The sequence below is a fragment of the Amblyomma americanum genome, chromosome 6, assembly GCF_052857255.1.
Source record: "Amblyomma americanum isolate KBUSLIRL-KWMA chromosome 6, ASM5285725v1, whole genome shotgun sequence".
In the NCBI taxonomy this organism is placed as follows: Eukaryota; Metazoa; Arthropoda; class Arachnida; order Ixodida; family Ixodidae; genus Amblyomma; species Amblyomma americanum.
Window position 1 is genome coordinate 144,733,485 of NC_135502.1, and position 72,089 is coordinate 144,805,573.

Sequence of the window (72,089 nt, forward strand, 5' to 3'; positions counted from 1 at the left end):
CGCCGGTAGCTCCAAGCGGGGCGTGCCCTTGGCTGAGCTTGTAGGGTAAATTGACGGAACGGGCTATTCTCTGGGTTTGTATGTCAGGAACAGAGCTTTCGCGCTAAAAACACCTGCATACACGAAAGGTATCAAGAGTTTTTTTCTTGAAAATAACAGAGCTGCTTATCTAGACAATACAATGGAAGACATGAAAGGGCGCGTGCCATTCGTCTAAACATGTAGCGCAGTTAAATTTCAAGAAAAGAAGAATTCATGACTAACTGGCCCCGCAACGTGTTATATTAAGGTACCAAAAGTGATCATCGCTTGCTGGTTCGCGAAAAAAAATAGATTTTTGGGGAAAGAAAATAGCACAGTAATTGTCTCGCATATCTCCGTGGACACCACAACCGCGCCGTAAGAAAACGGAGGAAGTTGGGAGTGAAAGAAGAAAGAGAGAAAGAGCTGCTACAGTGGAGGGCTCCGGAATAATTTCGACCGCGATTTTCTCTTCGGGAAATTGCTTTCTCTCCATAAAATTGGAGGGGTTCAGTTTTGCAGAAAGGGATATTTCTCAGAGTTTATGGTAATTTTTAGAACCTAAATTTCCTCCCTTTCTCCACAGTGAACATAATGTCAAGAAGCTGTAGGGAAAAGTTCCTGAAATAAAGAATTTCTCACTTTATCGAGGGAAATTCTAGGTTACGGCATCGAACATGACGCTTCAAGAAATACAGGCACCAGCATGAAGGTACCACGATGGTGTTCACTTTCCGCCAGGGTTACAAAGCGTGCTTTATGTTGGGTGAATGCTTGAGGATCTTTTCGCGCGGCTTTTCGGACAGGATCTGGAGAGCGTTCGCAACCCGTAAGACCCGCCGCCGGTTTGTGGGTCGCATTTAAGTATGCGAGGTCTTGTGATCATAGCGGTTTAGCGGAAGGCGTCCCAAGACGGTCCCGTCGTCTGTTCAACAAGCCACGCATTGATTAATGCGAAAGCAAGGCACCGCAGTGGCTCACTAGGTATGCTGCTCGACTGCTGACCAGAAAGACGAGGGTTCGATCCCAGCCACGGTCGCATTTCGATTGAGTCGAAATGTTAGAGGCCCGTCTACTGTGCGATGTCCGTAAAAGCTAAAGAAACCCAGGTGGCAAAACTTTCCGGAACCCTTCACTACGGCGTCCCTCATATCCTGAGTCGCCACATAGACGGGTTTTTGCTCGACGAGACAAGCAAGGCTTTCGCCTTAAAGAAATTCTTCCGAAGATGCAGAAATGGACCCCAGAACTTTCATATTGCGAGGCGAGCACCCTACCCGCAGATCGCAAAGCCGCCTTGCTTCTTGACGAACAGACTTGAACCTAGTGTATGCGTTGCCTCGATTCTGTGCGCTAATCAGTAGTTGCGCCATTAGAAAGGAAGGTAAACATAAAAAGAAAAGTAGAAATAAAAATGCAAAGTAAATGCCGGTCTTATTAAATCAACACAAACAGGTAGCCTTCATATCCCCTAAAGAGCTACGAGTACACTTTTCTCAATTGTAATTGATAAGAATCTATTGTTGTGATAAATCATGCAGCAGGTCTGTATTTTCTGATGTCTTCTACTACTCAGTGTTTGTAATTAATGTTAGCGTACTCTGCCACCAATGTCTGCTGCCGCTTTGTAAACGGCTCCAGGGCCCCTGTCAAGTTGTAGGCAGCAACTTTTAGCCCTGGAGACCATCCAGTTTTCTGGTGAATAAAGAATTGAATTGAAAGAAGCGATTATTTCGCATTGAAAGCGCGTCAGTCTTCTTAATTGACCTCTATAAATTTTTCTCCCGCCTAATGGCACCATTGACGATGAGCAAGAGTACCGCCCACTAGTAAAATTTCATGAGCGAACAGTTATCTCCGTGGGTTTCCCAGTGTGTTCTCTCCACGGCGCCTTTCCTTCTGCCCATATTCTCCTCTTTTCCTTTGCTCTTCTTCGCACTCTTATTCACCGCCGCCCCAGTCTATCCTCCATGAAGGGATCTGGGTTCAAACCTGACCGCAGCGGCCGTGCTTCTGTGGAGGCGAAACGCAAAAGGTGCCTTTGTGCTGTGCGATGCTAGTGCATGCAAATGATCTACCAGTGGTCGATATCATACCGGAAGCCTCCACTGCAGCACCTATTTCTCCTTTCACTAGCACCTTTCTCTCTTTCTTTATGGCGTGGTTGAGGTTTTCACCAAGGAGTAAGACGGTTAATGTGCCTTTTCCTTTCTTTAAAAAGCGCTTCTATTTTCTATGGTGAAGGAAGGAGGCATGATGAAGTGATCACAACGGCGGTGATAGCACAAAATTGAGAGAAGTGGGCTACCATAAGTAGCGTTGTAATATATTTTCTTGGTAACCTCGCACCGTCACTTTTAGTTTAAGCAAACTCCTAAACAATGTCAAGTGAAACGAAAATTGACGTGGGATGCTTTGAAGCCAGGTTCCAGAAACGTGCCCAGGAAATGTAGGGTAGACTCACTGCAGAGTGATCCAATGGAGAAAATTCTCTCCAGCTTGTCAATCATTGAAATGTTGGAGTGTTGGTGATAGAACCGAGCCTTGTGGAGTACTTTTGTTGCCCAGCCTTATGCATTTGTCGTCTTTTTCTACTAGGCTGATAGTAACTGTTCTCTTTGAAAGAAAGTCCTTGACGTAGTTAAATACCTTTCCCCCTACATTTTGAGTTTCTAAGAGTTCTAGTAAGGCTGCATGGTCAACGTTGCCAAAAGCTTTGGCCACGTCTAGGCCGACTATTACTCTCGTATCTGCCGTTTGGTTGCCTAACACTTGCTCTTTAAGTTGAAGCAAGTCACGTTCAGAAAAATGTGTCCTGAATCCGATCGCCGTGTCGGGATGAAGTTTGTGTTCTTCCTGGAACCTGTTAAATCTCGTTTGAATGACATGCTCCATTAGCGTACCTGCACATGAGGTAAGCGAAATAGGCCTCAGGTTTTCGGGACTTAGTTTCATACCTGGTTTCGGAATAAGGACTAGGTTGGCCTCTTTCTGAGTAGGTGGGATTCTGCGTAGGTGCGTTTAAGTTCTGAGTATGGTTAACTCCGCTCTAACCTCTCCGATGGTGATGAGCGCATCCAGAATAGGATTCTCTGCGCCCTTGCACTCGAGAAGTGTGGGGGTGTCCATCTCAAGTACCTCTTTCTCGCTTCAGAGATAAGTTGGTTGTTATTGCCTTCGTATTTATATACGAGTTTCTGTCATTGTTGGCGTACCTCATACTTTGTCTAGTCCGCGTCTAAGAGATGTCTGAGCATTTTCCACGTGTTGGCCCTGCTGCATCTGCCGCCCATCTTCTCGAAGATGCCACCCCAGTTTCGTCTTATTTAGTTCAACACGGGCTCCTCGATATCTCGGTTCTGTTTGGCTAGGAGCATGCATATTTTTCTGTTCCCCTTTTCATGAGCAAGTTTTGCTTCCAGCTCCCTTTTCGTGCGCCACAAGCCTATCATGCGCCTGTCAAAAAGTTGTTGCCTTTCCTCTGCTTCCACCTCTTCGGTGGCTTTTTTAACTGCCGCGAGATTGTCTGTTCCCCAGGATTCTATGTCCCTGATTTCGTCTTGGGCATGAAGATTCGCCCTCAATGGATTCCAATTTACCGCTGCGACCTTTTTGGGTTTCGGTGAGGGCGGTCCGTCTTCTACCACGATCTGAATAATATTGTGGCCACTTCCTAGGTCCTCCACCGTGTTACACCACCTGGTCGTGATTTGGCCTCCGGTAAGTGTTAAGCCAGGTGTAGTTTCCCTACTGACGCTATTGCCCTGTCTTCTTGGTTTGATGGAGTCAGTGATTAAGATATAGAAGGACTCAAGCATACAAAATAAGCTGATGACCTCACCCTCTGTGTTATAAGACGCAGTGACGCGCACATCGAAAGTACTCTCTAAAGAGCGATCGATGTGATTAATTCGTACCTAAAACAACGAGGATTCAAATGTTCTGCGGAGAAATCGGAAGCGCTATTCCTCGGTCCACAAAAGAAACAGAGCCCCATGAACTTAGGATAACGCTAACGGTAAACGGGGACAAAATACCCTCAGTATACATGATTGGGATACTGGGTCTTAGGACACAGACTAACGGTAAGAACACCAAAACCATATTAAAACTCGAATCGAGTGTAGACCAGACGTGTAGGATACTCAGAATAAAAGCAAACAAACAGGCGGGAATGAAGGAGACGAACCTCTTAAGACATACGTTTATTCGTGAATTGTAGAATCACATACGTGGCACCATACCTACGGCTACTCAAAGCAGAAAAGAACAAGATAGAAATCCTGATCAGGAAAGCCGTGAAAACCGCCCTGGGCCTCCCCGCGTACCCATCTACCCAGGACATTCCGTACATGGGGATTTCAAACACACTAGATGAACTAATTGAGGCTACCACAGTAGCGCAACAACAAAGTCCTACGCAGCCATTCGGGGCTGATAATACTAGAAAAGCTAGGCTTCGAAACAAGAGCGCGTCTCAAACACACGGAGAATATCCCAACAGACATAAGGAACAAAATCAGAATCCCACCCCTCCCAAGAACATGGATCCGGTACACCACGAGGGTAGACGAAAGGACAGAGCGAAAGCTCTACAGAAAAAAAAACTAGCCAACAGACAGGACGTGGTTTACACGGACGCGGCGGAAAACGAAGGCAGAACGGATTTCGTAGCCCTAACAACCAGGGAGGGCGGAGACCGAGTCTCGCGCTGCAGCATCCGATAGAGGGACGCAACAGCGGCTGAGGAAGTAGCGATTGCGCTGGCCCTAACTCAAAAGAATGTCACGGTGATTATAACAGATTCCAAATCAGCTATCCGCAACTACAACGTAGGCAGGGTATCTGCCGAAGCAGTAAAAAATTCTGACTGCCTGCCCGACACCGGCAGAGGTGATTAAACTAGTCTGGACTCCGGCCCACGAGGGCCTCCGAGGAAACGAGACAGCGCACGCATTGAGCCGAGGACTCGCATACCGGGATCTCAATAGGGTCTCGTCGAACAGAGAGCCCCTTCAGACGGACGAGGAGCTGCACACGTACCAAGATATTCTTAGCCATTACAGATTAGTAAGACAGACACTACCTAGAGCATGTAAGGGCTTAAGCAAAAAGGAAGACGTTATATGGAGGAAGTTACAGGTGGGAGTTTTTCCCAACCCACCAGCACTAAGCAGATGGAATCCGGCGATCAGAGACCCGTGGAGTAAACAGTGTAATGAAATTGCAGACATGATCCACATGGTGTGGACATGCCCTAGCCGCAACAAACCAGACAGGAATACAGAGTCCTAGGAGACTTAAATGGTCAGTCAGAAAAAAGAAGAGCAAAATAAAGTCATCCGTCTGGCCCTGGACACCGCTGAATGCCAGGGGATGCCAGACTGCTGAAATGAGAGGAAGATGACGGCAGTCAATACGGAAGTCTTCATCTCCCTCTGATTTCTTGACGGGTGCAATTAAAGTTCTTTCATTGTGGCGACACACTCTGCGCATATTTCCGCGCAGCCTCCGTCTTGTGATCATACGGCCCAGCGTAAGATGGCCACACGCTGAATTGCGTTTACGATAAAACACAGCGCCACCGCTGCGTCACCCGAGGCATGCGTCACCGACAGTGGCTACAAAAACAGGCTTCCCGGCTGGGAAGAGCGACTTTCTTCCTTCCGCTAACGAGACGAGAGTAGCGCCGGTATGCTCGTCCGCTGCCATCGCAAATCGAATAAACACTTGCAACGTTTTTATGTTGGGATTTGTCCTTCAGCAGAAACGACTTCCCACATCATCATCATCATCATCATCATCCGGCTTGTCCGCACCAGGGTCGCACTCTTAGATAAAGCGCTTGAAGCAATATTACACAATATTTTAACTCCTAAATGGGAATGCAACACCGACTACAAAATTAAAACTTACTTTGTCCCGATTAGGAACCGCCTCAATACTCACCGGCAGAACAATTCACAAAAGCCAGGAATGAATATAACAAGACAATGACGGCGCACTATATGCTAGCATCGAATTAAGAAAAAAATATGCATCGTGAAAATAAAAACGTGAAGCCCGTCGGCAATTAATTTTGCCATGAAAAGCACGCATTTGCCTTGAAGCAAACAAAGATGTTCAGTTTCGCTCTAGGTTCTGATATAAACTCCAGTTGTTCTAATCTGTGGCCTAGATTCCTGTGCGCTTAAGTACATTCTTTTTCCTAATGCAATCCTCTCTCCGCTACAGCAGCCGTGTTCATTCGAATTCAAACACTAGCGCACCGCACAGAAGAGCGCGAACAAGGGCTTTTTAAATAATTAAGCTCATTAGCGAGGCGGCGTTAAGTTTTTGGACATTCGTAGCTTTTTGCGGCCTGCAGAATTCTATTGCTCGTGACCTCTGAGCAAATTAGTGACAGAGGCAAAGGTCAAACATTTTAGATTTTGCTCTAGGAAATGTTATATCTGATCATGTGGAGGAATATGCAGTGAAACCTAATTATTTGTTGGAAGAATGTAACTGGAATTAATCCTGACTCTTAAATTTTAGGCTAACATTTCTGGTGTTTCCCTGTGATGAATAGAAGAGAACATAAAGGAAAAACGTAAACAAAATTGGCCCTAAGGAATGTTTTTTTTTTTAGAATTTCAAGATGCTAAAGGTTCTAATGTATTAACCTATATCTGCACCAGATGTGTGCGCTATCTGCGGGTTTTGCCCGCAAAATTTAAGACCATTCAGAGGTGATCAAGGAAGCGCATTGTTTGTAAAACCGGAAACTGCATCCTGGCAAGGAAGAAATTTATTAAACCTGTTCAATCAATGGTGGAAATATAACTAAGCATGTGTAGTGCACTTTAACACTTTAACTTATCTGCATAGTAACATTGTCTTCATATTAAGCCTCGTTGAGATATCACTAATAACCATGCCTTACCAAGAAATGCACAATTTAGACCATAATCATAACTTGCGCTGTTGGAGCCTTGCTGCTCGATTTAGGTAATGCATGCAACAGTTCGGTTCCCAACACCGAACACTATAAAGAGGAGCTTGGCTGACTTGGCAAAAAAGCCAATACGTGCACTCCTGAGCTTCGAACCATAACTTCGTGCTTATTTTTTGCGCGCCATCAGGCCGCCTCAAAACTAGCAGAGGCTTCAATGAAAAAAACGACAGACATTTGTGAGCAAGCCGCGCGATATGACAACGCGCATAATGCTACGCCTTCGTGCAAGTCTCCCTTGGGCTGAAATAGCAACGGCGGTACGAAAGACTAAGGGCTTACATTTGAAGAAGCTTATCACTAAGCACAAATGGATGGATGCGGAATCCATACATGCTGCACTGAACGCGAAAAGGCAACCTACCTTTCGCTGCATACGCAAAGATACTTGGGAGTGGTGCCGCCAGAACGTAAGCCTGCATTCCCTGCTCGTATTAAGGCGAAAGCCTTTAATGGCTTATACTCGCGGCCACGAGCTTCTCCGTCCGATGTCATGTTCTTCAGCAACGTGATAAGAAAAAGAATCGTTCTGCGCGATGGGATTCGAACCACCGAGCTGAGCGTGCTAAAGACTACGCTACTTCCTGGCAACGCATATGTATTGTTCTCCTTGTCTAGGACGCTGTAGAGTGTTTGCGGAAGGGATTCGAATGAGACGGATTCCTCCCAAATGCCCTTCAGTGTCTCCAGAATTTGAGATTCACCAACAATTGTGCACTTAACCAATATCTTAACCAAACATCAATGACAAAAGCAGCAACACCACGCTAAAGGCTTTCGCATCACCGCAGTTTGGGCCAACAAAGTGCCCCTTGAACTTCTACTTTATTTTCTTAGAGGCAGTATTTATGGCGGGGGTAGTAGGTTGGCGGTTCGAGCAAGGTGTTAGGAGCACCAGGCCCCATTCATTCGACCAAAAGAGATCACAAAGTGCATTGTTCGAATAAAACTGCCTCGCCAATTTTCACAACCATTACCTAATTACAAAGTTTCGAAAATACTATACGCCCTTGCTTCCGGTTAGGTAGTCTTGACTGCTTGTGTGATGTCGTTATTCTGTTCAGTGGGCATATTGTGTATAGACCTAGCGAGATAGAAAATCTTAGGTATATTGATATGCATATGCATATTGCACCTACAAAGAGAGCATTAAATAACAACAAGAACAGACTCCTACAAGAAGTGAACGCGAGCAGTCGCCTTCATTATGGTGAACCCGGAAAGAAGTATGTTACAAAGGGCGTTATTTACAACTGTTATATAATGTTGGTGTTTAAAGGCGGTCTTTCAATTGAACATATATTCGCTGTCTACAGTAGAATTAAGAGTACACTGAATGGCATGCTCACGGAAATAAATTTGAAAATAATATTTTCCTTAAACTTCCTTCCGAATTGTGCATTTTCACAAACTCACCGTGCAGCCCAAAAGAGTCAGTCAGTGCATTTACGTAACAATTTGTCTGCAGATGGGGATGAAATGAATATAAGGTTTTACTATGATGTTAACTGTATCTTGAACCGTCTCATTAAATGCCATGACACAGCGATCAATTTGTCGTTTTTTCCTGTGATATGGCTACTAGCCAAAGCCATTGTAGCACCCTCTCTTGGGCGGCGCCGACAACCCGGCTAGCGCGCGCCACCCTGCGAAGAGAATAAAGACGGCACCTGGTCGTGGCTCGTGCAGCCACGGCTGGCAGTTCTGTTCTGGTGTCGGCTCGTAGCAGTGGTCTCGTTTCCTTCGCTCCTGAGGCGTTAAGCCTACACCATCAATAATAGGACAAATTGCCGGGCTAGTTGGTAATGGACCATCAATAAGTGATTGTCTTGAACACTCTCTGACTAGTGGGCAACAAAATACTTGTGATCGCACTCAATATACGCGGCTTGACCTTGGCGGAATCATTAACAAATATAAATGCATCGTTTTTCTGTTCTGCCTTTCATATCTGGATCAGCAAAAAAGTAATGATTATACTCTTCTTTTTTGAACAAGAATAATTGCTTAAGAAAGTTTTTGATTGCGAAATTTCACCAAAATATTTAGCTGCTCAATCCACGATTGGCACAATAAGCTACTCATGTTTTCAAATACTAATGACGTAATCAAAAAGACTAATATTCGACAACACTTTGTTACGGCACCCTAGAAATCCACCTTTCTAATGGAGATTAACAAATTATTAGATAGCTGATGATGACATGCGGAGGTTACCGAATAAGGTGAAGATGACGTGCAGAGATTGCCAAGTAAAGAATCTTTATAACCTGGATTTATTTCATCAAATCAGTGAAATGCAGCACTTTTCTAAACATAGCAGAGGAAATTATTCCGAAAGCGTCTCTTCTCTTTCATGTATTTTTTGATGGGAACAAAAAAAAATTTGTGTTTGATCCATGAGAAATAATTGCGAAACATCTCTAAAAGCAGCCAGGGTTCAGTATTATGACACAAGCGCGTTCTTAGACCACGTCCTCGCTTAACGCACTTGATAAGCTGCAGGTTGGCCAGATTTAAAGAATTTCGCTAAGGGATAATAATGACTAAGTCATGTCAGCTTTACTAAGTGGTAAACGAAAAGACACCCGCAACACTTCACTGATAAAATCTAAGTTCATAAGCCATCTTATCAACTGCAGCATCAGCGCTTGTGATATTGGAGACCGGACCACAACCTTTCCTGGCCTTTATATGAGTGCTGGGCAAAACAGGTGGCGCTGGAGTACCACAAACGACGCGCCTTATGGAACACATCTCGTTTATCATTTTTCCAGCTGCCCTGTGACGTTGGGAAAAAAAGGCTTGAACTGTTATTTTAATAAATCGTTTGCCTTTAATACGACTCCTGAGTCCTAACCAACCAGGAGTGCCTACATTCCAGGCGGGCTTATACTCGAATATATGGTGAATGTAACTGTGACCTTGTGGCCAGCACAAATACATTAACTCGTCCGGCACAACAAGAAACGTGTGAATAGCACGAACAGTGTATAGATGTGTGCGTATAATTTTTCACAAAATGTAACCGCCGCTCAAAGAACATACTGTCTTCTTCCTCCCAGAAGTGACAAAATAAGCGCTCAGGCGCCATCTCTTGGACGATACTGAAGATAGTTCGCTATAGAAGCACCCGCTATCTGAGCTGGTGCTTCGTTGACACTACATGGGCGCACTTTTGTCCGTGCAGCTGCTTTGGTGCAGGATCGGCAACAAGGTGCACTCAGAGAACATCTTGCCATTAACATGAATAATCCAAATGTTCCACCTTCGGGGTGAAACTCACTACCAAACGTCACTTCAATTAACCTCGGTAGTCTTTCCAAAACACTCAGGGATTCCGAAGTCCTCGTGAGCCTGATGCTTCTCTCCTTTTGCTACCTGCAGGTAAACAAAGTTAAAACGCTTATGAAGAAAAAGAACAAAAAGCAATCGCACATCCAAAACCATCACCACTCTAGACGGCGCAGTGTCATGCTCTGAGAACTTTACCAGTGTAAGAGGCGTGGTTCGGCACAAACAGTCTGTTTCCAAATTTACGAGGACATTAAATCAACAGGGATGAATCCATGCCACATGCAACAAAAAAGAAATTTGTCATACCCTTCAGTGCGCACTTAATGTGGAATAGATGCTTAAGCTCAAGGCGATGCACGAAACCGAAAGAACAGGCATGCAGGACGCCCTCGAAGAACCTGCAAAGCAGAAAACGCTGCATTCAGGACAACACATCGAAGTGGAATACACATCGACGATTGAAGTGGTCACTCACTATCGTCCACTGGGGCACAGGCGTTTGTCTATATAGAAAGCTACAGGGTTTCCTGACCTTTCATCTTGTGCTATCCCTCTCTGTTATTATTTCAAAAAAGCTCCTTAGTTTTTGTTCTTTTGCAGCATTATGGCTGTGCGTGGACGGAAGATAGAGAGTAACTACCGCCCCGAACAATACGTTGTGAGAGGATGCCTAAAATCTACTTTTATTAAGCGATGTTTATTAAAACGTCTTTTAAGTGAGTATGCCTCGTGACTTGTCGGCATAGCTGCCACTGCCTGCTGCTGATTGGGCCATCTACTCTCGTCTGCTGTCTGTATCAGCAACGTTTATTTGTCGCGTCTTCATAACTGTGCTTGAATATGTGTTGTTCTTGGAGTACATCCCGTCTTTTTTATATTTTAATAGTAGCGAAATACATTGAAAGGGTTGCTCAAGGGCTGCCTTTATTGATCGACAAAATTTTCTGCCAGAACGTTGTCCAAACTCTTTCAATTCACTCAGTCCAACGTAACGAAGAATTGCCAGTCAAAAAAACCCCTAGCACTTACCGCAAAACATAAGAGTTACACAACGTTACGAAAGCACCTTTCTTGTCATAGCTTCTTTTCACTATGCGTAGGACAGCTGCAAAGTGAAGAGTTGATGGATTCCGACTGCACATCTAATTTTATCACGGAAGTAGCTCTGAAAACTGTCGCTTAGATTCACGAAGTATGACGCAACATTGCCACACCATCATAGAGCTATGGCCTTGCCCAAGCCACATGGTGCGGTAGCATCCTGTAGAAATAATGCCCTGCACCACCCATAAAATGCTGCCAAAGATCATCGTTGTGTTTACATGTATCAATTTGCCGTCCCATGTACACGCTGCCTTCGTCTGTGGAGCCGCATCTGTAGTCTTCCTTACCAGGTATTTGTTCGTTCATTTCCCTTCAGGCTTAAATAGAGGCGTTTGTATAAGTTTCAAGTATAAGAAACAGCATTCGCGTATTGCTGAAAGAAAGGTGCTGATAATTCATTGCAAAAACTCCTAGGCTCGGCAGAGAATGCTTCGCGCTCTCCTTAAAATCTTTCACACATGTTTTTGTTGAACGGAGGGCTCGTTATTTATTTGCGCAGGCGCCGCTCTCGGATAAAATAGCGGAATGAAGCAAGAGGGAGGCGAAAATAGACAAGCGAAAACACATATAAAAATTGCATGAAAACAGAGCATTATTAGGTAGCTGATACTTGGGTATGTAATCATCAAAGCGGTTGAAAAGCAAGTTTTTGAAACTTGGTCTACGACAACATTCAGGCAAACAATCGATCAGTGAGCTGTCTTTTTCCTTTAAAGCTGTAGTGTTGAATTTCATGCCCTGAATGGAAAACGCTGCAGTGACAGACTTTCGAAAAATTGACGAACGAAAGAGCATGAAGAAAACAAATCTGCCGAAAGGTAGTTTAATATTTTTTGAAAGGTAGAGAAACCAACTTTCAGAGGAAGGTCATCGTGTACAGATGCTACTTACCATAGGCTCCCCACGTGAGCTCTGAGAAAAGCAAAGAAAACAAAACATTCGTTACATATCTGCCTATAATTACGACAAACAATGCTCTGAGTTGTACGCTTGCCCCATTGATGAAAAAATAGGCTCGAAGAGAAATACAAAATTCAACAACAGATATTTGTGGTCACTATTAAACTGTGTCGATATGTGATCACTATTGAGCTGCGTCAACTTTTAGCACGATTTTCGGAAGAGATTTAGGCTCTGTTGCGCCCTCTGTACATAATTCTGCATCACAGTACTACGCGGGCAATCTGAAATGAGCCCATTGATAGAAATATATGGCCTTCTTATGCACGAATTATAAATTCAATCTAGTTATCGATGGACGATCTATATTGTACTGCCAGTAAGCTCCGTAATCTTGATTTGTTCATGGCTAATGACAACGACACGTGGCTGTATTGCTTTATTTGTGATATAAGACACAACCACATTTATCTCGAAAAATCGCAGCCTCGCGACAGTGGTTCTACGTTGTTCCACACAGTTGTGGTTATTTGCACGCCGCATCTCGAAAGTTCGTTGTCCGCTTTCAACTGAGCACGGCTGCGAACGGCGGCCTTTCGATTCGACGACCGCCGTGCGTGCTTGTTGCAATGCCGCAGCCGAGTCGTTCAGTTCTTTGTGGGCACAGTCTGCTGAATAACCAGTTATTTTAGAAGTTCTTTTCGCTGTCTCCTAACCGCCGGACTGCCGCCACCACTACGTGAAAGAATTCTCTTTCTCTTCCGCATGCGGGGTAGGCACATTTCATGGGCTGCTGACAAAAATTTGCAGGAGTTTTACAAGTTGCATTGCACACAAATTGTGGCTTCACAACAAAGCACTCCCTGAAACTTCAGTTTTGTACTCTAATTGTTCCATTTACGTAAGTGGGGTGAATTGCAGAATTTAAACTTTAATCGCCAATCGAGATTATTCATTTAAAATTTCTGGTCTGCCTAAGCAAATGATACACGTTGGCTGATCACGCTGCAGCTGTACAATTCTTTGCATTAACAACCATAGTTATGTAAGCAAAATTCTAGTCTTTATTAGGCTGTCCGCGTCAACCACTCTGAGAGGGCAAGCCGACATACACCACAAAAGCAGTCAAAACTGTAAACAACGTGGCAGATTTATGCACCAAGGTCTTAAGTTAATGAACATGTTGCTGTTTTGCTTACCATGCTTTAATCATCGCAATATTTAAAAATATCAGCTATGCTTACCAATTTCCTCTCTCTTTGGCATGATTATACGAACCCGTGCTTGAACAAAACATTGTGTTTTTCTTAACGTCATAATTTTTTTACCGAAATCAAGGAGCTAATGGATCTGAAGAATACGTAAATCGGCGTTATTACTTTCCATGTTATCCGAGCACAACTTGGTGCCACAATTTACATTGTTCACTAATCTTTTTAGAACAGCATTCAAACTTCGCACAATACTATATTTTCAAGCAGCAAACATTTGCTATTTCTTGCGGGTCACTTATCTAGCATTTAGTGGAGCTCCTCGAAGGTGGTGATACATCATGCTAGCCTTCATTTCAGAAAGGCAAACGATGTGGTCGTGCTATTCAAGGCGTTGGTGGAATTTCCTGTCTGAATAGTTAACAGTCCTATAAATTTCTATTGCTTCTGAATCGCATCTGTAAAAATGAAGTCAGGGTAAGAGAAGTAGTTGATGAGAAGGAACCAACCAACGGTGTTTCTAAAACATGCACTTTATTACTTAAAAATTAACTTTGAATTTTTTGAAAAGCAGTTCACTACTGTATCTCTATTTGAAAGATCTGAACGCCTGTAGATATTAGCGACATAAGACCCCACGCTCCATCAACGGCCTATTAAAGTATTTTCGATTTAAGTTATACTCCACATAATGTTTCGTATATCATCTAACAATATAGGTGTCAGATTTGCAGTGTCCGCATTCGTTCGCTTCATCCCATATAATTCAAGAGAACTGGCTGCTATCTTGGCCAACTTCTCTGATTTCTCCATGAAGATACCGCCATCTTTATTGCAGAGTATCTGAACGTATTGCTTTGGAAACTTCTTCACTGCTTCGTCGGCGAAAGTACTGCTTACTTGTCCCGGCACTTCCTTCTAAATTCTCTATTTTATTGCGCTAGCACTTGTAGTGTGCATTCTGCGCTTTTAGCCATTTTAGCCATTGTATGTTCATCTGGAGACAATTTTGTGGCAGCACCGAGAGTTGGGCAACCTGGCCAGGTGTATATATACCTGGGAAGGTTGCCCACTACTCGATGGGCTGGTGAGACCCCCCCCCCACGGGGTCAGGCGGCAGCTCAGTCGTGAGAGGCTGCTCGGGAGGAGCAATCTGGATAGCAACCAAACCTAAGTCAAGCCGATGGCAGCACCTGCCATAGAAGGGCAGTGGCGCATTTCTTGACTACATCACCACTGCGCCAGGAGTGGTAGGAATACTACCAGGTAATCGATCAATGAATTTAGAGAATATTCCGCATACATGGAGATTGGCCCATTATCGCTATCCGAACAACTTCCATCCGTGAAGACTGGACCTGAGCACCGGTACCAAAATGAAAAACAAACAGCTAGTGCACCTAATTAGTATTTGGCCTAAGTACAGAAATAAACCTTTGTTTACTTCTTGATTTTTGTGCAGCGAAAACTGTCGTATCAGGATGATATTCTCACGAGCCTTCTTTCGCCGTTACTAGAGTTCACAGTGCGCAAAAATCCTGAATTAGAGCTTTTTATTTGTAATTTTCCTCACACCCTATCTTTCTAGTAGTACATCTCTATTCTTTATTAAGGTTCCCACTTATTAACTGGGTTTTTTATTTTCATTTTCAACCGCTCCGTTTTAATTTACTTCCCATGTGTGTTGAGATATATGTCAACCAGTTTTTTATGTAGGCGCTCTTGATTATAACCTAAAAAGGAAACTGTAATAAAGGTTAAGAAAAAGTTGGTCTACATTTGATTCATCGAGTAGAGCTCCCATCTTACTGCTTTCCTTTGTTTTACTACGATCGACCGACATATTTTTTAGTACAAGTAAATAACAAGCGAACAGTTTTTTCTTGTGACTCCACTAAAGTGTGAGAATTTAAAGAATAACCAAACCGCACAAACCAGTTGCTTTTACTACACCACTACATGCGGACTTCAAAGGCACGGTTCGCACCCCCTGGTTCAAACGGTTCAAGTATATTAAAGAGATCTGAAGGACTTGGTCAAGAGACATAATTCTTGTAAGCCAGCGCAACGGCTCGAAGCCGTTGCGCTGGTTGCGTTGTCCCTTCCCTGTTTGGCTTCGAGCCGATGCGCTGGTTTAAAAGAACCTTGTCTGACCAACTCGCCCACCAGTTCATGTTGGTTAAGAGAGCTATGCGCTCAAGAGAGGCCTTCCAAAGCGAGATGAATAACAATGTCAAAGATCTAGTCACTGATCTGTGCTGAGATGAACTCCCGTCTAAGCGCAAAATACGACATGCAAATATTGGCTACGATGGGCGTCTAATTTAGCAGACTCCCAACTTGCATAATGCTTTTGGCCGCTTCAGTATTGGAATAAGGCATTGCACGGATACCGTAAAGCAGGCGATGTAATGGAACAATGCCATTAATCAAAAGGGCCTGCATTTCCAAAGATTACCAATGGATACAATGGGCATAGCGTCCATCAAGAAACTACCTAAAACGAGTAAGAAAGAAGAGAAGAGCAGTAAGGCGAGTAAAAGGAGACCTCATTATGCATTAGGGATGCCTCGCATGTAAGTATGGTGCGTTTCATGCATCTACATAATTATTTTCACATCTTGCACATTGTTTGAAAACTTCATCTTCATTTTTCTCAAAGCCGCTTTTTGCTCAACGCTGTATTAAACGAGGATATACAACTTTTTTAATGAAAGTATTGAATTGAAATTTTGTGCCCCGATAAATAACACACAGGTACGTGCGATGAATCAGGATAAATAAAATCAATGCTAGAGGTTTGGCAATAGAGCTCATTGTTTGAGTAGGTGTAATGAAACTATTTTGTTTTTGTCCATTTTGCGCAGGTTTTGAATATTGCAGTTTTAAACAATAATCACCATTCATTTATCTTAGTTCATTACACAGGGAACACACGCAGCTCTAAAAATTTGGAAGTTTCGTTTATTTCAGCATTTTAGAGTTTATTTATCCCTGCTTGCGCCACTAGTGATTTTAACAAATATTTTCGCAATGAAAAACTGAAACAAATTGCAGCGTTGTTTAGATTTTAAACAATCTGGAAAGAGAAACAAACCATACTCTATCAAATAAAATTTATAATCCTAACTGTTGATTTGAAGATATTTTTATATGTGCAGCGTCCCAACTTAAAGGCAGGTCCAGATGACCTGGCTCTTTGCAACCTGAGTTTGCCCAGTAAATGATCTACTGTAGAAAATGGTAACTTGGGGAGAAAGCTAGCAATTCTTTTTGTAGAAAAGGAACATTTAACCAGACTAGAATCAGGTTCTATCGTACGAATAAAAAGAACAATATCAAAATAAAGAAAGAATTTAACTGAACAAGTAACATATTACCTCAAGGGCTTTTGAGATTAAAGCACACAACGCCTATGAAAGACCCGCAAGGTACGTTCTGTACCTGTTACTACTTAAGCTGCTCTCTGAAGAACTGCCGATGGTTTCAAACTTTACGATAAGCTGTCAAGCTCGGGATCTTGCAAAAAGAGTTATTATACCAACGTTATGTTCCCATTCATAAATATTTTACGTTACCCTTGGTATCACATAAATATCATGAACTTCCACTGCCATAAATAACTAAATGTCGCGCAAAAAACGTATGCTTCGAAAATTCAGAAACCAGTTCTTCAGATGTCGACATGTTCCAATTAAAACAATGAATGAAAATCGTGAGCGACGTTTTTACTCTTTTTGTTCGCGCCGATGTTGCCAAAACGGCAGTTAAATTTTATGTCTGCGTGTATTTGGACACGAGAACACAACATTGTCTGGAAATACGGACCAACCAGAAACTAAGTACAAGCATTCCATACAGTTAAAAAACTGTTAAGTGAGAAAACGCATAAAAATGATTTCAAATGGGCGGTGATAAAAATTGGCATCCAATTTACTGCCTCAGCTTCCGTGCGAATGTGTAAACTTAGCTCAGCCAGCCGCCTTTTATTACACTTGCAGAGGGAAAAAAAACCTTTATCTTGTGTTGACTTAATACGTATTTCCTGATGCATACTAACCTTGCGCGATGCTCATCCTGCGTGTCAATGCGTAGTTGCTGTACGGGATCTCCAACACGCACTCGAAGATATCCGCCACGGACGATAGGCGGCTGTCGGCCATGTCCACATGCAGGGCCACGTCATACAGGCCATCTTTGGTTGCTCGCGTGAAAGTCCGAACGCCAGAATCGCCAACGGCCCTCCTTCTACTCCCCTTTATAAAAAACAGCTTCAGGTCTGGTTTGGGGTAAGTCCCCTGCGCCATGCACATGAGGCGCACGATTGACTCCGCCGAATGCAACCGGACCTGTTCATCGAACGGCGTCGTCGCACTGCTGTAGTCGAAGGAGAACGACTTGGCAGGCACTGCAAGGAGGCGAAAAAAATCACAGGGCAAGACTGGTAGCGCGACGAGGGAAGTCAGTACTGCTTTGTAATTGAAGCAGCAAGAAAATATCTGAAAATCTGAAGACAAGGGGAAGATTCAATCCACTAAGAAAAGAATATTACTGAGCACAAATACTACTCGAATGCTGAGAACTCCACTCATAGGTGATAAAATTACTCTAATTAAGTGGATAGCGCAATGAAAACGTTTGTGTGTTCATTCGTGATAACTAATACTCAGTGACGAAGCAAAGGCACAAAATAAGGACCAAGATTTCTAATAATGTTGAAGTTTGGACTCGCCTTTTGGTCGCGAAGGCCGTCGCTAAGTGCCTTGTTAGTTAAACGTAGCCAAGTGCAGAAATTTAGATAAATTATTCGCATCAAATGATTAAAGTAGAATGTGAAGCAGCAAATAAGATACCAGCCAATGTGCCACCTGCCTGTCACGGGCTGTGTCAAGCAGGTCGAGGTGGTTATTTAGTCCTACATGCACCTTCAGGCACACGTGTAAGCCGACTCAAGACTGCCAATTTTACTGGTCATGACTGCAAAGTTTTTCAGGCTGCAGGTATTTTCAGGCTCCTGGTAGCGTTCGTCACTTTCTTTGTCCCAGAGAAAAAGTTCCACTGAGGACTGACTATCAAAGACTGCACATGACTACCAAGACTTTCGATTTAGCGCCATACATGTTCCCTAAGAAGTCTGTCAGCTTGCTGCAGCCGTAATAGCTTCTGGACACGTCATGCGTGAAATCAAGCTCGGCCATCCCCCAGCAGAATCTATTTATTTCGATGCTTTGCGTATAATGCAATAAGTGGGTCAAACATTAAAAATATGAAAAATTCGCAAGAAGCCAACAATAGGCAGATTGTTTATTGTAACTGATCGTTACAAGCGTCTGAGTGTTCCACAGGCAGTCCTAAATAAGCTATAGAGGGCAAACAATTTTTCTCGAACAACTTTATTCACGTTTTTTCCTAAAACAGTCCTCACAAATTAAGATGAGAAGTTTTCCAAAACAGGTTGTCGAACACACTTTTACCCGAACTAATGCGTCACAGAAGGCGTGGGCGACTGAAAACATGCGTTTATCAAAATTTGTGTGCGACCACCTTATGGTAATAATTTCGTGGCACTTAAAACGGCATGTCGCACGAATTTGTAAAAATGGGCGTTAAAACTTTGAACTCTAATAAACAAAGCTTATATTCCTTTGTACCTTACAAATTTAAAAACCATTGAAGAAGTAAATTCAACGAGCGTAGAGAGTTGGACTAGTTTGTGTGAATTCATCTGGAGATACAACACGAAAGACGGGACAAAAGGAAGACAGGTGACAGGAGAGCTAACACATAATACATTCTTCTTGGAGATCATTGTGGTAGGTTTGGATCATTGTGCTTTCGGCAAATAGCCCGAAAACAAGATCATATGTCTCTTCGGAGTTTGCTGATGATGCAGGGTTATGAAGATGCCAGTTAGGCAGCATGAAGAACTGAATCACGAAGTAGATCTGGTCGGAAAGAGAAAATGGCTTTACAGTGCGCTGTTAGGGCTTAGGAGACACTGCTTCGAATCCTTATGATGGCGAACTTTCTTCTTTTGTCTATTTCATGACTGCCATTTCTGGTACCCGCCCACGTGCTGAGGAGAGCAAGCCTAACAAAATGGTAATGAGCGGTTTATTGTTTAGGATACCGAACTTTCTTGTTTTGTCTGTTTCATGACTGCCATTTCTGGTACCCACCCACGTGCTGAGGAGAGCAAGCCTAACAAAATGGTAATGAGCGATTTATTAATTAGGATTATTGAAACTAAAAGGCAGTCAGTGAGCGCGACTAGAGTTTTCCGGCGTGTGCTTTATTCTGCCAGAACCGGCTACTCATCAGGCGACAAACATTGAATATAAACAGCGCTGCAATGGGGAGAATGAAATGGGAGGAGTCGGAGGAGGAGGAAGAAGAAGAAGAGGAAAGGCAGGGAAGCGCTTCAAACAACTAAGGCAAGTAGGGACGATGAGCACGCTTCATGACAAGAAAAGCAGAAACGACTGGATGTGGCAGCCCGCAAAGCGGAAAAAACGGCGAAGGAAGCCGAGCTCGCAGCACCGTCGACAAAAGCAGCTCATGGTGGAAGCTTCAAAAGCTATAAAAGCCACCAAGAACACCATGCGCAGTGGCTAGGTCAATGAGCAGAAGCGTGCAACTAGAGGGGAACTTTGAGCACCTAAAGACACTGATCTCCATCAGGGGCGCCTTTCATCTATGAGCCGGCCTGCACTGCGCTACACCTTTCGCGCAGTAGTTTACATCAACCGTTGCCAAAGAGAAAGGCTACAATTTTTTTTTTTGAGAAAGCAGTAAAGGGGGAGACAAGGGAGGAAGTTAATCTTCGCCATTCAATAACCGCTCGTTTCTACTTGAATGTTACTTACGCATGAATGATATTGATGCAAACAGGCCCTACCCTCGTTATCCTTTCCAGAGATGACGCTTGACATTATAACGGGAGACCGCTCACCGAATACGGTCATGTCTTTATGCCGAGAGTCCTGGCCGGCTAGGGACGCCACGACGCAGGTGTACTTGCCGCTGAGCTCCCAAGTGGGTTCGACGATGCGAATGGCACGGTACTGCGAGTACACGTCACGGGAGTTCACGGAGAAGGTGTCATCCAGGCGTCCCTGGAGCACGCCGAACGCCTCGCGGGCCCTCATCTCGGGTATCCACTGGTAGACAGGCTCTGGTCCGTCATTGAAGAACCACTTGACCACCAGCTTGAGGTCGTTTTCGTTGTACACATACTCGCAGTCCAGCACCACGGGCGTCTCGGTGCCGTTGCGTACCCACCGCGGCACGCTTAGACGCCGAATGACGACCGCCCGGCACAATCCTGCGCAACAGTTCCGGGAAAAGAATTATTGGCTGTTCTACATTGCTTTCCTTATTTGATGATGACATTAGTGTTTTTGACGCAATGGCTACATATGATCGCAAGCGCCTGAGAGCAGACAAGACCTACAAATGAATGTCTAAGGTTATAAGTTTCAGGTGTAACTGTCATAGAGTGAAACAAGATACCGAAGATGTAAAACAGCAGATTAGAGACGGCTGCTCTAGTGTGCTTACAATTTTGATGATGAAGGTGAAAAATACAGTTTGAAAAAGTTTGATTTCGGAATGCTAAAAGCATAAAAGAGCACAAAATTAAGCGGTCGAGAGTTCGTGGGGTCTGCTACCACCCTGAGATCACAGCGCCATCTTTGGCAGCATCTAGAAACAGCACAAGTCACATTGAGACTTCTAGCGCCATCTAAAACACCATTGCAGAAACAACCACCTGCCGCGTGCCAATGATGACGTCACGGTACAATATGGTGCACAGAGGTGGAACTATGTGAATGTGACGTCAGGGAACGTAATAGCGACATCGTTTCGGTTTCTTAAATCTAAGATGGCAGCTATTAAAGTTGATCGTGCCCCCTTGTTTCATAGGGGACGCTCTGATGTTCCATCCATCATTCCGTAATGAGTTGTCTCCCTTGGAAGCTCCTCTCAGATGCGCTCGTTTCGCCGATACGTTCACTACGACAGTGTGTTTGAAGAAGGACATGCACGTACCTCCCTTTAATCTCATACATATTAATTCTAGTAAACCAAACAGCTAACGCTCGTTAGTTCAACGTCTTCCGAACGCTGGCACCCCTTATTTTCAAGGACTGTTCTATTCACCATCACAGCGCACGGCCCTATCAATTTTTCGTGCACTCGGAGTGTTCGCGAGCTCTCTGTATGCGACCAGACTGTTTCGGGGTAACGTGTTTCCGATGCTATGCGCACATTCACAATGTTCACGAGACGGTGCAAAAACACAGCGGGCCAGTTCCTGGTTGTTGTAAAAAAGACAATGCGGACAATTCCGTCGAAATTCTGTTCACAGCAAAATTCGATTCTATGCATCTTAATATATTGCAATATTTACGTATAATATTCGAGGCGATCTATATGCCGAGAAATTGGATTTTAAATCGGAAGCATATATTCCAACCATTCTTCTGTAATTTCTTGCGTGAAGACAGCAAAAATCTCTGGATCCTCTTTTGAAAATCCGTTACAGTGTAGCGTGGCATCTGACAGCCACGCGCAAAACAACGGCTACCGGTGATGGAAACGGACTGAACACCACTAACCGACAGGACGGAAGAAAAAACAAACACAAGCGCTGACTAGCAACCAAATGATTTGTTGCAACAGGGAATGCTGCAGTATAAAGGAAACGTGGTAAGTAAAACACAAAGCATCAAACAGATGTATATTATTTATATTGCTATTGGAGCATTCTATTCGCAGAAAAGGAGCAGAGGCAACGAGCAGTGAGGGGCAGAACAAAAGCACCGGGAGAGGGCAGCTAGCTAGCTCTCCCATTGAAACGTTCCGTGCTCTCCGAGAGCAAGCACGATGGCGAAGGTGTATTACGTGACTGAATAGTTTACCTTCCCAACATCCTCTGCGGAGAACGCACTTGTAATGTGCGGCCGGTACGGCGGTCAGAGTACACGCGTTTGACTTTCTCTGCCAGCGTGCAGCGTCTGAAGTACTACTTAGTAATAATAATTGGTTTTTTGGGGAAAGGAAATGGCGCAGTATCTGTCTCATATATCGTTGGACACCTGAACAGCGCCGTAAGGGAAAGAATAAGGGAGGGAGTGAAAGAGGAAAGGAAGAAGGAAGTGCCGTAGTGGAGGGCTCCGGAATAATTTCGACCACCTGGGGATCTTTAACGTGCACTGCCATCGCACAGCACACGGGCGCCTTAGCGTTTTTCCTCCATAAAAACGCAGCCGCCGCGGTCGGGTTCGAACCCGGGAACTTCGGATCAGTAGTCGAGCGCCTTAACCACTGAGCCACCGCGGCGGCATTTTTGTTTTTTACAGATGTGCAGAAGAAAGATGGACTTGAGCCTTCGACATCACGCCCAAGCGGCCGTCCCTTGCGCGCCGATAGCCGAGCGCATTCGGCAGTCGAACCTTTGTCATCGCACAGCGAGATAACGCGGTCATCGAAAGGACAGAAACCGCAACGACATCCCGCTCGCCCGGACCGTGGACATGGAACCATGGAAGTGACGCGGCTAGCGCCATGCAGGAGCTAGACGGGGATTGCCATATTGCGGCAAATCGAGCAAGTACTACTTCCGTGATTAGACAACGCTTCGGCCCCACCATTTAGCGCTTCCTCAGTGGCAGAGGCTCAACATCCGATGCCGAGTTGTTCTTGTTTTCGCTGGTTTCATTGGCGGCAAATTAGCGCTGGTTATCAAGCGAACTTCGGTCCTGAGTCGCTATTGATCTCGCACACACGTCGAGCCAAAATGACTAAAACACGACAAAAAAACAAACAGGATATGACGCGCTTGCATTCCGTGACTTCCTTCGCACTCCGCCTTTTATGCTGGAGCAGCTCCAACTGCTCTCGGCGTCGCCAAACTTGCTCCTGTTCTGCTATTGTGTCACATTGCTTCTATCCCTGTTCGCCCATTTGAACCTAGCTAATTTTGAGAGAGCACTTTTGGAATGCTTTTGCGTGCTTCTGTTCAGCGAATGGAATGCGCCATATATATTATTATGTTATTACTACTAGATATTATTATATATTACACAACATATTATTTTTATTATTTATATTCGTGCCTTCCCTGTCGCAATAAGTAATTTGGTTGTTAGTAAGCGCTTCTGCCTGTTTTCTCCTCTGCCGTCCTGTCTGTAAGAACTGTTAAGTCTGTTTCAATCAACATGCACCAACAATCCGGAATAAGCCCTCCTCTTCCGGTGACCCAAGTTAGGTTCCTGAAAAGCCGGTGAGGGCAATATAGGCGTCTAATTTTTTTTCAGCCTTTCTCTTGTATAAACGCTCCGTTTTTATTGGAAGTTAGTTCGTTGTGATTAGAATACGGTATTTTCTCAGCTCTCCAAAACATGAGTTTGTGCTCAATAGTCCTTTAACGCAGCATGGCCCCCACCCGCAACCATTATGGTGCCAACTATTACTAAACGGGCGCGGTGTAATTGCAGCCACCATATCCTGCATTTTTTTTTTTTTTGCGACGGATGGAGGTCTGCCAGAAGAAAGCAATTCGCTTTCGAAACCATCATCCATAATTAGCATGGTCTTCGACCGCGGCCACAGTTTTAAAACCATAATTTTTATATATCATGTGAACTTATTATTACGTTGCGGAAACTCCAGGCTTTGTTTAAAAGATCGGTGCTTCAAAGGAGCGTGGCACAGTATTCCTGCTATTTTCAGTGAAGGCGTAGAAATTGTGAAAAGGAGCAACTACCACTAAGGAAGTGAGATGAAAACGAAAACAGTTTCACTCTTGTTCCAGTTTATCTCAATTGCCCTATTCTCCTTCTTGCCCGCTATGGTGTCTAGCTCCTTTATGTGCAACATATTTCATATTATAAGGCAGTGTTGCTAGGTGACGCCGCCTCGATCGTTTTCTATAGTGCTGCTTCACCCTGCTGCATAGAAAAAAATGCTTCACAGTATTATTTAGAGCAGTAAACCCGGCAGCTTATTATTATTGAACTTCTATAGCTACACTTCCTGAGTGCCCGTTCCATGCAGGGGATCATGAACTCTCTGCATTTTTTTTTTCGCTTCGCGTGATCCAATATTTGCTGGTGTTCCGACGGGAGCGCGACGGCGACCAGACAGAAGATAAACAAGGCCGCACGCGATGCACGCCTCCCAAACGGGGCCTCCGTTCAATATCCGCTTTGCCGACCTCATTTTATGTTTTTGCGAGAAAAGTGAGCCCCGCCGATGCCCCGCAGGAGAGTGGTCGCCTCAGGAACTCTGTTTCCCTGCGCCGGTCGCCATGACGTCTCCACTAACTTGACTTAAGCAAGAAAAGTAGTAGTTATAACTGTCATTTTGATAAAGAAGCCGCTTGGTTAACACTAATCCTCAAAAGCAGTGAAGATGAAACACTATCATGTCGCACGACCCTTATGGCCACAGTTTCTTCTGGGGGCCGCCGCGGTGGCTGAGTGGTTATGGCGCTCAGCTGCTGGCCCGAAAGACGCGGTTTCGATCCCGGCCGCGGTGGTCGAATTTCGATGGAGGCGAAATTCTAGAGGCCCGTATGCTGTACGATGTCAGTGCACGTTAAAGAACCCCAGGTGGTCGCAATTTCCGGAGCCCTTCACTACGGCGTCTCTCATAGCCTGAGTCGCTTTGGGACGTTAAACCCCCATAAACCATAAACCACAGTTTCTTCTGATACACCCAGTAACAGTTGTTGGTGATCGGATTTCCCACATCAAACACGTTTGTACGTCTGGAGCGCGCACGAGATGTAAGCGCAAACGACAGGATCGCAGATCGTGTACAACTTTAGTAGCCGCCTAACTAGTCATTATAAAGGCCACATTGTAGTATGTAGGCGGTACATTGTCGCCCTCTAAGATAAGGCAAGGGGAACTGTTGTCACATAGCGGTGATGGCAGTTCAGGCAGTGAGGAAGGCAGAGCGAAGTTCTTCTAAAAGAAAGCTGTTCAGTGGGGCTGACCTACGCCCATAATGGGCTGAATGGCTCGGCGGCGGAGAAAGCAATAACCCTGCTCTGCGGTCGTCGAATAGAATGTCTGCAGTTCATGGCTGTGCTCAATTTAAAGCTGGCAAGGAGCCTTCGAGATAGGAACCAAAAGCAACTACAAGAGCCTGGAAAATGTGGAAGCAGTCGTTCATGGCTATGATGGATCGAGATAAGTCTGGTCGCATCTCAATTCACAAACAAAAAGATAAAGCAGCCTGCCGGCGGCTTTGAGTGTGAACGAAAAACTACAAAGGTGCAGCAATTTGTTAAAGACACGCCCAGAAGACCGGACATGATAAGCAGACAGTACGTAGGCACGGAACAAAACAAAATGCTACAGCGGGCGCTTTTTAGTAATATACTATTTTCGCCATCTAGTCCAAACAGAAACTGTTTTCAAACACTTACATTCACATACTTTTTCAACAAAGTGATTAGAATGTTCGAGAAATGACCTAGTTGATAAACTTCGTTGAGTGGCCATGCACAGCGGTCAGCTTCAGTTTTTTACAACCCTGCATTCCTGAAATTTGAAAGGGCAGAGGGCATCACCTAATTTTAATGACTCAGGTAAGCTCCTGCACCTGAGAAGGAGTTCTCATGTGAATTCACTACACCATTCGTAGGCCCACTGCTTCGGAGTAGTAAGAACATTAATGTTGGCGCCTGATACGTCCCCGTGTCCGTGTGGCCAGTGTTCCTTAGTTACCCACGACGCCTTCTGGGTGACACCGGAGACAAAAACCAAAACCTATCGCAAAAAGACGAATGTTCCACTTCTTCCAAATTAATTCTTCATAAGAAACACGTAACCCCTACTGCTTTGCGGTTGGTGCCAATCACCCAGTTGCGCCACAGTTCTTTTTTCTAAAGTGGGTCTACAAAATGGAGATACCGTTTAAGCTTTTTAAACACCACACCATGACAAAGAGTTTTAATGCTGAAAATTCCTATTTAAAGTTCGCATATGCCTTTTAGAATAGCCATTAAAAAAAGGATCGCCTTACTTACACTATATAAACATGATTTTTTTGTTTTATTTTTCATTTTTTGGATCTTTGGCGTATACCATATGCAAAATACTAGTGTCCTCTAGAAGAGATTTTAAAGTGCTTGCAGTGCGAATTTATTCTTGTTAGCTGACGACACCATTGTACCCCTCTACATTATACTCGTAGTAGAGGGAGGTTGATCATATGGTTCTTGATAATCACAAAGTCAGCAAGGAAGGAAAAAGCTCAGGGTGCTTTCCAACGTTTCGAAAAGTGGACTTGTCTTCGTCTAGGCAAAGCGTTCATCATTGGCGGGGTTTAAATATGGTCATCCCTCCGAGGAGGAAGGTCCCGTGAGAAGACGAAGGGTATGAAGTAGGAATGGCCTTAGGAAGGGGAGGGTGAATCTTGTCCAGGCATGATGGCTGCTATGTAGGATTAACCTGTTGACCTGCAAAATTATGAAAATTAAAAGACCAGCTCAGCAGAAAGCAATCCGGGTGTGTGGAGAGTGGAGAGATACCGGGCGTGGGCTGAATGGTTGTGTGTCCAGCTGCTACAGGTGGCTTGGTATGACTTCCTGTGTTGACATGAAAATCTCGGACAAGGGGTTAGTCAGCATGGCAGAACGAAATGCCATAAAAAATAATAAATAGAAAGCATGGAAGGAAAAGGGAAAGGGGAGGGATTCACACGGGATCCTTGTTCCCATATGAAAACTGCGGTCTGAGACCCTAAAAACATTTGTCTCCCATCTTAAATCGTTCCACTTTAGCATTAAATTTACCGTCCATTAGCCTGCAACGCAAATCAAATTTCTCGACACCACCTTCCATTTAGAAAATAGCCAGCTTAAAACCGCACTCTACAGTAGCCCTACAGACAGGCAGCAATGTTTAAATTTCACAAGTCATCCTCCAAGATACTGTAAGCAAGGCACATTCGTAGGACAGGCAACACGCCTGAGAAGAATCCGTTCCGACGACGACGACTATTTGAAACACCTCTTCTCACTAAAAAACACCCTAATTGGTAGGACCCATCCTCAGAACTCCCTTAATTATGCTTTCCAACAAGCAGCCACTCTAAAACGAGGCGAGGTATTTAACAAACGAAACGAGCCTCCTCTGCTTATAACAAAATACTGGAGCGCCCTCCCGAGCATAAACAATATTCTGCAACAATACCACCCTATTTTAACTGCCAACAGTATTCTCAAGCAAATATCTCCAGACGCACCCAGGGTAACATGCACACGCAACAGAATCCTGAATGACACCCTAGTACATGCTACATGATAGATAAGAAGCCCCCGCCTTTCAGATGCCTCACGTAGCTGGAGGCGAGCACCCCAAGACATGCGGTGGGTCCAACCACGGCCACTCGGTCGAGCATCCTTGGTCTAACATACCTAGCATTCTCTTGAGACCCTACTCACGAACGTGCCGACCGATAACATCCACAGAACTGTGCACACACATTTGATGGACAGACAGAGACAGCCTTTACTACAGCCGCCTTAATGCCGGGCTTTAACATATGTATACCGCCTGTCTGAAATTTGCTATGTGCCAAACGCCAGTGACATAAGCCTAATTGTCTTTGAAAAAAAAAACGGCTTCAGTTCCTCGCTTTTCTTTCACGCCGTCATCTACTTTTAGTTATTTTTGTTCTACTCTGGTTATTTCTACATTTTTTTTTCTGACAAAGGGCTCCACAAGGACTCGGTCATTAGAAGGACCAAAGTATGCCCCTTTTCCAGTTATATTTCAGTCTTTAGAGCCTTTAAATATTTATATATTGAAACTTATAGCTGCGATATTATCCATGATCATCATGGAATATGCGAAAGAAGAAATTTGAAGAAGGGTGAATTTTAAAGCTAACAAAAATTAGACAGTAAACATTAATAATCTAAGAAGGTGACCTATGACCTCTATGCCGAAGTTTTCGCAGTGATCTTGCTGAATAAGTGTTGGCTGGCTTGTTCGTTTGTCATACTGCGTTTGCGTCTTTCTTGTCCTGTTGTTACTGAACTGTAGTCCTCAGTTTTCACAATGGGACAAAAAATAGGCAATATTACACTTAACATTAAAAAAGAGCAAAACATGTTCAAGGGAGGGGTTCAGTTACCCACGTTATCTTAATGATTTCAGGTGCCGCGCTTATTGTTTGTAACGTCAATATTTAGGGGATGCTGAAAAGTTGTTGCCTTGTGCTACCGTTTTCTTTTGCAGCAAAGTCGAATATGCGAATAAATTTGTCCAGAAGAGCCGCAGGATAAACGCCAACCAGGCTTCAAATACACATAGCAAAAAAGAAACCACAAGATTTGTGTGACAGTTTGCAGGCAATAATAGGAATGTTGTCGCCGAGGTCGAACATATGTTGAAGATGTAAAAAAAATGAAATTCTTTGCGCGCCCCTTTTTGTTTGAGGCGAACATTCACATATATGGACAAATAAGATTTAAAGCCCTAACCGGCAGCTAGACAAATTCTGACAACCTTACCAAAGATATTTACTCAATAAATCCATGTGTGGCGTGGCCGCAAGGGGCCTCTTTGCTTATCGTTGTAAACGATTTATGCATTTGGCGTCCCACATGGTCCATGTGTCGCTTCAGATATTAAACCCCATAGTTTACAATCCTTGTATCTGTCAAGGAAAAAAGCAGCTTCAGAGCACAGGAAGACAAAGACGAGAAGGACGACATGGAAAAAGATATAGATCTATGTACCATTCAGCCTGAGGATTTCATTATCATCATCACATAGATCTGTTACCCTTGTGGTGGTTTTTTGACCATATCTCTAAGAAGTGATAAAAATTTATTGCGGCGCAAAAAAAAAAAACGAGGAAGACAGCATTAAAGACGACTTTCTCCGGTTTTCTGATTAGTGACCTGTTCTTTGGGCAACAGTTGTATCGACACATACGGATGTCGTCTCTGGCGCTCTGTGCTGGGTTCGAAATTGCAGATATTGTATCGGCAAACAATCGTTTCTTCCTAGTTGAAACCACTAAATAAATAAAGCTTCGAGCCTACAAGATAATAGCCATTTGGCAAGCGGTCACATTGAGGAGTTTGTCGAGAACTCCCACTGATCATTATCGATTCAACTCTTCGAACTTCACTTCGACGCTAATGACGTGGCCACGCCTCAGAAAAATCTAGCGCTATTTTTGGGCTAATGCGGTGAGGGCGCATGCGACAGCTACCTCGATCGTATTGCTCTTTTTATAAAGCCCAGCGGAGGTTGGCTACGGATTATTAGTTCAGGATCTGAGCGAGAAGTTCTTCCCGACGACTTCGCAGCTCGTCGGGTGCCAGGAGTTTCACAAAACATACCTCTTCACTCGACGTGGCACCATTGTACAGAGGGTTGTGAAAGAGTGCAGTTTTGTTTCAAGCACAAGTACAGCTGTACCCGTTGTACTTTTTTCGCCTGCGTCGACGGCTAAGGTTCGCGAAGCCAATGGGTCACGAACGCTGTCCCTCGACTTAGTGATTCAGGAAAAACATGTCTGTGGTTTCTGGTTCTCGGGAGCGCAAGTGCGACCAAAGAGTGGGACCACAAGAGTGAGTCTGCAAGAACCGCTGAAAAGTGAGCAACGCAAAGCGACGCCGGTCAGACAAACTGCTCCGTTTCCTGTTTTCGATGTGCCAGGAAACACTGCCCCGTCAACTGGCGTCTGAACGGAACTTTGCAACTATTGGTTCAGTAAAGGAAACAATCAAAGGTGGCACATTTCAAAACTAAAAGCCGTCAATAAGCAGCTCAAAACGGAAACCAAGTAATTGAACCCGAGGACGCAGGACGAAATCGCGGCCGCGGTGGCCGCATTTCAGTGGACGCGAAATGCCGCAACACTGGTAAAGCGCCCGATGTAGTCGAAGTCCTCCCTAATGCGTCTGTCAAAGCCCATGGGCACGTTTCGGGACCCTAAACCGCAGATTCCATACCATACCAAGCTATACCATACCATACCATACCTCTAGTGTACGGTACCGTACCATACCATACCGTACCATGCCATCAACTGTAGAATGTCGTTGACAAGGTCATGATATGCAAGGTTTAGCGTCGCGAAAATGCAGATGTAAACTGCAATTCGGCGCTCTAATGGAGGACCTTGCACACATTTTTGCCACCGAATGTTGCTTAACGTGCTTAACATAATGTTGCACGGTACAGGATTACATTTTTATTTTGATGGCAACGAAATTCGGCCTACGCACTTTGCACCAGATGCCAGCAGCTTGCGCTGAGATCAATTAAAAGATGCAATTTTCCTTTATTTTTACTCGACTTCCAACTTCGCGAGCAATGCCCTACCCAACTTAAGCGCGTCCGGCTGCCTTTGCCAATGGCGACCTTTATCTCGCAGTGAGTTTTTGTTGCGTTCCTCCGTACTATTTAAGTATATTCAAACACGAAATCATCATACACAATCATTAACCCCTTACTGTGCTAGGATTAACGCCTTTAAATACTCATTTTTTCCACGCACCATTGAGGAGTGGAACAGGTGTTCGCCAGATCTCTTAACCAGAGCTGATTCTTTTGACTCAATGTTTTCTTCACAGCATTTAATTTGAGAGCCGTTTTTTTCGTTCACTTTTTGTATTTTGCATCTGAGCCTTGTATTTATTGCTGTATTTTGTGTTACAACTTGTATTTAACATTTTTTCAATTTTGCTAAACCTGTTCTTTTTTGCATATATTATGTACTCGCCCCTCCTGTTTGGGCCTACTGTAGGCCTGCAGTACGTTCTAAATAAATAAATAAATATATGACACCACATCATTTTCTGTGCCGAGCTGGAGAAATGCCTCAGTTTGATCGTTCAGAGCTACCAACTGCACTTAATATAAACATTGGAAGGAAAATTCATGCCCCCAAAAAGACGTTTAATTCTGTGTTCGTGGCACCAAGCCAAACGAAGTAACAAAGAAAAAATAGACTGATCTAATGCTTTTTGGCGTCTTTTGGAAAAAATGCTTGCGTAGTTGTGATCATATATTCGAGCTCACAACCTAGAAGCTCCTTTCATCCAGTATGAAAGCTTCCATCATGCACAGACGGCTGATGCTGAGTGAATGCGGAAAGCTGTTGCCAGTTAAGCCTAGCATTCTATTAATGATCTAGAAGAGCCTGACTGTCCGATGTGAATATAACACGCACACATACACACACACACACGCACGCGCGCACGCACGCACACAAACACCGCGCGCGCGCACACACACACACACACACACACACACACACACACACACACACACACACACACACACACACACACACACACACACACACACACACACACACACACACACACACACACACACACACACACACACACACACACACACACACACACACACACACACACACACGCGCGCGCACGCACACTCCCTCTCTCTCACACACACACATACACACACGCTTAAAAAGAAACCTACTCAGGAAACGTTAGCAGGACAAATGACTAGGATACACAAGAGGCACGATTTCTCCCCATGCGCAGACCTGAGTTAGTGCTAAGTGACGCTATCCCAGAAATGAGACAGAAGCCTTCTCAGAGCACCGTGCGATATCGCGAGAAATATCGCCGCCTGTGCATCCTGCTCACTGATGTGCCGTTAATTTCCATTTGTGCTTGACGTGAAGAGATTAACGGCGAAGGCAACGAGGCGGAACCGTCGCACGCGCCATCGGATCGACAGTCAGTATGGACTACACAGCTTTCGCATTACCCACGCGCGGCTGTTTTCTGACAGTCCCGCAATTTATTCCTTGCTTCTTGCACACTAATCTGGATAGATGACGCCGACGACAAGTTTAGTTGTGCAGAAATTACGATTGGCTCTCATTTCGTCATAGCAACCACAGGAATGCTCTTGATTACTTTTGTCATCTTCCTGACTAAGGGTAGAACCCCCTGTGATGGTTTTGTTAAGACGCAAACAGTATGATCATAATAATCCCCCGAAAGTCGACAGCACTGAAAACCCGTTAACCGTTTCCGCGCCTTGACCCATTTCTGAATTATTCCCGTGTCATAAGAACCACGCCTCCGCGCTGTTGAAATACCGTTCTGAAAGTAATGGTAAAGTAATTTATGTAATTTGTAAAACGTTGTCGGCGGCAGCATAGAGCTCGGTCGGCTTTATTTGATCGAAAACATACAAAACACCAGCACAGCTCATTTTTATTTCTTGCTATAGCTTAAGTTGTGAAAGGCGGAACAGCATGTTCCTATAAAATGGCTTCAGTTCCGCAATTCCCACTCGTAAGAGGGATTTGCTGGACGCAAACTAAACGCGAAATTTTTTCGCATGTTTCAACGGCACACATAATGTTGCACTTAAGGCTCCCAAAGGGCGGCGGCATTTTACGATGAGAAAATTACTGTTGAAGGCACCGTTTTACTGCCTTTTTTTTCATCATGCGACGCTTCTAACCACAATATCCAATAAATTAGGGCAAACATAAATGAAGAAACGTGGAGAACATCGAGCGAAATATGAGCCCCAACTTACCACAATTACTGCAGTATTTACCGCTCAAAACGGTATCGAACAGGTAAGAAGTTCAGGCTCCAGCAGTATTCGATCCAGTAGCCAGCCAATAAAAGCAGCTTTATTTGCCAATGTCTGAGACCTCACGGGATATGCAGCATCACTTTTTTTATTTCACTGAAAAACAAGTGGAGCGAATAAACTCGAACAGACTGACTCTTCCGGCAAACGGGATGCACGCTGCGATCCCGCGATACCGACGCGCTCCACCGAGAACTGGCGCACCAAAATTACGGGACGCTCATGCACGCGTTATCCGGAACGTTCTCCCTGTCCAGCACGCACTTCGCGCGTAAATGAGAACTGCTCTTGAAACAGCGACTAATGTGCAGCGTCGGAATTTCAGCCCAACGTGCAGCCCTTCTACAAAGTGGACATTCGCATTCACCAAAAAGTACCACAAGGGACAACAGTTTGTATCAAAAGGCAAAAGCCATACGGTTTTATCTCAACATCCTTAAGAATTTGCTCTAGTCTGCCCCAAAAGAAACAATGAATTGGAACTGGATAAATTGAAATTGAAATTTGCACGGAAATGCAATTAAAACTGGAACTGGAATTCAAAGAACTGCATTAGGATTGGAATTAATATGGGAATTGTAATAAATAGACTTGCAGTGAAAAAATTGATAAACAAGCTGAGGAATAATTTACAAAAGAGAAACGTAACTTCTCATTACTGTAAATGAATTGAGTTTGTTACTCGCGAAATCCAAACCCAATGCTACAGCATTTCCCACGCAAGAGTGGCATTGATAGGCTGTGATTTTTTTGCAATTCGTATCATGCTCACATCTGCTCTCGACAAAGAGAGAGAGTACCGGTTTTTGCTCCAGCAGTCAAAACTGCGTGGCATGAATGCGCACGACTCCAGAGGCACAGTTTTACACAAAAATTTCTTAAATGTACGGACCAAGTAAAATTTATTTGAAAGTTTGTTTTCAGGAAAAAAAATGGCGCAATTATTGTCACCTCTCGGTGGACACCTGAACCGCGCCGTAAGGGAAGGGATAAAAAAGGAACTAAGATAAGAATGCAAGAAAGGAGGGTCGCAGTGGAGGGCTCCGGAATAATTCCGCATTGCTCCCTGGCCAATCCTCCGCCGTGGGTATGTGCCATTCATCCTGAGGACATCATCATCATCATTCCGACCACCTGGGGATCTTTAACGTGGAATGACATCGCACATCACACGGGCTCCTTTTTTGCGATACGTCTGCATCGCATGATGGTATCGTGAGAGCTCCTTCAAGCTCGTAGAAGCCATTGGTTCACGATCAAGGCAACCTTTACTCTTACTGGTGACCTCTTTTGCTGGACAAAATGTATTATTTTTTGGCGGCCACACTTGGTCACAACTCCCGAAGAACTACAAAATACGGTAAACATCAATTTAGCTCGCAAAAGGACACAAACCAGCTCTAGTGTCGAAGGCATCACTTGAGATCGAGCTGTGAAATTAAATAAGCGAGTGGCCTGTATAACTGGCTGCGACATAAGAAACCAATAAAGCGACAAAATAACGAGAGCGCGAAGGAGGCGCGCTGCTATAAAGAAGAGAAACTGCCGGCACGCAACGACTGGAACGCTCGGAGACAGGCATGTTTCTTAGGAATGGGCAACAAGAGCGGGAAGAGGCAACGGTGGTCGATATATTTCCGCTGCCACCTCATTTCCGCACAAAAGATAGCCCGGCGCTTGACTGCCCTTCGAGACGACCTGCCATGCAGGACAAAAAATGCCGGAGAGGAAGTAAAGCTGTTCCTTTAGCCATTTCGGCCCTTGCTCTCTTTGCACATTGCAGAGCACCGAGCTTAAAAGGTGTGGGGGAAATGATGTTGAAGTGTTGTTTCCACTTCACAGCTTTTTCCCAGGAAAGCCTCAGTGATTCATTCGTTCCTTTTGCGCCGTAGATTATACGACCATCGCACAGAGTGAGCCAGCCCTACGCTCCTCAGTGTCAGGGCAGAGCGTTGTAGCGTTCGCCGTAGATTTGAACAAATATCGCTGTTCACTCAAGTTGTCACAGTGATCATGTTTCGGCTGTCTAGCTTTTCTGCACGTACGACTTGGATGATTTTCTTCGGCGTCATTCTTACTCCTGTCGCTACTTTACCGCGGAACCGTTTCAACCTTTCCCCATTCGATCATAACATTTTTACGTGTTTTGTGAAGCTTTTTCGAGAAGTAAATGTAATGGATGGTGTGAATACACCAAGTAAAAATGTGTGTTTTAAAGTGTAGTGTTGCGCACTAAATTGTGAGTGTGTTCAAGTGTGAAATATAAAAGCTTATCTCGAGAAAGCCCAGGCTACGGTTAAGACGTCGATGAAATAATTGGCGTCTGAAGGGCTTGCCTTCTTCAACAACGTATATGCCGGGAATCCCAGCTGAAAGCTAAGCGAAATTTTTGCAAAGGCGAATGGTCCTATAACATGTGGCGCCAAATGTTTGATGTGGAAAGTCGCCTGGCCTAGTACGCAATACTAGTCTCTTCATTTATAACTACTTATTAGTAAAGACTAATTAACTAACTTTATAAATATTAGTACGAAAAATAATGTGCAACGCGGAAGTTCCAAAGCCACTTGAAAAACAGCCGGTTTACGATGTTTCCACGAAGGCACTATTTGCGTAGTTTTCTTAACTGGCCTCTAATGAGAGGCCGCAAAATGAAAAAGCTACCTCGTGACAGCGGTACTGCTTCCTCGTCCCAAGACGTATCTTAGAAAAAAGAATCCGCCTTTTTTCGGACTTACAGGGCTTCGCACGTACGCTGATCTCCCGTGGCAGTTTCGTATTCCTTCGGCTTTCCTTGAGGGCAGTAAATGAAGCTGCCCAAAGGTACCTTGCCGCAAACATTTCATCCGGCTGTTTCCAAGATGATCCACACATCGTACATTGAAGCTTCTTTTCTGAAGCCAATATTTAAAAAAGTCATATATTTTATCTATATTAACATAACTTTGCAGACATAACAAAAAGAAACTTAGCGGCGCATAAGTTCCGTCTTTAGAATGAAACGTGACAGTCTTCCCTCGTGGTCGAGCAGCCGTCGACGTAGTTGGCACATCATCACTCAGGCAAGGCGCAGACTCCGAAGGCAGCTCCAACCTAGTTGACGTTAGCGGCTCCATTACGCACGCCTGTCAGAAGCACCAAGCGCCCGCTCCTTATACCATCCACATAACGGCATCACTCCGCACTGCTCCTAGAGGCCCTGGTGCGCAATGGAAACTTTCGACTCCACTCCCTCAACGACGGACGATGACGTCACACTGACTCACAGCGCTACCGGTGGCCTCCGCGAGAAGTGGAAGGCTTGCGCAATGTTTTTCGCGCACTAATGACGCGACAGAGCCGCAGCAGCAGCGGCAGCCTTAGATTGTGGCGACGCCGGTTTTTGCGCCTCACGTGCTGCTTAAGGCTGCGGCGTTAATACTGCATACTGGTCCATATGATTCCCGACAGTTATCGGTTGTTTTCAGTCGACTAGGAGTCACGGTCTTTTTACCCACGCACAGACACACACGCGGACGCATCGCACATACAACACACACCACGTATGCGCTCAAACACGCATGCACACGCACGCCACATACATAGATAACGCACACGCGCACACTTCTACTTACAGTAAGACGCTTAACACTAAATTGAAGAGAGTATACATAATTCCATGCACCACGCATAAAAGCTTGTATCTCCACGATAACGCCGCTAATCGTTGTTTATGCTGTGATGTACAGTGAACTGCGGCCTCAACCGGAATTGTGTGCGTATCTTAGAATGCTGCAGAGCTTCGAAATGTGCCGTTTAGAAAGACAGAGAGGCGAAACCGCTGCTTTCTGCCAGCATTGTGTATACAGGTACCTCTTTCGTGAATCGACAATTTCACAACAATCGACGAGTTCACAACCACACATAAGTGTACCGAAGAGTTACTAATTTTATCTTCGTGTTACATGGTAGTTTCAAGAGTTCGCTTTTCTGACACCTGCAACAAATGCGAGCTACCATGCGAAAGAGACAAGTGGCTTGAAAGGTCAAGGAAGAACGGGCAGAAGATATGGCAGTGAACAAGACTTGCCGTGGAGATTTTTATATTTGCTCTCTTCTCCTCCCAGCGTTTTATATTATTTTTTCTTTCTTTGACCAATTCTTGCGTGGCCCTGGAAGTGCCTAATCGACCCGAGAGGCGCAGCTAAAGAAAACAACTAAGAGGTCCGACACGTCGTCAGCAACGTTTCCTCAGCCTTCGCGCTCTTTTCGTGGAAGCGCTTCAGTCAAAATGTTCCTCTCTCTGTTCTTTTCCTTGTTCCCTGTGTCCTACGCTCTAGCTGCTGACCACCGCTCTTCAGGAATTGAGCGGCGGCCCTGCGGACAACAGGAGCCGTTTACTTATCTTTTTACTCGCGCCCTGGAACTGGACTCTGCACTGAACCAATCGATTCTGTTCGACTGGAAGACAGGATTTTTTGTGTGTGTGTTGATTTCTTTCTAGGAAGAAAGTCTCACTCTTCTTCATCGTTATTGAGAGAACTATCGAGAAATTGATTGAGGTGGAAGATTAGACTTCAGCTTCACTCAAGATATATTTCGGTATCCCTTTTATCATAATCTTAAGAAACCTTTCTAGCACATTAAGTTGCTTCTATACTCTGGCCTGCTGCCAGATTGGAGTTAACATTTTCATTCAGCATGAAGAGGGATAATTTACAAAAACGTACAAGTGCTGTCATCAGTGTCCGATAGGACATCTCTTAAACTGGGTGTCCCTGGGCCCCTTAGTCGACCATATCCTGAAGGAGTATATGCATGTTCGATTGATAACTCTCATCTGTGTGATCGGGCCATATATACCTCTCACTAAAAAAGCTAGTTCACATTCATTCTGAGCCTTGCAGTAGAGGGGACAGGGACATGAAACGACCACCTATTTATCACGCCTAAGAAGAGGAGAGGGGTTTAGTCTTGTAGAAATATGGCGATCATAGATCTCGTTTTTTATTCCAGCGAACTGTGCACATTACAAAAGCGCGAGTCGTATCGTAAAGGGAAGTGATTTCTCTTTATTGAATAGTTTTAGTGCCTTCATTGAGGATTATGATTGGGACCTCAACATTTTTAAATTGTGGCTTGGGAATTGCTAAATTCGATAAAGAAATGCGCCAATTACTACAAGCACGACACTCGTTTTGAGATTACTTACATAATAGAAAATTATCCAGTAACTCAGGGTGATATGTACCATAGAACTCGACGGTCACGTAACTGCGGGCGCCTTTGTACAAAAAGTCAGCAGAGATACTTCATAGAGCTAACGTGTCAGAAGGCGTAAGCCAGCCTGCCCACTTCATATATCTCGGTGGAAACCCGAACTGCGCCGTAAGGGAAGGCATAAAGGAGGGAGTGAAGGAAGAAAGGAACGAAGAGGTGCCGTAGTGGAGGTCTCCAGAATAATTTAAACCACCTGGGGATCTTTAACGTGCACTGACATCGCACAGCACACGGGCGACTTTTGCGTTTGGCCTCCATCGAAATGCGGCCGCCGCAGTCGGGTTCCATCCCGGGTACTGCGGCTCCGCAGACGAGCGCCTTAAACACTGAGACACCGCGGCGGGTACAGAAAAAGGGCGTGCGAAAAGAGGGTTTGCGAAAATTCTGAATCCGTTCAAATTCAAAACCAAAAGTCAAGTTTTTGCTTGCTGCAGTACGCTGAACAAGCTTCACAGTATTAATAGCTAATGCGGCTGTCACACGAGAATTTTATCGTTCGTGTTGGAGTCGATGAAGTTGGAACTCGCTGCAGATTCGGCACTTCTACGCGGCAAACTCAGTCGCGATTGAGCCAGACTCAGCTCCACCTCAAGCCAATTCTTCAACCGTGCTTGAGATATTCAGCCCCTGTCGAGGGATGCTGCACTTGGTGTAAGGAAAGAAACAATGCGAAGAAAAAAATTAACCCGACAGATAGATGCTCTGACCCAAAGCGGTGACTCAGTAGTAAGGGCTCTCGGCTACTAAGCCGGAGTATCCGGGATCTATCTCGGCCGCGGCGCCCGCGTTTCGATGGAGGCTAAACGCAAAAGGCACCCGTGTGCTGTGCGATGTCAGTGCACGCTAAAGATCCCCAGGTGGGCGAAATTATTCCGGGGACCTCCACTACGGCACACTTGAGTATGAGGCGTTCAACTCTTTCCACAGATTTTGTACACACAGAACATGTGTCATATTCTTCGTTAGATTTGTTCTTGCAGCTGCGCGTTCCAATATACCCCCCACCCCCCCCCCCCCCAAAAAAAAAAAGAAAGAAAAAATAGATGTTCTGTGAAAGACTACGTAATTTTAAAAACATCTGTGTTTTGTTCCGTGCTGGCTCATTTTCAAAAATTCGCTAGCACAAGTGCTTGATTCTTTTATCTTTATTGCGAACCCATTTACTTGCCGCCCTCAGTACCACGGTTGGATGGATGAAAGTTAGGGTCCCCTTTCAAACGGGTAGCAGCAGTTGCACCATGCTCGGTATTTCATTTTGTTTATATCTTTCTAACCAGTGTGCGTACATGGATGGCTTGGATGAATGGAAGGTAGGAGCATCCCCTTTGAAACGGGATGGTGGCATTTGCCACCATGCTCGGCTTCTATTATTTTTGTTTAACTGTGTAGGGTAGCATACTGGGCGCTGCCTAGTTAACCTCCCTGCCTTTTCGTCTTTCTCTCTCTCTTTATTTAACTTTGTTGTAAATTGCTATTGGGATTTGGCAATTCACAAGATACGTTTTCGTACACCTCTAACCTTATGTCAACTCTGTGGTTTTGAGTCAATAATCTTCCAATCGCTTTTTGCTAACTTCCACCGCGGATTTATTGAAATGATCATTGTTATCTCTAAAGGCAAGGGCCTCAGCAAGAGAATATGCCTGCATCGACATCCGGATGGATGCCATCACACTTGAGTATGAGGCGTTCAAATGTTTCTACACATTTACTCCACACAGCACATGTGTCATATTCTTCCTTAAATTTGTGTTTGCAGCTGCGCGCTGTGATACACCCTGACCTAGCTTTAAATAGTAGGGTACTTCCTGCCGAGTCATCATAGAACGCTTCCTTCCTGATCTCCCTTTTCTAATATCGATACAGTTCTAAACTATGTCTCTTTTCCATTCAGTTAATCCAATTTTCACCTTCCGCGTTTTTAACCTATCGTTTAATGCTCTTTCTTTCTCCGTCCTCATGTCCGGCATACTTACTGGTTAGTTTTCTAGTTCTTTTCCGCCATTGTGAGTCAAAGCTCTTCCTGTATAAATATTTAAATACCTTACCTGCCCGCCTGTTGTCGTCCATCTTCCTCACGCGTTCTTCATATTGTATTTTACTCTAAGCTTTCCGTGCTTCGAACGATGCTTAGCGCATATCTCACTGTTTTGCCTCTTTTGTGGCTTCGCAGTGGGCACCTAGTGCTAATCTTCCAACACCTATATGATTTACTTCTAATTTCTACTTAACTTTTGCCCTTAAGCACAGAACCGCATTCCCGAAGGTAAGCCCCGGCACCATTATTCCTTTACGAATACCTATCAGTACTTCATATTGGGAGTACCCCGATAATGCCCTGTGTTTCATTATTCCGACATCTCTTCGCCGTTTTGACATAATAGACTGTTCGTGCTTTTCTGTGTGTATCCCTCGGCCACTATGGCTATTTCATGGCACCGTATTGCAAGCATTTAATCAGTTGTATCGTTGAAAACCATCACACCTGACTCAGTTGGGCTAAAACTGAAACTTATAGCGTCTCCTTCGCCTTCACAGCAATTAAGTTTTGCAAATAATCCTGGCTTTCTGCTAACAGTACAATATCGCCCGCATACATTATTCCCGGTACCCTTTGCTCAACAACCTTTCCGCCTAATCTGTACGACAGATTATGACCTATATTGCTTCCCTGAAGCCTTCTTTCCATGTTTTTCGTAGAAAGCATGGACTGCAGCAGTGATAGAGGACAATCTTGGCTAAATCCTTTTTTTTTACCTCGACAGTTGTATTTTAACCGCTCCACATGTAATATCAACTTTATTTTTTCCGCAAATTTCCAGCCGAAAATCAAATGCCTCATCACCGATGCCTTAACCTTTTAATATGCTGCATAGGAGTTCCGTGTTCACGCGGTCGTATGCACCGCTTATGTCCAGCAAGGCCAAATACAGAGGTCTGCTTTCTGCCTTCGCTATTTCCATGCATCGGGCAAGCACGAACAGGCTATCATCTAAGCGCTGTTGTGACTTTGAGGTGGCCTTGTAACGCTCGCCACCCGTTTTGTGACAGAGCGTCGCCAGCTCTCAGTCGGTAGCGAAGACTCCGAGTCAGGCGTCGATGAGAACAAAGAAAGGGATTTTATACATCATGTACAGAGCATTATACAGGACGAGATCGGCACAGGGGCCGAGAGCTAGCAGCAAACGCGACTCTTCTCGCACGGTGACGTCCGGCGAGGCTCCAACGCGTCACACATCACACTCCAGTCGGGAGCGGCACATTCAGCACGAGCTTGGAAGATCGGAGTCCGGAGTCTTCTTCAGGCGGCAGCGTTGGGGCTTATATAGCCCCGAGAAACGGTCGTCACACAAACGGACCAATAAAAATGCAGCACTTGACAGCCGTCCAAGAGGTCCAACCAGCGACCGCGCTGGCCACCAGCTTCAAGTTTGCCGCGCGCGGTGACTCCTAGGGGGAAAGGGGAACCGGCGCCTGGCTGTCTAGCAATGTTGCAACACGTTTGGACATGTTGCTCGCCGATGCTTCTCCATAAGGCGGCGCTGCCAAGCGGCGCAGCATCATAGCTTGTCCAGGAAGTGTTAGGGCGCTGTTGCCTTGCGGCGCAGCACCGGGCTAGTCCAAGGGGCCTGTCCTAGGGCGTTGGCAGGAGAATTTGTGAAACTTGTAAATGTGGAATCTTGCTGGTTGTCCGGGCACAACAGCATCTCCGCCCTCAGATAAGGCGCCGGGAAGACGAGCTGCTTCAACGTGGCTCGGATGCCAGGCGCGCCCGTTCGTCAGGCTCTTCGAAGTTCACGTCCAGTGTCCGGGCGCCAGGCAGCTTCACGTGCCCAGGTCGCACTCGCCGGGCCAGGATCGCTGCTCACAGCGTTGTCGCCAAGGCACCTCGACCAGCTTCGCTCGGGTCGTTCCGATGCCCTTGCTTCTCGCCACAGGTCATGGTTGGTCGTTCTGCAGCTTGCAAAAACCGACCGGCAAAAGCCAACACCCAACACGAGCAAGTGCCCTCTGTCTCCCGTCAAACACCAGACAAGGTCATAATCCATATTAACCTAACTAAATTGCTTTGCTCCCGCTGCAACAAGAGGCAGGTTGACGATCGGGTACACAAGGTTCAAACAACAATTTTGCAAATTAACAAAACGCCAAAATATCAGGAACCATTATAATCATCAATACTAATGAATATAGAATGATCCCCTTGAAATCACTTGGACCGAAAACACACTACTGAGGAAACAAATGAGGTCATTCAATTTTTCCCCAAGCTACTCCCTGTTCGCAACTGGCACAGCTGACCATGCGTTCCTCCTTCCTGTTCTGCGTAGCAGCAGACACCACGACAGCAGTTGTAATGCGACAAATTAGCACCACAAATGTGCCGAGGCAGGAGCATACTGAGATGCTTAATACAGGGGAAAGGGTAGCTTCTCTAGGAGCTTACGCCAGCTACCTAAGCTACAATGCCCAACAGAGGCTTCGCCCACGTTTCAATGTCTGCGGATAGCAGCACCTACAAATACGGGAAGTAAGTTCACTTGCAAAAACACGTAACAAAGCTAACATAAATAACCCAAAGCATACACGAGGCTTCCAAGCGAGTGACTACGCCACAATGGCCCATGACTTCCTTAGCTATACTTCCGTGCGTCAGCGCATGCCCTCAAAATGAGCAGCTCAGCTAAACGTATGCACAAGTGCATGTTGGAACATAGCCTGCATCGAACCTCAACATAAGCGATGCGATGAACAGAACAAAACATAAGATAATCGCTCGAGTGAGATAACCGCTCTGAACGAACTGATTTCTGCTACAGTACTCGTTTGCACTCTGAACTGTGCAGCACTTAAGTTACATGAGCAGACGCTTTTAGGATCTATCATTAGGGCAAGAAAACACGAAAAAGTACAAAATACGCTTAGGCAAAAGGCTCAAAACCTGGTTTGCTATCATCTTTCTACGACTGAGAAAACTAAAAAGCAAACAGTACATACAGGGAGCACTCATTCCTGCAATCCTCCATTCTTTAGCCTCGCCCGGCGCGGTCGCGATCGGAAGGCCGCTCTACCTGCGGACCCCTCGCAAAAGTTGAGAGGCTGATTAGTTCCGCCTCTCCAGGACATGTTCCCAAAGCCAGGGAAGCGCTTGGCAAGCTTAAGTCGAGAGGGGCGCTTCCTCCTTCCCTCATGATTCCTTGCAGGTGTCCCAAAGGGGTTTGCGTGCCCCCCCTCCCACTCGCGCGCGTTCTGTGGCGCCCTTTTGTCTGGCGGCCGCGCGCCCTTCTCTGCAACCCACTCTGCTCGTCACCTGTCCTAGGACTACTCCTACGGTGCTCCAACAGTGACGGAAGTGGCTTCCGCACTGCAAAGGGACGCCTAGTCAAATTGGCTTTCATGCGACGCCTCAAAATTCTTGAGAGCCGCGGTGTCAGTTTCGGGCAGTTACGTGGTTGGCTGGCCCGTAAACGTACAAGCGTCTTGAACCGCACCCTTTTTCTTCTTAGCGCGACTGCCCAAATTAGTTTTCTTTGAGCGCCGTCGCCTTTTCGAAGCAGCCCTAGCGGCTTTCTTCCGCGCGCCCTCGCCTCCAGTTATCGCAGTGCCGTCAAGTGCGAAGCTGTCGGCCCTCGCCGCAACATCAAAACTTAACCCATTAGTTCCCAAAGGTTTGTTGCCTTCGCGATTTTCCTTGCCTTGCAAATCACCCTGAACCTTGCTGTCAGTGAAGGTAGCAGATCTTCGGAAATTCCGGACACCTCTGCGATTATGTCAGGGCTCGGTTCCTTACTTTCTGGCGATCTGTCACGGGCCGCTGCAACTCTGCCGTTGCCTACCTTCAAAAAACCGTTCTCGGGTGTCTCACCAGCTGCATTCTGATGATATTTTTCGCAGCCTGCCTGAACCACGACATTCCCTTTCAAAGTGGCATGGATCTCGGGGCTTGAAATTGCCCGCTGAAACATTACTTTATTGCCAGCGTGCCCTACCAAACCATCGCTGGTACCTTTGCAACGGTTGGCGGGGCCGCAAACCTTTTCCTCAACTTTGGGCATGCTATGAGATCGAGTTTCATTTAACTCTTCTCCTGTCTCAGTGAGCGAGACCGCTGTAACTGCACCGTCCTTTGATGCTGTGGATACGTTATCGAAGGTAAAGAGGTTTCCTCCGTTGGGAAATGCGGCGCGTCTCCCACTGATAGAGCAGCACCTACATCTGCCAAGTACGGACTACCTTCCTCTGTGCCGTACTGGCAGGACTGCTCTACAGCTACGCACTCTACCTCTTCGCCACGGTCGTCCGGACCTTCCGTATTATCGACCCAGTCTGTGATTTCACCGTCGCCCGATGCTGTGGCTACCTTATCCAAAGGTAAAAAGGTTTCCTCCGTTTGCGAATGCGGCGCGTCTCCCACTGATACAGCAGCAACATCTGCGAAGTGCGGACTGCCTTCCTCTGTGCCGCCCTTGCAGGGCCGCTCTACAGCTGCGCACTCTACCTCTTCGCCACCGTCGTCCGGACCTCCCACCTTATCGAGCCATTCTAAAACGTCGGCTTTAAACTGGTAGGCAAAATCGAAGTACGACTTGCGACCTTCATAATCGCACTTTTTCTGGAGATCCAGCGGTGACAGCCGATACTTTCTCAATAAAAACCCTTTGAGCTCATCGTAGCTGTCTACGTTCCAGTCTAACAATAATCTTTGACCATTGCAGACGTTTCGCTTGAAAGAAGGGCGACCAGCACCTGTGCCCAACCATTCCGTTCAATGCACTTTTTCTCGCAAATGCTCTCAAAATCAGCCAAATACTTCGCCATATCCTCGGCGATCACGAAGGGCCGCAGACTGTTGCTCGAGTACTGACGGTTAGTCTCAAGCAGAACAGATAACGTTTCATCCCTCTCGAAACTCATCCGCTGAGCTTCAAGCTCCAAGTCCAACAGTCTCATTCTGCGAGCATGCTGCTGTCTTGCTGCTTCTTCGCGAGCAAGGCGTTTTTCGGACTCCTTTTCCTCCTCGCGACTTTTATCTTCCCTTTCCTCCTCGCGACGTTTCTCTTCCCTTTCCTGCTCGCGACGTTTTTCTTCCCTTTCCTCCTCGCGACGTTTTTCCTCCCTTTCCTCCTCGCGACGTTTTTCCTCCCTTTCCTCCTCGCGACGTTTTTCTTGCTGCTCCCACCTTTCATTGATATCCGCCCAGGCCTCTTCGGCTTCCTCAGCCGTTACGTCCTCAGTCCTCAAGGATCGCATTCTTTCTTTTTGCTGAGCCCAACTCAATGCCCAGCTCCTCACAAATTTGGAGAAGTTCTTTGACCTTGTACTTCTCCATCGTTCACACTGTCCTCTTGCTCTTTACCCTTTTTGAATATACTTGCCGTACGCTACTGTAACATTACTAGTAAGACACGCGCAAGTATTTCACACACTGCCCTGTTTGCACCCTCCGCATCCCTTGGTTTTCAAAACACTCTTACTAGGCTTGAAACACACAAGGTTAACGCAATGCTACACCAAGTCCTTCTCTGAGCTACTATAACCTGTGTCAGAGAAAGTCTGGTGTTTGAGGTAAACTTCAGGCACTCACCGTGCCGAGGTAGCTGATGCCGGTCAATCCCGTAGCTGCCATCCAGTGTTGTGACTTTGAGGTGGCCTTGTAACGCTCGCCACCCGTTTTGTGACAGAGCGTCGCCAGCTCTCTGTCGGTAGCGAAGACTCCGAGTCAGGCGTCGATGAGAACAACGAAAGGGATTTTATACATTATGTACAGAGCATTATACAGGACGAGATCGGCACAGGGGCCGAGAGCTAGCAGCAAACGCGACTCTTCTCGCACGGTGACGTCCGGCGAGGCTCCAACGCGTCACACATCACACTCCAGTCGGGAGCGGCACATTCAGCACGAGCTTGGAAGATCGGAGTCCGGAGTCTTCTTCAGGCGGCAGCGTTGGGGCTTATATAGCCCCGAGAAACGGTCGTCACACAAACGGACCAATAAAAATCCAGCACTTGACAGCCGTCCGAGAGGTCCAACCAGCGGCCGCGCTGGCCACCCGCTTCAAGTTTGCCGCGCGCGGTGAGTCCCAGGGGGAAAGGGGAACCGGCGCCTGGCTGTCTAGCAATGTTGCAACACGTTTGGACATGTTGCTCGCCGATGCTTCTCCATAAGGCGGTGCTGCCTAGCGGCGCAGCATCATAGCTTGTCCAGGGAGTGTTAGGGCGCTGTTGCCTTGCGGCGCAGCACCGGGCTAGTCCAAGGGGCCTGTCCAAGGGCGTTGGCAGAAGAATTTGTGAAACTTGTAAATGTGGAATCCGGGCTGGTTGTCCGGGCACAACAGCGCCTAGCCCTTCTGGACCCGTTGTGAAGTTCTCCGAGTATACTATTATTTTCTACCTATGACTGCATTTTTAATTTTACCGTATGCATTGCCAGACTGTATATAGTAGATGCTATCGTAGTCGGTCGGAAGGATTTACTGCTTATCTTATCTCGTTTTCCTTTATAAATGAAATTAAGTTTACTCTGCCTCCAGCTGTGCGGAATTGACTTATTTGTTACGGCTGTCTCCAATGCTTTTATCAGCGTTACGTTGCTCCTTGGGACCAAGTTCAGTCATGAGCTTGATTGGAAATTCGCCTGTCCCTGCGAATTTGCATGTAGGAATATTTGCTTGTGCCTTTTTCCTTGTTAAGACTGATCAGTTCTAAGATGTTTTCTATTGTGCTGCCCTGTGCTGCTCCCTCATTTGGAAAGATTCTCTATCGTCGTACCTTAATGACTCTGCTATAATTGATGTAATGTAGTTTGCAGCGTCGTCTGTCTCTAAACATTTACCCCCACCATCTTGATTCTGTTCCTGTTTACTTTGATTCGTTTTACCCAGTCATCTTATGTTGTTCCAGCATTTCCTTGGCCCTCCTTTAGTTGCATCGCGAACTTCAGCCAGCCAGCGACCAGAGGACTGCTTTATTTTAGCCTGGAGGAGGACCTGCACTTGCTGTTCCTCTTTTCGATGAGATCCCCATTTTTTACCTATTTCCTCTTCAGATAACTTCACCTTTCTTGCTTCTCTATGTTTTCTTGTAACCAACCGTCGTTGTTTCTTGACCTGCCTAATTTCTGTATTCCACCTGCTTCCTGGCTTCCCCTTTCCGTTCCAGCGGTTTACTACTTTTACTTTTTCCATTTTTGTACTGATGAGTAGTTCCATATAATCAAACTCTTCCATGGTGCGTTTCTCTATTGCCTTCTCTATGTCGGCTGCTATTAGCACTATTTGTTGATCGTTTAACTTTGCGTACCCTTTTGACTTCTCTGCATTTCTCTTTTGATCAGGGCTCCACAATGTAGACCAATATGCTTTTGATCTCTTCCCAAGCTTTACTTTCCCTCTTCGTCTATTTCCATTACTGGGAGCTCGCTATGATCCCCTGCAACATTAGGAACTAGACAATAGTCGTCTGCTTGTTGCAGGATTCTCAAGTGATTTGTCCCTCACACTTAGTTTCTGTGTTTACAATAACTAGGCTGTGCCGCTCACAGACGTCCAGTATTAACTATCCGTTAAAATTTGTATATACATCCAGATTCTCGATTTGGGCATTAATGTCATCAAACAAAATAATATGGGCACCGTTTCCAAACAGCTTTATATCATCATTGAGACACTTAATTAGATCCTTGTTTTCTTGCCTGCATTTTTCTCCTGTCCCTGGATAAACTACCTCTAGCCATGTCATTTTCCCGGCAATTGCACATGATGCCCAGAGATGTTTTTTGCAAGTTCATTTTATTCTTTGTCAATTTGTCCCTTATTGTATCAGCATACCTACCACTCCTCGCTTCTTTTCCGTTGAAGTTCTGTTGCTCCTGGTGGATCTTCTAGATGCCTGAGATGTGTGTCGGATAGCACGTACACACCTACTTTTTCGTCCTTTAACTGCTGTTCTATTTCTAACCATTTCGCTCTCTTTCTACCCCCTTGCATGTTTATGTAACTGATCCTGGTGCTAAATTTATTTTATTAATTTTCTTCCTGGGCCTTCTAGAGGCCATTTTGTTGGGTGCAGCCGCCATTGTTGAACTTTCTACATCGCTTCTACCTACACCTACGCCCTAAGCTGCTGTGGACCCCATGAAAAAGCTACTGCCCGGCCTGTCAGGCGCCCGCCAATCCCAACCCCTACCTTTCCACTAAAATGGATGCCATCTCGTGTAAAGCCTCTGCGAAAGCCTCCTCTATGTACTTCCCTGTTTATGTCTACGTGTACATGCAGCGCCATATGGTGCGTAATAGGATAACTCGTCGATCCCCACCGAGTGGGAACGTGTAGCTGCTGGGCATGTCGAGCGCGCTCGGCGAGAGAATACACATTTATTTGTAAAAAGGAGACCGGAGCGGATTATAGGTCGGAAGTTCATTCGGGTCGGAAGTGTACGAGTTACCGCTGTGTATGGGTAGAGAAACTAACAAAAGAGAACCCATATCAAGCTCACGCATACAAAAGTGTGGCGGGAGGAAGATGACCCTGGAAGAACTCCCAAACACAGAAAAATGCAGCTCAACACCGTTAGGATCTGAAGGGTGAAAAATAATAAGGAAAAGAGCAACAAAGTAGCATAAAGCTGTTAGTACACGAGGACAGCAATGAAAAAAAAAAACGCAGCGGCACAGGGGACAAAACCGATAAAAGGGAGCTTTCACTTTCCAAATGCGGGGTCAGAAAAATATTCACAAGGCGACAGGAAAACGTAGGTATTAGAAGTGGGACTCCTGTCTCGAGGGCTGTTATTTGTCGCGCATAAATAGGTGTTTGCGGCAAGAGGCTTCACTTGTACAGACACCTAAACAAATAGACCTTCACGCTAGTATCGCCATCGATGTCTTCTGGCAGCGAAGCAAGAGAGAAAGACAGCATTCTTTGTAAAACAAATCAGCAGACGCATTTCTTCAAGGAAGCTTTTGAGAGCTTGTACTTGCGACCAGAAGAAAAGGATAAAGCAGCGGCATGGGCAGCTGAGTGGGATTGAGGTCTGCTATAAAGCAGCCTCGAACTTGCAAGGTTCCCCGCTGCCCCCTACAGCCCCTTAAGATTTACAGCCCGTCCCCTATTACTTTGTTCCGGCCGGTTCTATGGGCTCTACTTCGCAGTTCACTTTTCCAGTCAAAGCAGGCACCTTTACTTGTATATCTTCATTTTTCATAGACCTAGCCTGAGATTAAAAACTAAATGACGGAAGAAAAGAGAACATTACGAACAAAGGTCCTTACTTTGCTCCACTCTTTCCCGCACACGTGTTTGTCGTTTCTAAGGCGGCCACGGGGTTGCCAGAACTACGAGAGCTAAGCTGCGCAAACAAGAAGCGGGTACCCTCGGGAAACAAAGTGGATGTTTTCCCACCCGCCTCCTCTGTTTACACCTGTGTGCCAAGAACACGCAGCTCCTATCTTCTCACGAAAGAACGTGGTTGTGTACTTCTCTGCTCAGCACGCAGCCGCAGCAGCCACCACAGTGCAAACAGATTGCGTTCCGCGTCCGTGGCGGTCTCACGAGAAGACCTGCGTTCCCGGTGCGATGGCGGCACCTTTGATTAAAGTACACACGCGCGAAACAGACACCCTGAAAAAGAAAAAAAGCATGATAGCATTTGGAGTCGCGATTTGATTGGAACCCGTGGAATTGATTCCAAGAGAATGAAAACGCCGTGCGTACAATCGGGTACAAAAGTCTGTGGAACACATAATCCTCAAACGAAGCCGATAGCGCTGCTATTAGCCGGCGGCTGGAGGCCACACTTGTGAAGATGAAAGAAAAAAATTTGACTTTTACCTCCAAAAGTGGGATGTCTAGCCGGTTAATAGCTGCGCTGTAGGCTTAGGATCATAAATACGTGGTCCAGAGACCTTTGTCCCCGACTGTACGAGCCAGATGAGCGGGTGTGATTGAGGACAGAAATTTTGGACGGGCTAGATGGTTCATAGTTTCAGGAAGAGTTATAGCGCAAAGTAGAGACAAACACGAAAGAAAGCAAGGAGATGAGACAAGTGCTATAGTCCCGTATCCTTCTTGTCTTTCGTGCTCGCCTTTCATGTCTATTCGAATGCTTCCAGAGCATTGGAAAGTCCGTGGGGAAACGGCGGTTGTATATACCGCTAGGCAGTGTTAGTTGGATGCAAACGGTAAAGGCTTTCGTGTCGCATTCGATGCGGGTAGTGCATCTGAGGCTGATTTTCCTTATCTTATCGCGTTAATAAAAGCTAACTCGCTTACATCAGTTTTACTTGGACCACTAGAAACAGTTCTTAGAAGTGCACGTAGCGAAAATGCAATTGAGACAAAAAGATCCCTTCTAAAGTAAACCGCCAAAAGTATCTCTTCGGGCAAATTGTCATTTGAGAGCGACTGCTGCTATGGGAGATTCTGAGAACGGCCTTGCGGGAGGTGCGGGGTTCGCTCCCCAGTGCCGCCAGGTACTCAGCGCCAGGTACTCACGTCGTGTCATGGCGCTGTTTGGCTTCAGATGCCCTCGCGCCATAAACAAATTACAGTCATCATCATTATCGATGACCCGCCGTGGCTGCTCAGTGCTTAGGGCGCTCGGCTACTGATCCGGAGTACCCGTCTTCGAACCCAACCGCGGCGGCCGAGTTTCGATGAAGGCTTAACGCAAAAGGCGCCTGTGTGCTGTGCGATGTCAGTGCACGTTAAAGATCCCCCGGTGGTCGAAATTTTTCCGGAGCCCTCCACTACAACACCTCTTTCTTCCTTTCTTCTCTTAGTCCCTCCTTTATTCCTTCCCTTGCGACGCGGTTCAGGTGTCCGCCGATATGTGATACAGATACTGCGCTATTTCCTTTCTCAAAAACCAATTTTTAAAATTTTTAATCAACATTCTGAGAGCGATTGCGGCTTGTGCTATTTTGCCGCAAGGTTGCACCGGGCTCCTCGCTCTATCGCGCGCGCTGATAATTTCCCTGTGAGCGTGACCGCTGTGAATTGCAGTGAGACCGGATTCTGCAGCGTTAACGATTGTAGTGGGCTTACACGCGGTCAGGAATCCATCAAGTGAGCGCAATCGGCAGACGCGTTTTTTTTATATTTTACACTTCCACATGACGCAAATGTATAGCCAACGTGCTAGCTTTGCGACGAAGGCTTGTACGCAAGTACCATAGCTGATCGGGTTAAATATAGTAGGAATTATGCGTACGCCTGCGTTTCCGCGGTCGAATTAGGCAAACAAACCAATGCACAAGTTTTGGCACATGGTCTCGTGCAGCCATATGCTGGGCATCGCCTGCAACGAAATGTTTTTCTCCTTACGGCTGGAGAAGCCAAAAGTGGACGAACGGGTGTTCTAATGTCAACCTGCGAGCGCGAAAAAAAAATCTCTAAACAGGCCCATGAATGATACCCAACGTAATGCAGAAGCACTAATTAATAAATTTCTCGGATTTATACAGAAATCACTCATGCCAACAAGACACCAGCGCGATCGTTCACATCACCAACTTAATTACTGTATTTGCAAAGCTCGAATGGATATGGCCACAGCACCCGATGGCCATTTGCCTAATAAAAAAAAACATAATTGGGGTAGATATATCGTGTCTTTCTAATTCAGTCCCACTTTCAATGAACACCTTAGCGAAGTTAGGAGCATTGAAGCATTACCTCCATTCGGTCTTCATATCGACACCGGTAATTAGGCACTAGGGATCCCATGACTGCCTTCGCCATTCAAGAGGGAGTTATCACTGACAGCGAAAACTTCATTCAGAAGGAACATTTAAATGGTTGTCGCGGTAGCGTTAAGGTCCCCGTTACGCAAACAAACCGGCATCATGCCGGCACCTAGTATTTTCATGGCTTATAATGCGACTGCGCGAAATCTGAGGCATTTCCCACTTTTCTCATTCCGAGTCGGTTGTTTGCTTTAAGTATCGATAATTCTTCCCTCCTAGGCAGGAAAAATTGCTTTTTTCTGTTTCTAACCTCTGTCACATTAATTAGCGAGAACGTAACAGGTAGCAGCCACAGAAAAGATTGAGGAAGCATACGTGATTTATGCAGAAAGGTAATTATTGAAATTCTTCCTTTGAATTTGCCGGCACTGCATCCTCGTCAATGTACCAATGTGTCACACTGTGACGCAGAAGCATTTAGATATTTCCATTTCATTAGTCTAATCTATTAATCAACCACCGTCTCGTTGCGCGGAAGGAGGGCCGCAATGCGCTCAATAAGAGGAACAGACGACGGCAGAGTCATTCGCTCTGTGAGGTCTTTTATTGTCCCTTTGTTGTAAAGAGGCTAGCGTTGTCTGTCGGTCTCGATCGAAGACGAACTCTTAGAACCAGAGACCGGTCGAAGATCCAATAGAAGATATGGGGACAGCATAAGGGACATGCCGGTTTCAAACGCACGTTATAGATCTACAAGTTCGAGACACATGGAGATAAAGCGTTTTTTTTTATTTGTTCTTTTCCACCTGAAATCCTTGAACTTTGCCTTTTCTCTTTAAAACATCTGAAAACAGCTGCAATACAAAACCTTGTCCTTTTGCTGCGGACCATTACATGTTACAGAAAAAAAACCTTCGTTGCATTCATCTGCCTTACTTATTCACATTTCGGGTGCGCTTCTCTATATGATATTGATAGACTGAATGTAGCTTGGATTTTATCACCTACCTTATGGAAGTCTTTTAACGATCTGTAATCCCCTCTTGTTCGGACCAGTCCTGAGCTAGGCAGCAGTTTCAAAATATAAGCACACTGCTCAACAAGCGCATCGGAAAGGAAACTTTTGCAGCTGATAGAATTTAAGAAAATAATTTTACGCCTGAGCACGGAAAGCATTTGGGACTTCCAAGAAATCCTGGTACCTCCTGCCGTAGTTCCTTGGCACATGAAGTCAAATTCCTAAAAAAACTGCGTGAGACTAATTCACCAAGGCTGTCTCCCTCGGGGATAAGCAAAACTTTTATGTCCAATCCAGTTTCAACAGGAGTTATTAGAGGAAGAGTTATCTAAAAGTAAATAAATTCACGAGTAGAAACGTACTTAAGGGATACTCACCTCGAAGCAGCAATAGAGCGAGCAGAAAGAAGAGACCACGCGGGTCGCTCCCCATCGCCGGGCAACGATCGCAGCAGAGCAGATGTTCCTCTACGCTGTAGAGAAACAGTCAGGCCCCTACCGGTTCCGGAAGCTCACTTCGTGTTCAATGTCTGTCATTGCGCAGGACAGCCGCCAACGAAGGCTCGGGCCGCTTTCGTCACAGGTAATCCGATTCTGGCCGGGAGCCTTCCGTTCAGGAAACAACCCGGGGGCCCATCTCCTCCAGAACATAGCGCGCTAGTGCTGCTAGTCTCATCACCGCGGCGACAGGATGGCGAGTGAAATGCTGAGAAGAGCACTAACTCGCAGCCCCATCTTAAGCGGCTGTCCGGCGTTCACTCGCGCTCGTCAGTCGATCGCCGCTTCTTTTGAGAGCTGGCGCAGTGCCACGTGGCCCCGAGGGCGAACCATGACGTCAGAACCGATAAGCCAGGCACTAGCTCCACCTGGCGGAGAGCTGCTGAAGGCACACTCTGCGTGTAGGGCGGTTTCGGATCCCGCGCGCCAACCCAACATTTCAGCGCAGCCGCCTCCGGTCAATAAATAGGGTCACGCAAACAAGACAAGCTTTTGAGTGGCGGAGCGTCTCTTTTAGATGCTGTGGTATCTTCAGTCTCTCCGACACGTCTGTGGGTGCCCGGGCATTTTATTAACCTTTAATGGTTTAAGTGCTTTCGACCGCTTCAGCATGCATGCACAGGTTCGTGTTGGGTTTGGAGTGCTCTCATGCTCGCGGTAGCCTGCTGCTGGTGGTGGTCGAACAAGTTCAACGGAGCGCTTACTGTTACATTTTCGACTGCGCTGTGCAGACATTTAAACAACTTACACCTAAACAAACATCCTGACATTTTGGCGCTGCAAATGTAACATTGCAATTTGGTGCAGCAGGCTGTCAAGAAAATAAGTGATGGGCTCACCTATAGTTAGCTCTTCAGCAGTCCGAGGCATCAGTTGTGGCGTATTCGTCATAAGCAGTTCAACACAGGTGCTCCTCAGCAAGTCCCTTGAACGTTTAACATTGAGCAGCACTACCTCCGGGATCGGCCTTGTCTTTAGCGCGTCTTTACTATCCTGCCTTTCCATCCCATCTTTCAACTCTCCTTCTCTCTGCACGTGGTAGCGATTGTGGCTCGTCTTGAGCCAGTCAGCAGGCCTGTGCACTTTCTTCCTGGCAGCAACAGACAGACAGACAGACAGACAGACAGACAGACAGACAGACAGACAGACAGACAGACAGACAGACAGACAGACAGACAGACAGACAGACAGACAGACAGACAGACAGACAGACAGACAGACAGACAGACAGACAGACAGACAGACAGACAGACAGACAGACAGACAGACAGACAGACAGACAGACAGACAGACAGACAGACAGACAGACAGACAGACAGACAGACAGACAGACAGACAGACAGACAGACAGACAGACAGACAGACAGACAGACAGACAGACAGACAGACAGACAGACAGACAGACAGACAGACAGACAGACAGACAGACAGACAGACAGACAGACAGACAGACAGACAGACAGACAGACAGACAGACAGACAGACAGACAGACAGACAGACAGACAGACAGACAGACAGACAGACAGACAGACAGACAGACAGACAGACAGACAGACAGACAGACAGACAGACAGACAGACAGACAGACAGACAGACAGACAGACAGACAGACAGACAGACAGACAGACAGACAGACAGACAGACAGACAGACAGACAGACAGACAGACAGACAGACAGACAGACAGACAGACAGACAGACAGACAGACAGACAGACAGACAGACAGACAGACAGACAGACAGACAGACAGACAGGCAGGCAGGCAGGCAGGCAGGCAGGCAGGCAGGCAGGCAGGCAGGCAGGCAGGCAGGCAGGCAGGCAGGCAGGCAGGCAGGCAGGCAGGCAGGCAGGCAGGCAGGCAGGCAGGCAGGCAGGCAGGCAGGCAGGCAGGCAGGCAGGCAGGCAGGCAGGCAGGCAGGCAGGCAGGCAGACTACTCCCGGGTGGTGCCACCACCATCTTATCTGAAACCTGATGTAATATCTGCTTGGATCCAAGATATTAAACTTATTTTTGGAATAATGCGGAGTGCTTAGCTTGAAGCACTCTGGCACGGGTCGGCCCGGTATTGCAATGCCTTCGGGATCGGCCCTTGGGCATATTAGCGCGCGCCTTTTCTTTTTATCTTTCCTCTCCTATCCTCTAAACTCTCCTACTTTCAGCACGCCGCAGCGAGAGTGGCTCGGCTTGAGCCAGTATGCATGCCCGTGCACTTTCGTTTTCTTTCTTCCTATCAGCAGCAGGAAGTAAGCAGCAGACTCGCGTCATGTCGAATCTGGTAAAAAATCTCCCAGGGCGGTTAACCGGCACCACTGTTCTGCTTCTGAGAATAATTTTGCGTGGTCCACCCGCGGCCGCAGCAATGCTGCTGCAAGAAAAGTCTAATACATTAATGTACCGAACATTCTCTGATTATAATTCGAGTGCTTTAGGTGTGAAGCTTAATTCGTATCTAACCGTTACACCACGGCTCGGTGCACACACACAGTATATCGCATAAGCGCAAAAACCTAACTAGAAGTTCTCGGACGCCTGCACTTCAATACCAAGTACATTGTGGCAGAAAATTCGCAGTTTTATTCCTGCCTTCTTTAAACAACGATACACGTGGATGTCAACCTCGGTGAAGCTGGGTGCCACATAATGAAGTGGTGGCATTTATCTGCGTTCTGTACAGCCAATAAATCTTGTGGGCTCGTTCGAATACCTGCCATCTTTATTGCCAGCCACTGCATACCACACGCAGAAAAAAGAGGATGACCAGACATGCATGTACATGAACAGCGTGCGAGAATGTTGATGACGGTAATCCGTAACGTATTTTTTCTTAACGCAACAGAGTTAAGACTCCCGTTCTGCAGAAAAACCGGTGTCATTATCGGCGGCGATGTGAGCGAAAAGTTCCTGGAGAAGCAACCAAGGTAGGCCGCCTATGTTGCATAACCTTGTGGCATCATCACAACCTGTCCACCGGACAGTGAGCAAACTGTTCACCGTGACAGGTGCCAGTTGAATTAATAATTGGTCACTCGGGATGAGAAAGCTGGGTCGCATAAGCCCCACCGATGACAGCACGTGCCATCGCAGGACAGTGGCACATCGCCCAACCGCTGTACCATTGCTCCAGGAGTGGTTTCAGGGCTGCAAGGGATCTATGAATGTAAAGTCTAGAATGACGAATTCCGCTTATAAGGGCAATAACCCATTAACCCATTAATGAAGCTTAAGTCTCTCCTCCAGCTTTGTTTTCGCGCTTTGTGGCGCACAGACAATGAAGTTCAGCTGTTGATCACACAGACGCGGGTTCGGATACCTCCACCATTGATCCAATTTTGATGACAGTTTTATGCAAATAACCTTATGATCTTCGCGATGGAGACGCACGTTAGAAAAGCAAGAGCTACCGAAACTAAGCCGGAATAGTCTAATACGCCTTCTCTCGTAGCATGTACACGTGTAGCAACGCGACGTTCGCGGCACATACAACGCCATACCAGTTGTTTTGTACTCATAGCGTATTAAATTCATATTCACTTTGTTTACCTCTGTGCATGGCCCTTCCAAGGGGTACACCGGAAATCAGAAGATAGCCCTGATTAAGGAGTCATTTTTTAGCAGGATATTTCTCGCGCACCAACGGGCTGAGCAAATTCAGCCAATCGGCAGTTGCGCGCTCCTTTACTGACCGTTGCCATTGCCCCACCGTGTTTCCTAACAACCACAGTGTTCGCGTTTGAATTCGCGTCTCCAAAAACCAGGCACAAGAGATGTAAAATGATAACAATGAATAAAGGCCACACCCTTGTGATTGCATATGCCACTCGTTAATGCTCGTCAACGGACGCTCACGGTCGCGCTAAAGTGTTTTTCTTTTCTTTTTTACAGAAAAAACTAAGATTTTTTGCCCTAATGCGAAGTATAATTTTCTGGAAAAAAAAGTAGAAGTGTACAGCTTAAAGGGCAGCATTGCGGATCGTACCATGAGAGTTCCGTCAATAAGCGCGGGAATACTTCGCTGATGTTAGGAGCTGCAAACGTCGCATCCCACAAGGACGGAGAAAGAAATGCCACAAGGAGCAATAGGGACAAATTGACCAAAGAGAGTCAATAAGATGTGGTATGTCCAAGAGTAGACGTAATTCCAAGTTGTCAGATAAGTGAATTCCATGCAGTTGGGAAATTCCACCTTTCTACACAGTTCGACGTTTGGCTTACTTGGGTTCTTGCAACACCAATAAGGAGAGTAGAAGGAGAGATGCCAAACGCTGCAGTCCGGCTGTGGCCTTAGTGGTCAAACTCGCTTGATCAAATTGGTGTAGAAAACACAGAATATTATTACCCATCCTGGCAAGCAGTTTTGTTTTCAAAATTATTTGAATGCTATTATGCAAGGGCGTGGGAAAAGGACACAATAGAACCATATTTATTGTGAACATCTTCTCCAGCCCAAGGTGTGATCCTTATTAAATGCGCTACGCGATGGCAGCATATAGGTGTAATGCTCCCCGCAGTGTACGCTCACCTCTTTCAAAGAAATTTACATCCAGACATTTTCGAATGCAAACTTTCACGCTTTGCTTCACATTCCTCTTTTACTTTGAGCTGTTCTGCGTGAACCATTGGCCCTTTTTAAATTTGCTCCAGCAGAACGCCTGTCACCTGTGCTGTCAATCACTCTGCTTCTACCGATTCAGCGCAAAGCTGCCAGAAGCTAAAGAAAAATAAAAGCACCTGGCATCGCCAGTGCTTCCGCAGAGGTGGCAGCTTGGCGATCACTTTACAGGCGGGCCGCGCTGTTCTCTGCTCTGTGGTTGGCTCTCCTACGCGGTCATGGTTTCTGGCCTCCGCGACACCAGCTGTGCCCGACGCCTGCCGCTTTCAGCGCTGTGCGCCTGAGCGCGCGCTTCGCTACTTACACTGCTTTGTTAGTTCTAAAACAGCTAGAAAATGTCTCCTGGCCGTGCATGACCGCATGAAAGAAGAAAAGAAACCCAGGAAATCTGCGCTTGCTTTCAATAGTTAATGTCAGAGGGAGACCTGTCGGCGTGTGCAGAAATTTCAATATGAGAAGATGACAGCACGGGAGCAAGGGAGTCTCTTGAAAAAGCAATGCGTAATAAAAAGAATGCGCTGCTGAAGAGGGTAATCAGATTGGTGTTTTTAATATTCTCTGAATGCCGGAATCATCTAAGCGCGCCTAAAAAGGTCTTTCTTTTTAGGTAGGCCAGTGCAGTTTTGTAGTTTTTTTTAAATTTTTTGCGGCTCTGTATTCACTAGAGGTTACCGACAATGACGGCATCTCCGACGACGGCGACTGCCGTCTGCAAGGGCTTTCAATTTGCACTTGCTCACTCGCAAAATACCCTGATTTGCTGTGACACGTAAGCTGCTTGATAAATACAGCTATGCGCAATATTCATGGTTTATTCGCCGGCTTTTTCGCGAACCCAGCGTGCCATGGAATATGGCAGGGTTGCTAAGGGAAGTAAAATAGGCTTCGTGTGAAAGTGCCCCTTTTGTTCACTCGTGGAGAGGTCGTACAGAACTAACTAAAGCGGGCCGAAAGAAGCTTCCCCAGCAATTTTAAGAGGCGGGTTACTGATTGTTTGCGACCGGATGGGGTTCAATGGAGGCATATGGCAGATGCCTTGGAACTCTACTGGACTTGGTTTAGCTGATGATGATGGTAGTCATCGTAAGGATGAATTATCTTCTTCTTCTACTGCCACTTCCGGTTAGCTTTTCTACTACTATTTACAAGTTCCGGGAGGGCGTCTGCAACACACAAAATAGAAGAGGCGTCCGCATTGAGAAAGCGTATGAGAATTTGTGCAACTACGAGCGCGAGCGGAAATTTCTTGGACCATTGCCGTCTTGAAGTGTGCGTGATGAGCACTTTAGGTTTCTCTCTCTCAAACCTCTGAATAGGAAAAGAATTCTGCAGGCGTTTCCCCTGACGGAATGCAATTTTGAGCGCAACTCGTCTCGGTGCGCATTTAAGAACCAAGTCTGCCTCACTTATTCGCAGACAACTGCCGGCTGTATTGTGTCGCCCTGTTGCGCCGTGTCTTTATAGATATTTTCTTAAACTGGCCAAAGCAGCATTTGGCTGGGCAAAAAGTTATTAGCCGTGCTGACTAATCGCGGGTTTATAAGCTTTTTTTATAAGGTGTTTTGTGTTGAGAAAAATGCTGCTTTCGCATGTTTCTCGGGGCTGCTGGGAGCCTTATCTAGTGTCGCTGCTGACTCTACGGTTAAGAGGCTGGAATGGCGTGCCTGTGCGCACACGCTAGCTCGTTCGCCCAAGAAGGAGGCGCTTCCTGTTTACGAGCGAAACGGTTGGGAAAGCGAGGTACTCTAGTGGCTATAGAGTGCAGCATAAATTGTGCCGTGGAATTTCGCCACGGTCGTTTCTTGTCAGATTGCAATGGGTGCGCCCGGCACAAGTAAAAAATTAGAATACATGCAAAGCATGGCTTTCTCTATTCATCCGAACATTTGCCTTATATTTAAATTCATCATTCGGCCTATAGTCTGGTCGTTCTCTGCGTGCATCGCAGCCTAAATCGTCCTCCACTAATACATATAAAAATCGATGGAACGAATTATTTCTATGGGAATGCTGGTCATTTGCCTCATTGAAATGAAATCGACACATAGCTTTCATTTATGCTCCACCGCTTACAGCATGCACAATTCGAATTGAAAATGGGGACATGCAAAATGATAATTTCTTTGGTCCAAAATATTGTTTTCTATAGATAATTCCTTGCAGTTTACCTGGCAGATTTTCAAACAGAACGTGTAGAATACAGCGACGTTGGGTAGAAACGTATCTATAGCGCCATCTTATTAAAACGCGACTATCTGCCACAACATGGTTAGAGCATCTATGCTGCGTTTACACGTGCCATGTATAGATTTCAGTGCGACGCAGTGAAGGCGCATTTTTTTCCGTTTTTCGTAAAACGTGTTTCTGTATGCATCCAAAGCATAAGGCTGATTTAAGATGCGCCATAAGTGCAGCAAGAAAAATATTCATAGGGCTGTCCTTAACAGCTTAGTGAAACCTTTGCGGTTTTCAAGTCGTCGTGGTTTCAACGCTACACTCGCCATCTTAGTTTCTTTCTGGGAATCCATAGAAAACCTGATGAGAAGAGACACTGGCGAACCGACCGCGATAGACCCAAATCAATAGCCCAATTTTGTCTATGTACCTCAATCGTGCCCATTTATAGCTGCGGAGTTCTCCGACCTGTTTACCCCTTCACCAACTCATGCAAGACGCAAGCACGGCTGCTGACAGACCACGCGGACACTTCAACACGCTCCTTCTCCTGGCACTGAGTTTACACTGAGCTATCTTCTGCGCGAGCTCACTACACCACCCCGGGCAGCTGCACGTTCCACGCACGCGCAGAAGCGGTGGCGTAGCTCCGCTCTCTCAACTTCTCTCTTCGGCCCGCGTTCCCGTTCAGTATCATTCCCTAGTATCTGTGTCTTTCCTTGCTCCTATTCTTTGCCTATTCCGTTGGGAACCTTCCTCCTGCGCGGCGGATTGCAGGCTGCATTGCTGTTGCCAGCATCACTGATTGCACGCTGTTAGCCTCATGGTATACACCGTGGTAAAGTTATTACAGCTCTCAATGTAAAAATTCTGAGGCCACGAAAGTCTGCTTACCTGGTGGAATTCGAAAGGGCGCCATTGATCGTGTTTTTTTCTGTCTAGAAACGTGGAGTTCTTCACTTCGTCATATCGGGTTACGACATAATCCACCAATTAATTTCTGCTTACGAGTTACTACACCAGGTCGACATTTCCGGTTGATACATACAACGACACTTTAAAGTTTCCGGTTACGACATACTACACTATATCATTTCTGGTTACGTCATGCGACACCACTTCGGCATTCCAGTTGAGACATACTACACCACTTAATTTCTGGTTACGTCACAATTTTAATACAAAAGTTGGTTTTGAGGAAAGGAAATGGCGCACACCACTCACATCTCTGCACCTCGATGGACGCGTCAACCGCGCCTTAACACATGCAACTGAAGGTGCGTACGTCATCTGTCCGAACATCCGTTGCAAGCTAGCCTCCAACTTGACTAAAACATGCAAGCTATATGCAAAGAGAAATGCTAGACACCACCCAGAACGCTTTAGGAAAAATGGTTGGTCAAAATGTTTGTGCAAATGTAGTCGGGAACACTGCCACCAAATTCAGCTCACCCAGTGATACGATTGCTGGGATTTCATGTACTAGTAGCAGTAGTAGTAGTAGTTGTAGTAGTCTTAGTAGTAGTAGTTTTAAGAAGTTTTATTAAAATGCTAATAAAAAGGAAGGAAAAGATTTTTGCTAGCCCCGGCATCTGTTTATCGATACTGAAGGACCTGAGCTGGGGCAGCGGAAATAAAGGATATCAGGCAGAATGGAGATATGAAATTAAAGAGGTTAGGGAACAGTAAGAGAGGACAGGGGGAGAGGTAATATGCACAAACCATTTAAACAATAAGAAATGTGTCCAGGTTGTGCGCGTGATTAGTTCATGATGGAGAAATAAAAACACACGCGCACAGCACTATGTTGACTCAACAGAAGTAAGGCGTCCAGTTGTTATCATCAAAGGTAGAACTCGCGGAGCGTTGGGTCACTGTGTGTAGCTACCTGGCGGAGAACCGACGGTAAGTCAAGCGCTCGTCTGCTCGAGGAATGCACAGAGGCTCACCAAGGTGTGCTCACGGGTGCGCACACTGCCCTGCGGCCGCAGTAGCGTCGTGAGGGAGTCTGGTAGTATGCCCAGCGCCCTATAAGCAGTAAGCATATAGCGACGAGCATCGCCGAACGCGGTACAGTGAAGGAGCAGGTGCTATAGTGTTTACATTGCACCGCATCCGTCACACACATAACTCGTCGCGATACCACGACGCTCCCGTCGTTCCCCGGGCCACATGCAGCCAATGCGCACGTGGAGGACCATTGCACGTCGCGACCGCGTAAGTGCGCGACAGCCGGGATGCTGTCGATCCGCTCACCTCCTGCGATGCGTGTGTCGGGGTGCTGCTTTCGGAGGTGGTCGTGAATGACCGCACGCACGTCCAACAGCGCAAGTAGCCGATCACTGGGAGGTAGTTTATGCGCGGTGGTCTCGAGGTCGTCACCTTCTTCGTTGCCGACGATGCCGCAGTGACCGGGCACCCACTGTGCACGCACGGCGACCCCTCTCTGCACGAGGCGCTCGATACGCGAGCGAATGTCCTGCACTAGTGAGGTACCGCGGCAGTTGGATTGCAGGCGGCTGAGGGCGGCACGGGATTCGCACAGCAGAGCACTCTGGGCGGCGGAGGGCCGAGGGCGAGCAGCAGGTACAGCCCGAGCCAGATCCTCCTCAACTCTGCCGCTGTGGAGGAACCCAGGAAGGTTGCGTGTTGCTGGTTGTGCAGTCGCAGGGCGGGTATGGTAGCCGCCGCGACAAGGGAGCAGCTGTCGCGGGCCACTGAGCCGTCGGTGTACACGAGAAGATTGTCCTGGAGCTCCTCGTGTATGACGGCTCTGGCCAGCAGCTGCACAGCACAGAGGAGTGTGCTCTGCTTTCCCGCGATACCGATGATCTCTCGTAGTACCTCCGAGGCAGCAGGACAGGGCGAGAAGGAGCCGTAGGGAGGTCGGCCTTGAGTCAACTGGTCATACTCGAGCAGCGCCGCGCCCATTCGTGAGCACGGGTGCGAGCGCATACGGTGCAGCAGCGAGCCGCCGTCCGTGGAGCGGTGAAGCCGATCGATGTGATTCGGTGCCCTGCGCCCTGCTTGGAGCTCATGTGGCCACGCTCCTGCCTCGGCCAACGTTGCGTCGCACTGCGAGTTTTTGGGCAGGCCTAGGCACACGCTCAAGGACTTGCGGGGCTGGATGTCGAGTTTTTTCCAGCTTGACTTGCGCGCCGTGACGAGCGGCAACGCATAGAGCACCGCCTCCAAAGCTGCGGCATTGTACAGCCGCAGCGCGGCTTGCTGGGAGATGCCCTGGCCTCGAGCGGTGAGCTTTTGCTCGGCGGCGGTGGCCCTCTTTTTTTTTTTATTCAGATACCCTAAAGGCCCTTATGGGCATTACATAGGGGGGGGGGGGGGGGGTTAACAACAGGATATTTCAAACACAATTAGGGGGGGGGGGGCAAGGCAATATATAACATCGCGGTAAGGATCACCGAATACAACAAGAAAATATAAAAAGAAAAAAAGGAGAGAGAATTGCATACATGCATACAAAAAAAAAGAACAACAACAACACTCCGTACAAAGCATGTAGATACGCTTACAATGCGTCAAAGGCATAAAATTCTGCTTTTACCCAACATGCGTAAAACTGCGTTTCAAATTACTTACAAACGAGTCATGATCACGTATAGAAGCAATTTCTTTTGGCAGCTTATTCCAGTGATGAATAGCTAGAAAGAGGGGTGATTGTCGCAGGAGATTCGTACGCGCAAACATGGGACGCACTTTGAAGGGATGGTCGAGGCGGGGGAAAATTTTTTGTGGGGGTTTGATATGGGATGCTGTAAAGGATGATGGGGCATGATACAATCTGTGGAAGTGGGAAAGTAGTGCTAACAGTCGTCGTGTTTCTAGAGACGGTAATTGAAGGGACTTTTTGATAGCCGTGATGCTGGATGTTCTAGAGTATGTTTTAGTGATGAAGCGTGCTGCTTTATTTTGTAAAGATTCCAGCTTGTTTATTAGGTAAGTCTGATTTGAATTCCATATTATGGAAGCGTATTCAATCTTTGAGCGAACTAGAGCTGTGTAAGCTAATAATTTAGTTGACTGATTTGCTAAATATAAATTTCGCCTAATGAAACCAAGTGTTTTATTTGCTTTCGAAATTGTTTCATCAATGTGATCATTCCATGTAAGGTTAGAAGTTAAATGGACTCCCAAGTATTTTAATGTATACACATTCTCTATGCATATGCTGTTCATAAAATATGAACTTAAGTGAACGTTACTGGCTGTGGTAAATGTCATAGTTTTTGTTTTAGAAACATTAATTTCCATTTGCCATTGCTCGCACCAAAGTGAAATTTTGTTTAGGTCGGCCTGTAAAATATTAGCGTCTTCAGAGGTAATAATTTGTCTGTAAAGCACGCAGTCATCTGCAAACAATCGAACTGTTGCGGTCAGGTTGTTACTGATGTCATTAATGTAAATTAAGAATAAGATTGGGCCAAGTACGGATCCCTGGGGAACGCCAGATTTAACTTGTGCTAAAACGGAAAAGTGATCATTTACGGAAACAAATTGGTAGCGATCGGTTAAAAAACTTGAGATCCAATTAACAATTTTTTCATGTATGTTAAGCCGGCTAAGTTTCGTCATTAAGTGAGAATGGGGAACTTTATCGAATGCTTTCTTGAAGTCAATAAATATGGCATCGATTATTATGGAATCGTGAACAGCTTGATGAAGATCAGTTATAAGTTCAAAAAGCTGTGTTTCACAAGAGCGTCCTTTCTGAAATCCATGTTGATTGTTAGAAAAGAAGTTATGTTCAGATAAATATTTCATAACTGCGGAAGATATGATATGCTCAAGTAATTTACATGGAATACTAGTTAAGGATATAGGTCTATAGTTTGAGGGCACTGAACGGTCACCTGATTTGTAAATGGGAGTGATACGACCGACCTTCCAGTCATCTGGTATGATTCCTGTATCTATTGATTGCTGGAAAAGGGTGGCTAATACGGGAGATAATATAGGTTTAGTCATTTTAAGCATCTTTGTGCAGATGCCGTCTGGACCTGGCGCTGAGTTATTAGAAAGTCGATCGATGGCCGATTCTATTCCCTCTGGTGTAATTATGAGATCATTCATAGATGAGTCAATTGAAGGAAACGTAAGGTCAGGTGGAATTGGATTTTCGTTTGTGAATACAGAGCTGAAAAACGAGTTTAATTCAGTCGCAGCTTCAGATGGTGAGAGTAGCACACCGTTATTAACGATTGGTATAGTGGATTGAGAAGAGCGTTTAGGGTTAATTACTTTCCAAAACTTTTTCGGATTGTTCATTATCATGCTGACGATGTCACCGTTAAAAAACTTGTCTTTAGATGCTTCAATTTCAGCTTTACATTTATTTGATTGTTCTTGGTATCGCTGCCAATCACCATCTGAGTGGGACAACTTAGCTTTAGAGTAAAGGCGTTTCTTTTTATTTATTGCTCTCTTCACTTGGGACGTGAACCATGTGCTCTGTGTTGATGACGTTATTCTAATTTTGGGAACGTGCTTTTGTTTCAGTTCAATAAGCTTCCTTCGGATAGCGAGCCAGTTATCATTTGTATTGCGATAAGCCATGGTTTCCAAGAACCACACAGAAAAATATGACAGCTCTGTAAGAATCGCGTCGATATTTGCACGGGAGTAATCGTAAATTGATTTCGTTGCCTTTTCTGGTTTACTACTTTGTAATTGGTATTCACAGTGTACTACGTTGTGGTCGCTAATACATTCAAGGACGTGAACAAGCATATTTTCCGGATTGGTTGTGAGGACTAGATCTAGAATAGCTTTTCCACGTGTTGGTTTGCAAACTATTTGATGCAGATCAAATGAACAAATAACGTCGAGAAATTCCTTGCATTCGCTCATCTTTGCGCAACCTAGGGGCGTACACCTCTGCCAATTTATTGTGGGGTAGTTAAAATCGCCAGCAAGTATTATAGGTGAAGTTGGATACTTGTCTTGGATTAAAGTTAGGGAATGATTAAGACTCTCGATGAATTCAGAAGTAGCATCAGGCGGACGGTAACAGACTCCGACTGCGCAAGTCACAGAGGGACAGACCTGAAGTGAAATCCACAAAATTTCAATATTTGACTGTGTGTCAACAACGCGAGCACATAGATTAGATTGCACGGCAACTACAACACCGCCTCCCCGTGCGCCCACCCTATCATTTCTAAATATAGTAAAATTTCTAGAGAGCGACAGCTCGTTGTCCCCAATATCGGGTGTAAGCCAAGTTTCTGTCCCAAGAACAATATCTACAGAACAAGCCTCAATAAATGCACATAGCTGGTCTTGTTTGTGAAACATGCTTCGAAAGTTGCACAACAGGAGTGACAAGGAATCACCTTGATTAGCATGACTGTGTCAATCATTCTGGTTTGTTTCGTACCCTCGTGCGCCAACAGTAGGTTGCGCACTCAGGCGACATACTTCGGCTTCATTGCGCGTTGAAAGACAGGTTACTTTGTTTTGTGATGAATCAAGGGTGTAACATTTGCTTCCAAGAAGGAGTTTATCGTAGACCACAGTATATTTTTCGTTAGGCTTACGTGCTTCGCGAGCGAAATCTCTGAGTTTTTTCCTGATGAGCTGTATACGGGCCGAGAAATCTTCTTCAATCCACACGCGTGGCTTCTGCAGGTCCTTCAATTTGGAAGCATTTCTTAAAATGATGTTCTTGTCTTTAAAATTCAGAAATTTCACGACAATTGGTCGGATGTGACCTGTTTTAGGTCGACCTATTCTGTGGGCTCGCTCTATTTCGCCTGCATTGAAGCCTAGCTTAGTTAACACGAACTGGTTGATGATGCGTTCAGTGTCAACCCATGTTTCTTTTGGTTCTTCCGGGATTTCCTTAAATATTAGGTTATTTCTGCGCATACGGTTATTTAGGTCATCAACAACCAGATTGGCCTGCTCCAACTGTTTAGTTTCTATGGTCTTCAGCTGCTCTTGCGATTCCTGAACGACTGAGTTAACGGTGGTGACGTCATGACACAGGTTATCAACTGCTTTTAGTCGCTCTTCGACACCACTGAGTCGCCTTTTGATGTCAGTGACGCTCGTTTGAATATCCTTTAGTTTGTTTGAAGCGTCTTTCTGAAATTTTTCATTTGACAACGTTAACTCTTTAAGAAGCGCGAGAACTTGGTCCACCTTATCCGGGCCTGGGTTGGTCTCTACGTCGCCAGCGCAGAGTATCAAATGAGTAATACAAAACAAGACCAAGGAACAGCGTCCACCCATGCGCCAGCAACTAGTAGCCAAGGCAGGCCTAAGCCATATTGGCGAACAACCACTGGCAAAATGGCCATGCGCTACAAAGCGGCCTATCCGTGCACGGTAAGTACACAGATCAATGCCCATGGTGAATCAAACGACACTCGGGATTTGCAGCCTAAACAGTACCAAAGTTGAAGAAGCTGTTGTCACAGCCCACTCACCTATGAAAATGAAACAACAATGCGTGAGCTGCGAACAGTCGGCTGCAAATCCCGTTCGATGCTTGTGGACGATCCCTTTTGTAGGCGACTGAGTGGAGGGCGCTGCGTGCGATGTCAGCCGCTTCTGCCTGGGTAGGGGCGCAGATCGCCTGCGCGATGGAAGGCGATCAGGCTGTAGCCACGAGGCAGCTCGGCAGGTGGTCCGATGACCAGCTATCAGCTTGGAGCGCCACAATCTTCGTGTCGTCGCTTGGTCGCTTGCTTCTCGAAATTATCAGAGCCTATGAAAATGAAACAACAATGCGTGAGCTGCGAACAGTCGGCTGCAAATCATCTGCAGACAGACCTTGGTCGCGACGGGGCGGAAGGAAAGGCGCCAGTCGATGTCCAGGCCAAGGTACCGCACCGATTTACGCCAATGAATCGGAGTCTCGTCCAGCGACAGTGGCGCAAGGTGCGCGCGCGAGCGCGAAACGCAGGCCATGGCCACCGATTTCTCCGTGCTCAGCGACAGACTAAGGCCGCGCAAGCTGGCGTCGATTGCGGTCAAAGCTCCATGAAGGAACCGCCGCACGCTGAGCGCCTCGCCTGGTGGTCTCCGGCACTTATGTCGTCTGCATATATGGACATATACACATGGTGTCCGCCGCTCGTGGGGAGGGAGGCCGGCACCACAGACATGGCTACATTAAACAGAAATGGTGATAGGACAGAGCCCTGCGGCACGCTGAAGTCCACCGTACGAGGCTCAGAGAGCTTACCCCCTACTCGTAAGCGCATGGTGCGCCCGCTCAGGAAGCCGTGAACGTATCGCAAAAGGCGCCCGCTCACACCGGGCACCTCAATCACCTCGAGAATTGGTGCGCGGTGAACGTTGTCAAAAGCGCCGGACACGTCCAGTAATAGCAGGAGCGTAACCTGACCTGCCGCCCTGGCTTGCTCCTGCGCTGTAACAACGTATGATATAGTCGAAGTCGAAGTCGAAGTCATTTTATTCAGGCAGCAGTAATAGGTGCCTAGGAGGCAGACATAAAGGCAAATTAATGCCCGACTCAGTGTCGGCCCCCTTCCCCCCTTCCCAAACACATCACTCAACAGCAGGTACAGTCACATCGTTGAACAAAGTTTCGATCAACATAAAAGGAACACATTAATACAGCATAGCATACAGGGCTAAGTCATACTGCGAGGAAACAAACAGCCAATATAAATCGCATGCAGTAATAGGCAGAGAAAATAAACAAGCGTTCAGACACTGCAACGCCATATGCTCCATGAGCTTACCTGCAGCCGATGTTAATACCATTGGCCGGTATCAGCTCAGCTCCGTAGGTGGGTGCCCTGTGTTTCGGATGGGACAAACGACCGCGGTTCGCCAATCCTCCGGTAGCTCCCCACGTTCCCACACCACGTTGATCTGCTGCAGGCGGATATGTCGTTGCTTCGCATCCAGGTTTCGCAGCATCTGGTATGTCACCCCATCCAATCCGGGTGCTGGAAATCCTGCCCCACATATATCGCGCACCTTGATTTCCCGGGTGATGAGATGTGACACAACTGGGCACTGCGGCAAAGGTGGGTTCCTCGCACTTGGTGGGTGAGTGGTAGCCGATGTAGCCAGGTAGCCGCATCTGGGGCTCCCCGTCATGTGATACGTACGTACGTCTCCTGCAGCGTGAAAACTTCTGGCGAATCCTCTGCGATGCGAACTCGCATTTCGGAGTACCGCGCCGCAAGACAGCGCACGTTCAACTGCAGGATGGATGGTATGCGAGAGCGAGTCCGGCGGCTAGCCATCATGCTGGCTTATTTGTGCGGGAGCACCTGCTGCTTCTAAGCAGGCCCGGTGTCCATCGGTGCCCTGAGGGAAAAGTGCGCTGAGGGCGCGGAGCGCCAGCTTTATGCGCTCGATCTCCGCGTTCCGAGCGCCAAGGGGCTTGCCATGAGAAGCGACTGCAGGCTCGGGCCGCGCTGCACGGGACGCCGGGCAACCGGATCGCCGTTGCCGCAGCAGCTGGGGCGCTCCCCTGGCGGCCTCCGCATAAGAAAGCGCGTGCGGCGCCTGCTGATGTTGCTGGGCTGGGGGCGCTGTTTCAGCTTGGACGACGGCTAGGACGACCCCCCTGGACATTGGTGCCATGGATGTAGCCATTAAAGAGGCCACGTGGCGCTCTCACCTAACGTTTGTAAGGAACGGCCCCTTAACGTCCGCTCCTCTCTCTCCCTGTATATACTTTGAAAATAATTTTTTTCAGTCAGTCAGTCAGTGAGTCAGCCAGTCAGTGCGGGCTCGCTGGGTCCATGGCGGCGTGCTGCTCCGACAGTTAATGCAGCGGGGCTTGCTCACGCAGGTACGATGTTCGTGCGGCCCGCCGCAGAGTGGGCATCAGACAGGAAACCGACACACCTCAGTGTCATGCCCCAGGCTGGCGCACATGGCACACTGGAGCGGCCGGGGACGGCAGGGGCGGACGGCGGGCCTGCGCTTGAATGTGGTGATGAACGACGTTGGAATTGGCGCCGCAAAACGGAGAGCGAGTGCGCTGCCCGACTGCGACACCGAGACCATCGGCACCGTTGACTCGGCGGCCGCTAGCAGCTCCTCCGCCGTCTTGCGCCCGTCCACACCGAAGACCAGGCCGGAGCTTTGGTTCCGAGGAGGGGGCTCGATGGCGCCGACCGGCACGCCGCGGATGACCGCTGTGGCTAGCAAGGCCTGGAGAGCATCGCTGCTCCCCGCGTCCACTGTCACCACATTCCGCCGCATGTTTACCCGGACGGAGAGGACGGCCGGATGGGGCACGATCTCTTGGGCTAGCTCCCAGCCTTGTTCCCTGGTGAAGGTGGTTCCCCGGTTCGCCGGCCGAAACAGCACGATCCCCAGCAGGCTGGACGGGACTTCCACAGCAGCCGCGGCTCGCTCCAGGGCAGATCTCCGACGCCGCTATGCCTTGGTAGTGATCGTGCGCCACGGGACCAGGCTGGCCACAGCATCAGAATCGGCGCCGTCTGCGGAGTATTGCTGCGGCGCGCCGCGGAGTTTGGCGCGCTCGCTGCCAGCAGACGGCGCCCCAGCCGCAGTCTGGTCTCGCGCGGTAGGATTTGGCGAGGTCGCGCCCGGTTTTCCTCCAGACGCCGTCGCCCCGGCAGCAACAGCATCAGCAGCAGGCTGGAGGAGGGCTCCATGGGGTTCATGCAGGGCAGGCCCACCTCCTTTAATTGTGGAGGAAGAGGGAATAGTGACGGTGGGGCTTCGGCTTCCCGCATGGCCACCGCTATGTCCCTGTTGGTCACCTCGTCCCTGTCCTCCTCGGACCCCGTTGAGCGGCGCCGTTTCCGGAGAACAGACTTGTCCATCGGGGTGCACATGTTCTCCTCGGCTGCAGGTGTCTGCAGTGAGCCCACTACAGCAGCATAAGGGTGAGAGAGCATCAGAGCGGGTTCCCCAGGAGTAGCCATGACGCGGGAGGTGCAGGGTTAGCCGGCAATGGCGGGAAGGGAACCACCATCAATCCTGTGTCTGGTGAACAAGCGCCATGACGTCTCTCAGGGCTAGAAGGCGTGGGACCGTCAGCGACACGTCCAAGGCCCCGATGACGCACTCGAGTTTCGCCGAGGTGGTGATGAGCGCCGCCGTCAGGCACCTGAACCTGTCCCGCAGATCAGCGATTTCGGGCTGCATCCGCCGAATGGTGCTGGATGATCTTGTCCTGGTTGGCTCTCGCCGCCGTGAGCGTGAGTGGCCTGCCCTGCGTTGCTCATCGTCACCGCCGAACGCAGGCTGTCGCTCGTTTTTGATGCCTGTGGCCTCCATGGGGAGGCCCCGCAGCGCCGCGAAGGAGCGGAGAGCTAAAAAAGTTGGGCTGAGGCTTGGCTAGTGTTAAACCTTGATATCTCGAAGCGAAAGGCTTCGTGGCGATGCTCGTGGTTTAGCTTAAGGTTTCTTACATGCGGTTACGCTTTGGGTATACCTTTCTAGCTTTTCCAAAACGTGTTGTCTTAGGTATGCAAAGCTTGTAAAATCGTCTAAGATTCCGCAAATTCTATAGTCTTTCATAGACGTCACAAACGTGGCCGAATGGGTTGTCCGCAAAGTCTGTCGTAAAGGCCTTAATAGCGCTGGCACTTTCACCGAGTTTCAACATGTAGTCTATGTAGCTTCTTCTTCTTCTTCTTCTCCTCTATGTAGCTGCGAGTCTTTACCTCTTCTTCCATAGCGTCGTCGTCGT

General features: G+C 46.7%; 1 protein-coding gene across 1 annotated transcript; it reads right to left on the minus strand.

Moving 5' to 3' along the window:
* Positions 1 to 9,272: 9,272 nt before the first annotated feature.
* Positions 9,273 to 53,888, minus strand: LOC144094127 (uncharacterized). Its single transcript, XM_077628046.1, has 6 exons — positions 53,504 to 53,888; positions 20,480 to 20,851; positions 17,588 to 17,935; positions 12,308 to 12,328; positions 10,619 to 10,710; positions 9,273 to 10,396 (listed from the first exon to the last, which is right to left on the minus strand). Exons 1-5 carry the CDS (start codon positions 53,556 to 53,558, stop codon positions 10,622 to 10,624), a joined length of 885 nt encoding a protein of 294 aa, XP_077484172.1. The 5' UTR covers positions 53,559 to 53,888; the 3' UTR covers positions 9,273 to 10,396; positions 10,619 to 10,621.
* Positions 53,889 to 72,089: the final 18,201 nt, after the last annotated feature.

Coding starts and splice junctions, on each gene's coding strand:
- LOC144094127 (XM_077628046.1), bottom strand. CDS start 53,558: ATGGGGAGCGACCCGCGTGGTCTCTTCTTTCTGCTCGCTCTATTGCTG. Junction 12,329..17,587: donor CAGGATGAGCATCGCGCAAG/GTTAGTATGCAT, acceptor TGCTTTTCTCAG/AGCTCACGTGGGGAGCCTAT. Junction 10,711..12,307: donor GCTCACGTGGGGAGCCTATG/GTAAGTAGCATC, acceptor TCTGCTTTGCAG/GTTCTTCGAGGGCGTCCTGC.